We start from the raw sequence: 60,948 nt of genomic DNA, 5'->3' as shown, positions 1-60,948 counted from the left end.
TGGTCAAAGTTTCTCCGACTGAATGTAACCTCCCGGCTGAATTGTTTAAGTGCGCCACTACATAGTTTTGGTAGGCACGTAATGCACTCAATGCACAATGGCAATGAGATTTTGGTTGTTTTCAAAGGTGAGCTTAGCCGAGGTTGACATGTGTCGTTTGGAATATTTTACATTTCATGGAATATTCACCACATGCGTATGTAAATGAAAGATGAAGTATTGTACGGATGTGTAAACCTTGACTATACTTCGCACAGTTTCTCATAGTACTGATTGTGCAATAAGTCAAAATTACTGCTTGACTAGTACTAGCTGTGGACGGACAAGCAACCACAGAACCCGAAGGTTACCTACATTGTTTACTTCGATGGGAAAAGGTGCCACCGTTGTATGGGGGAACTGTAAGTATTATTGTAAAACAGGTTTTCTCTGATGTTTCATGCTGTATGATCTCATTAACTGTAGAAGGACGCATTTGGTTTGGTTGGATCATAGGCATGCAGTAGCTTCACGGGTTCCATCCACGCGCTTGTTACTGTACAACTAATGTTACTGTTAGGCCTTCTTAAAACTTGAGGTTAACTGGCGATCAAAATCTCAATGAATCGGTAGGAAATTGTACGTTCGTATCACAATCTGTATGGTTAATACACATTTGTTGGTAGTATGCAAATTAATCTCCTGTTCTCTCAGGTGTTCCACAAGGCACCTGTATTGGCCCAGTTCTGTTCTTATGCTATATAAACGACATTACTTATCACATTAAATCGCAGCTTCGTTTATTTGCGGATGATGCTTTGCTGTATAGGCCTATTCACTCATTTGACGACCATCTCATCCTCCAGAAAGATCTGAAGGCTCTTGAATCCTAAGCTTTGGGACATGAAATTCAATCCCTCTAAATGCTTCATGATGTCTATAAAGCGTAGCAGGGCAAAATCTGTGTTATTTTACTCTATACTGTATACAATCAAATATTGGAGTGCGTCACTTCGCAACCTTATCTTGGTATCCTGTTTAGTGACAATTTATCTTTCTCTACACATATTGATAGGATTTGCTCTAGGACCAGCAGAACCCTTGGCTTCCTTAATAGGAATTGGCGCTCTTGCCCACCAGAATTATGTCAATTGGCTTATATGTCTATGTGTCGTTCTACTCTTGAATATGCAGCTCAGATTTGTGACCCTTATAAGGTCTCAGCCCAAGATAAAGTAGAAAAAAATTCAAAGGAAGGCAGCACGTTTTGTAACTCGTGATTTCAGTAGGCAATCCAGCATCACTGAGATCCTGAAGACTTTGAAATGGGAACCCCTCATAGAAAGAAGGAAAAGGGCCAGACTTATGCTCTTTTACCAAATTATTAATGGCCTAGTTGCAGTCCCAAACGAGACTAATCCCTTCTTGAAACCAGGGAGGCCTGACTGCTATACACAAATTCCACATAATCATGCTTTTCAGTATAGTTTCTATCCTAGGACTATAAAAGACTGGAATACACAATCCTTGGCGGTTAAGGTGTTTAAGACAAGATTGCCCACGCATTGTTATTAGCACTGCTGCGCTGCGCACCAACATCCTCGTTGTGATACCCCAGAGGGGTTTTTAACGAGTACCTAGCAGAAACAGAAACCTGCAATATTGTATCTCCCATTTAACTTGTTCGGTCAGCTGCATGGTGCCACACACAATATTGTGAGTGGATTTGCAATTGCCAATTAGTTCCTGTGATAGAATAGACAAAATAAAATGATTTACCTTCACCACGTATCAATTAATAGTTGTAGCATTACACTAGTATTTAATATGAAAGGCTAAAGTAAATTTGGAATGGTTAGTCCTACAGTAAATAGAGTGTTTGAAGGTGCTCGAGCTCAATGAACCAAACCTCTCTTTAATCCAAATTGGACAAATTTGTGAATTGTAGGAGTACTAGGCCAAGTGTTACTGTACCCTCTCAACCTGGTGATGACCCAGACCTCTATGAGGGACCTACTGTACCTAAGGGTATTGTAATGACCATGTTACAACAGCTAGGAGACCAGTACAGAGAGTATATTTCTTGGATTTCTACATTTTTACCATACATGTACAGTTCACTACTTCAAAAACCATATACATAAGAGTCATCTGTACTCTGCTTTGTTTGCACAAGACAACCAATTTTCACTACTTAAGCAGACGCTTCTGTCATTGCTACTGTATCGCTGTATACATACATGTGGTACTGTATGTCAATAACATACATGTCGTGAAACAATGATGGTGCACAGAACATGTACAGTAAAATCATTTTATACATTGCTTGCACATGTTATTTGTTTATGTAAAGTGGCTATCTTATAATGCATGATTCAATTTAAATATAGATGTCCTGGAGTAACTACACCACAAATGCACAATCATTTACCTATAGAATAACGATTCTATCTACTTTGAAATATAGCATGCTCTGTGCAGCTACTGTACAGTAAGTTGCAAATTAAAACATTGACATTTGAAATGATTGGCTGATTTTAATCAGAAAATTCAGTGGTAAATAATTTGTTCCTGCTGTAAGCCTTGCATGGAAATAATTGTAAATGATAGTTTTATGAGTGAAACTCTTTGTGGGTACAGTACTGGACCCACAGCTCCCTTATCTCCCTTCAAATCATCACACCCTGGTTGACCTGGGGTGCCAGGCTCTCCCTGTTCTTCTGGAATACCTGGATCTCTCAGGTCACTGTATCTCCCAATAAATGTAGAATACAGAGAACTTTGTCCAAAATTGCATTTTAAATCTTGATAGTAAGTTATTTCTGCATAATTCATATTAATCGGTCTTTGTATTTTTCGTTCTGCATTTATTTAGTTTTTCAGGAAAACTAGTTCTTCACTCTACTCCACTCGAGCTAACTCCTCGTTGGATAGTAAAGGTTTACAGCGAGTCACGAACAACATGGACCATTTGAATAAGACAACCACTGTGAAGTTGCGCAAGAAACTAATCGGGTAAGTACTGTACTGTAGCAGGCCATCATCAGGTCTAATATTAATCCTGTACAGCAGACCTACAATTTAAATCATCTGCAATCAAAATATCTTTCAAAATCCTATTCAGGGATTCTGTTTGAAATAACTGTGCTATTAAAGCCGAATTTGTGTACCACGTACCGTACGACACCTGAAAATTGCCACTTTACTGATCATTAAGATGGCCACTAGGTAACATGTACATTACTGTACGACACTTGAAAATTGCCACTTTACTTCTCATGAAGATGGCTACTAGGTAACATAGGGTCTACTGTAAGAGACCTGAAAATTGCCACTTTACTGATCATTAAGATGGCTACGTAGGTAACATGTACTGTACGACACCTGAAAATTGCCACTTTACTGATCATTATGATGGCTACTACTGTAGGTAACACAGGGTCTACTGTAAGACACCTGAAAATTGCCATTATACTGATCATTAAGATGGCTAAGTAGGTAACAGCTAGTGCACGACACCTGAAAATTGCCACGTTACTGATCATTAAGATGGCCACTAGGTAACACCTACAGTACTGTACTGTAAGAAACCGGAAAACTTGCCATTTTACTGATCTTTAAGATGGCTACTAGGGATACCTTTGGTTTCAGTTCAGGATGAGGTCCTCTAAGCTTTGGCTCAGCAATTTGCAGACCAGTTTTGTTTCAAGATGAGGTCCTCTAAGCTTTGGCTCAGCAATTTGCAGACCAGTTGTGTTTTCAGGATGAGGTCATCTAAGCTTTGGCTTTAATAGCTATATGCAGACCAGTTGTGTTTTCAGGATGAGGTCCTCTAAGCTTTTGCTCAGCTATTTGCAGACCAGTTTTGTTTCAGGATGAGTTCCTCTGAATTTGGCTCAGTTAAATAAATATGCAGACCAGTTGTGTTTTCAGGATAAGGTGCCCTAAGCTTTGGCGCAGCTATATGCAGACCCATTGTGTTTTCAGGATGAGGTCCCCTAATCTTTGGCTCTGCTTTATGCAGACCAGTTGTGTTCTCAGGATCAGGTCCCCTAAGCTTTGGCTCAGCTATATGCAGACCAGTTGTTTTTCAGGATGAGGTCCTCTACTGTAGCTTTGGCTCAGCTATATGCAGACCAGTTGTGTTTTCAGGATGAGGTCCCCTAATCTTTGGCTCTGCTTTATGCAGACCAGTTGTGTTTTCAGGATGAGGTCCTCTGAACTTTGGCTCAGCTATATGCAGACCAGTTGTGTTTTCAGGATGAGGTCCTCTAAGCTTTGGCTCAGCTTGTTGCAGACCGGTTGGTTTCAGGATGAGGTCCTCTGAGCTTTAGCTCAGCTATATATGCAGACCAGTTGTGTCTTTAGGATGAGGTCCTCTGAACTTTGACTCAGTTATTTGCAGACTGGTTGTGTTTTCAGGATGAGGTCCCCTAAGCTTTGACTCAGCTATATGCAGACCAGTTTTTTTCTCAGGATGAGTTCCTCTGAATTTGGCTCAGTTAAATACATATGCAGACCGGTTGTTTTCAGGATGAGGTCCCCTAAGCTTTGGCTCAGTTATTATATGCAGACCAGTTGTGTTTTCCGGATGAGGTCCTCTAAGCTTTGGCTCAGCTATATGCAGACCAGTTGTGTTTTCAGGATGAGTTACACTGAACATTGACTCAGTTATTTGCAGACTGGTTGTGTTTTCAGGATGAGGTCCCCTAAGCTTTGACTCAGCTATATGCAGACCAGTTTTTTTCTCAGGATGAGTTCCTCTGAATTTGGCTCAGTTAAATACATATGCAGACCGGTTGTTTTCAGGATGAGGTCCCCTAAGCTTTGGCTCAGTTATTATATGCAGACCAGTTGTGTTTTCCGGATGAGGTCCTCTAAGATTTGGCTCAGCTATATGCAGACCAGTTGTGTTTTCAGGATGAGTTACACTGAACATTGACTCAGTTATTTGCAGACTGGTTGTGTTTTCAGGATGAGGTCCTCTGAGTTTGGCTCAACTATATGCAGACCAGTTGTGTTTCAGGGTAATTTCTCACTTGAGCAAACATATATTTTACTTCATGTTAAATAAAGTCACATCAGATTTGAATAAAAATGTTTCCTTTCAATACTAACATCAATTTAGCCTAGATGTGCAGCCTACTGTACTTTCATAAATGATGTTCCTAGCCTTTGTATATATAGGAATGAAGCTGTAGCATGGAATAAGTGAACCAGTATCAAGACAAATGCTATGCAAGTGCAAAGATATACAGTACTTATGTTTTGTACATAGAAATCATAATCCTTTGAAAGAGAAAAAATTATGAGCCTTCAATTCTGCTACAGAAAATGTGAACACTACATTATTCCCTAGTACTGGTGTAGTGGTTATCCACTAATTACCTCTTGTCTACAGTATAAACTACTGGTTGTGATGTTTAAAGTTTTGTGTAGAACATTGCTGTTGAAACTTATTTGATTGAATATTGTGAGATGTGTTCATAATAGTTTGGTAAAGTTACTGGTACTTAGGTTTATTGCTGGCAAACAGATGCACACAATGGATGTTAATAGATGATCCATGTGTCTGGCAGTCACATGTATATAAGCACCTGTATACATGTATAGTTTATATCATGCATGTCGAATGCATTGATCATGCAGGTTGATGCTGTAGCTAGCCATGTATGTAGTGTGCTGTAAATTATGTCTTATCAATATTGATCACTCTTGTGTGGGTCTAATAGGGTTTAAATGCTTGAATCCCTGTTATAATCTAAATTAGCCTGCTTTACATCATTAGACAAGAAAAAAGAACTGAGCTGATGTAATAAAAGGTGGTTTGTAGTTAAAACCCTCTTTAAGTCATAAAGTCTTCCTCTTAATTATAAAGACCTATATTGCTGGGTGAAAAAGTGTTTCGTCATCCATCCCCCCTCCCCCCTCCCAATGTACAAAAATGTACCATATATTTTTCAATCACTTTAATTCACATGCTGTAACGGTAAACATTACGATTCAATCAATGTTCATGTTATCTGAACATTAAGATTCACTCTACAATACACAAAATAAAATAAAAAAGGCACCATTGAGCTTGATTCTCCTGAACAAGGGTCTTAATATCTGGATTTACAGTAGCTTGGTTAATTTGAGACGTAAATCTCTGCAATGTATTACAGTACCTCCAGGCTACCATGTTTCTTGCTTAGAATATCAGTTACAGCGTTGATTGTGCACTCAACTAGATAGGAAGAAAGCCACTTCCCCCAATTTCCCCTTCCTCTCAATTCACCCCAAGACTTTTCTTTACCCCCTGGGGGGAAGGGGTGGGGTTCACATGGACCTAGGTTGAGAAGCATTGGCTTAATATGTTCTTCTATCATTAATTATTCAAAATAAATTTTCCTCTGGACTAGCATTTTAATTTGAAACAAACTTATAAATGATAGCTTTTCACTTCGAAGCCTTTCTTTCTTACAGTTCATGTAGAGATTTAATTAAGAGAAATTGTTTACACATGAAGCACTTTAAAGGGGAATTACAAGTTGCTTGATCCTTGCAGCATTGGATTTGATGTATATGCCTACAGTAATGAAACTAAATGTGTATACATGTGAAATCTCTGGGGGGAAAATTTTTGATTTTAATAATTTTCTTCCCCTTGCTATCCATATTTTCTTCTAGGTCACCATGCCCAGTGTGGTTTCGGGAAAATCCTCTCAAAATCGTGAGAGCTGAAGGCCAGTATATGTACGATGAAGAAAACAACAAGTACCTGGATTGTATTAATAATGTGTGCCATGGTAAGGGAATATATATCATTTTGCTATTTTTAGTATTGTTCAGTTTGGTCGACAGTAAATTTACACATGTGCACAGTAACTTGATACAGTATGCACTCTTAGTAATCGGCTCATGCAATGGTTTTCTCTGGTTATTTATTTCAGAGCAAATCAATTATAGCTGAAGTTTGTTTGTTAGGGTATTAAATTCCTGTGAGCTAGCATGCAGGCCTAGAATTATATAATGTTAGCTCCTTACTATTAAGAAATGCAAGTGCTTGACAAATCTACTGGCTAAAATCAAGTTCTCACCGGTGCATTTTCATGGATATCAACAGAAATCGGAAACTATAAACTATAAACAACAGAAACTTGTTGTTGATCTGTTTTGCATATCTCCGGGTGAAAGCACAAGTTATTTTAACAATTTCAGGTTTATTGGTGAGGATAACATTTTTCCTCACACTAATTGAATGATGTCATTACAAGTACCCTTCATGGGTTTCTCCTTCTATTAAAAAGTGCTCTAACACTAGATCTGGATCTGATCTCTTGCTCAGAATCAGATCATGTGCTCAAGATCAGGGTTTTAGTGTACTGTAAATGCATATCAGATCCGGATCTGATCCTCCGATCTTGATCTCGGCAAGGGGGGAGGACCAGACTCTGAGCAAGTGATCAAGCTTTTAGTGTATATGCCCTAGTATCAATGGTGACCCAAGATGTTGATGTTAGAGTCGAGATGTAGAATGCTAAGGGCAAGGCCTAGCTTTCTATCTGCATTTAAGTACAGTGCATGTTACATTGCATGCTGATTCGAGTGTGTAAAATACAACACAGCAGTCTATATTATGATAACACAACCTACTGTACATGTGTGTTTGGGTTTATGATTGTTCAGCACCAGAAAAGTTTTATACATTAGTGCGCATTCTCTCATGAGCTGCTCTTTTGCAATACGTCTCGATTCATCTTCCGCTTAAAGGGTGTGAAGACTCGCCCTAAACCGTGTGCCGCCATCTGAAAATGTTAACTTTCTGTTGCTTGCAAGGGACGTTTTGTTTGTGTCGCTACAAAATGCAGACAGTAATGAAACGTGATACCTTGTTATCTTTAGCTGGACCTGAGATGTCCATCGCTGTATCGTTATACACTGTGCTGTGGGTATTGAACACAGCTGTATACATGTACTGACTGTACACTAGTATCTAATTACCGACGGTAGCAAGCTGTGTGTGTATTTTCTGGGATCGATGGTGGTGTCTAACACTTCTGTTACACCTCATTCGAAACTAGGTCAGATTACCGGCATTAGACGTTTCTTTTTGCGAGAGTCTTCACACCCTTTAAGCACTCGCCTTGCACAGAGAAGATCAGAGTATGAAATAAGTGTATTAAAGTGCGCCCGGATCAAAGCATGTTTATAGTTCACTGGTAATGTGATTTCGTGATTAGATCAGGAGATCAAATCCAGGTCTAATTTAAAAGAACCCTTGCCTTGTATTCTTGGGACTCGGTCAACTGTGTGTTCAAACTGCTAACAATTGATGGCATATAATACACTACTGTAGCTATGACCTTTCAGTAAAAACCCTCCACAAAAGGTTAAAATGTCAGGGAAGTTCACTTGTATTGTTTGGCGTGTAAACAGTTTTGTGTGGTTCTTATCTGTTGCTACTTTCAGTTTAGTAATCACAGTGTAAAGTAGGTATCAGGGTCACTTTGATAATAGCTATTGAAGACAATACAATCCATATTTCAAAGAATATAGCCTTAAGTACTCTGCCCACTAGCATACAGTAGTACTTTAGCATGAAACAATCATGATCACTTAAATACTGGATACCCTACCAAATGGTTATTACATTTGAAGAATTTCAGATTATTTGCAACCTTAATTACTTGTAGATATTAAGTACTGTTCTTGTACAGTACTTGTCTAGTTGCAGTTCATTTCAAGTAGGTCACTACTGCCCAGTGACAGATAAGGAGTTAAAACAATTTGCATATACAGTACATCCAGTACAGAGAGGTGGTAAACTCCAATCACACAGGTACATTGGGCTGACAAACCATATCCAACAAAACTGTAATTTAGTCCTTTTTTAATCATGTGCTGCTCAAACATTGCCTGTATAGTACTACAGTGTGGCCTAGCTGTTTCAATCATTACCTACAGTACTATAAATAGGTTAAAATGTTAATGGTGAGATCCATGAAGCAGTTTGTTATTTGATACATATCACCCCACCCAATTGTAATCCATGTTTACTAGATAAGTTTGTTAAAGCTGAACATAAATTTTCCAGCAGAGTGTCATTGTGACCAACATACAGAAGTACTAACTGTATGTACAGTCTAGTGTACTGGATGCACACTGGGAACATGAGTACAGATTGAAATATTTGTCATGATGGTAATTACAGAATCCTTACACTTTTTGTTTGTAACTGAAATTTAAACAAGTCAGATAGGATCTAGAACAGCTGTTGGTTAGGCTAAAGTTTGCATCCATTCCACTGCTGTAAACAATAATGAGCAACAGGTACAGATGTCTAGTTTCTCAAGGGTGAGCGGCCATGCATGTAAATAATACTACCAGTAACCAGGGCTACTGCTAACTGCTGCCTGTGAAGAATTAACAGGTTGAATCCCAAACTAAGTAAAACTGAACCACGTGCAGGTAAATTGCTTGTTGCAGTGAACAGTCTATTATTAAGCTGAGATGTAGAACAGTAAAATGTTACCAAAACTGTCTTATGGAAATTCACATTTATCTGTATTTGGGGTGAAAGGAATATCATAAATCATATTTGATGTCCCAGTAAGTTATCCTGTGGATCATTGTTCAATTGTTCCTGTGTGACAGTACAGTAGTATCTTTATAAAGTACTGCAATAATGGGGAGGGAAATATGTTTGAGCACAACACACACAGCACTTTTGACACCGCACACCAACCCTTTTTCGAAAATTGCTGTATGCATGTACGATATAACCTACACTGTAGTTTGCTCCAATTGGAACATGCCACAAGTTTGGACTCCTTGATCATGGATGGTATGGCCCATATATATGTGCAATATTAATACAAAGTTGTGTTCAGTGTAAAACGTTAGCCAAGAATGAGGCCTTATACCGCAAATTTGTACTCAATGTTATTTGTTAGCCAGATAATTGAAACTAACTATACTCATAATAACACACACAATAAAGAGACTGAGGAGTTGAAGTAGCTTATATATGTGAACACCCCTTTACAAGTACATATTTTATCAGATATTAAGTATGATTATCGCATGTCAACACTTTCAGTATTAAAGTCTCCATAGATATAAATGGCACGTTAACTGTTAATACAGTTTGCAAAAGGGTAGAGAGGGTTATTTTCAGCAAGATAATTTGTAGTATCAGGTTTAATGTCAATTTGGTTTTGGCATTTTGTTTATTTATGATGGAAGCAAACATAGTTCAATTATTTTCAATTTATGTGTACGGTATCTACAATTTGACACTTACAGTAAGGGTTCCAGTATGTATTGTAACCTTATTGTGAAGTCACATGTATTATTTCTACAGTAATTACAAACAAGATTTATAGGAGAGCATTTGTGTGTAATAAAACATAATTTTTGAAGAGCATTTACCATTATGACACACAGAACAATTTACTGTGCTATACGTAAGTACTGTGATATGCTGGCTGGAAGAATCAATGGTCAAACTAGTTTTACATTTAAAACAACAGTATTATAAGTTAGAAACAGATATTGGCAAGGGGGTTTTCACCTACAGGACAGTTACCGCTTGGAATACTGTACTTTTCCCATTTAATATAATTGTTACATAATCTGCCAGTAATATCCTGTAATGCTCCATGTAAATATAAATTGTGCGACAAGTTTATGTTACTGTACTTGTCAACCAGATTGACTTAAAAAATTTACGGCCACTATTTCTTCCTCTTTTGTCATCAAAACAGTCGGCCATTCTCACCCAGATGTAACCAAAGCTGTTTCCAGTCAACTTGGACTTCTGAACACCAACACTAGGTTCCTTCATGACGGCATGTTACACATGGCAAAAAGACTGACGGATTCGTTGCCAGGGAAACTGTCTGTCTGTTTCTTCTGTAACTCTGGGTAAGGATTGGCCACAGATAACAGAAAACGATCGTCTTTATTTGTGATACATTGTTACTACATAACATTGCCAACAATTGTGCCTCCCCCCCAAGAATAAAGAAGGAAAATTGTATCCCTGACTACAGGCATGCTAAGTAGAAAAAGTATGACTACAAGCTCGTCCAATAGAGATAATTAAATTTGGGAAAAGCACAGAGCATTTTGTCAAACTTGTCCAGCAAAGGCTTGCACAAAGAATGTGGAAGTTGAAACTGCTGGGTTGTGGACAATAGTTAAATTGCCACCAAACACTGATACTGTAGTATCCAAGTTATCAACAAAATATTTTAAAAATCAGATTTTCCCTCGTCACAGCAAGATTTTTGTAACAGGATGGTAGCAAATGACTTTCTTGTGCACTCTATTTAGTATTATGAGACAAGAAGACTCAACCTGTCCACTGTGAATAACCAAATTATTACTGTCTCTGATGAAGCTATTGTGCAGAATCCTGTCTAGCATGGTTCATTCCCTTGCATGTTTAAGCAACAACCCTCATTTGTTTGAAAGTTCTCAAAGAGGCAGAAAAGAAAAATCTAACTTCCTTTCGTGTCAGTCAGGAGAGATGACTTTGTGAATTTCTGAATAAGTGGTTCTCCCACATATAAGAACTTCAGATACCCAAACTTTAATTGTACGGTAATAAGCAAGTGCAGTTTGCATTTGTGAAATTCCCGCCTGAAGTGCAGTATCGTTATGTAGTAACCATTGAGACAGAACACAAACAGTTTATCAGATCACAAGAGCCTTCAACTGCATCTGTTTACTCATCATCTGATTACCTGCTCATTTTCTGATCCTATGACGACTTGTGGGCACACTAGCTGTAGTCCTTTCACTACTGTACTTTGTTGTTCATGATAAACAATCCTGGTAACCTGTTCAAGGCTTGCTTTAATAATTTGTTCTTTCATTACAAGTCGATCCACCATCCGTTCTCAAACGTGGAAGCCACTGAGGTCAGCTTTATTGCAATATAATGATCCTGACCTGCCTAGCATTCTCAAAACATGAGCAAGGCATATAAGGCCATCATATGGAGTCAGCATACTGTATGTACAGTCAAATGTTGGTTAAGGTCATAAGGAAAGACCAGATACCGTTACCCTTTATGTTCATCTGTATATTTCCTGCCCTGTCATTATGATGATAGTACATACATTATAGCTGTAGAGTTCAACAGCTCCTACAGCTGATGACAGTCAAAGGTCATCCCTGGGAGAGAATATACCTATTATCATGTAAACTTCATTCTTTCAGCTCAGAAGCAAATGACCTTGCACTGCGTTTGGCGAGGAAGTACACAGGAAACAAGGATGTTCTAATATTGGATGAGTAAGTGACAAAATGCTGAGTTGCAATTATAAAGAACAGTGTTCAGTTATAATAGATGGATTATGCATTGAACCATGTCTCCAACCAACACAATCATTTTTGTGACTTTTAATGTTATAGGTAATGTTTTGTTTATTCTTGGGATACTTTTAATATGCTGTACCAATTTCAAATGATAATATCATTAAATATGTTCTTAATACAGGACTCAAGTGGAATCATTGTAAGAAATTTTAAATTGTGTGTGCAAAACAAAATTAACATACAGTAGCTTGATTGAGTTAGCGGAACAGAAATAAACATCGCCCAACGATTGACACTGCTCGATGCTAATCAGAATTATTCCTAAGTTGAGTTGGAAGTTTACGATATATCGTTTTATCTCAAAGTTTTCATCTTGCAGCTAGTAAGAGAATGACATTCAACTTTTTTGATCAATCTTCCTAGCTACTCTAGTCCTTTTCCTATTACTGTAAACTTATATCATTTGTTTCATCAATCTTTCATCTGTCTCTTAATCAATGATTGATTGGTCTCCTCATTGGTTTCTAATCATGTGCTATTTGCATATACAGTAGCATCGTAATTCAATATTTCATCAAATTGCAATCTATTGAATAAAATATATTTACATTTAAAAGAAATTCAGTTCTTTTTAGCTCAGTGGCCATGAAGATGCATAACCAAAGGCTGTTGCCCATGGATTCGGAAAGTCTCCCGAAACATTGAAAGTTCTTATCTTTTGCCTGCTCAGTTCAATTTTATTTCTGCTTGTGTAAGTAACAAGGATGGAACAAATATCAATACTAAACAAAAAGTCCCCCCACCCCTCAATTACAGAATTGAAAAGATAGATTTGTGATTAAATATTCCATTTGACGGTGCTTAAATCGATAATGGAACGTTTTTTCCAATCACCTTTCAGTATGCCACAGGAATATCCCTTTGACATTGATATTTATACAATGTCATTCTTCCTAGAGGTGGGATTTTATAATAATAATGATTTTAATGTTTTCTTTGGTTAAAACTGGAGCACAGGTTGGTACAAAGCATTCATTGTCTTGTTATTTCTTGTTTCCATTGCAGTGCTTACCACGGTCACACAGACCTACTCATTGATATTAGTCCACACAAATATAAGAAACCCTGTATGGAGGGAAAGAAAGACTGGGTTCATGTGGTAAGTGACCAGACTGAGCTAAATTATTAGTCTTGTGTATGTATGTATGTTTGTACGTATGTATGTATTTTAGATCCTCCTGCAAGCAGGAACTCGCGAAGAAGCCTCATTGGCTTATCAAAGCCGCAAGCTGACCAAAGTCAGTCTCTTAGATTCATATTTAACGTCCATGATTATGAATTGTCAATTGTCAACAACTCTGTAACTGGACGACATACATTAATCTTGGAGTGACTCAAACCAGGGGCCTTATGATTGAAATGCACCGGCTTTAACCACTGAGCTAACACTCCAAGTTGGAACCTTACCTGAGCCATTCAGTGTTGCTTTTTATTTCCTTAAAAGCTTTTAAACATATAAGTTGCAACTTCAGTTGTTTGCAGTTTATAAGAGAAATATATTAAAGGAAGATGTTACTTCAGTAAAATATATTTAAAGTTGCATTCTAAACTAGAAGGAAAGTTGCTTATGGAATCTCTTTTTTGTGTGATATTGTTACCATATTGTTGGCATTTTCCCAAAATGCTGGGAAAATGCCCAAAACATCAACTTCAGGAATGACAAATACACTCTAGGCCTCATTGTTCTGTTGCTTTTTACTGCCAGAAACTTTTGAATAGTTATTCTGAGATAATTTTCTCCATCCTACTGTACCATTGACTTGAAAATGCATTCTGCACTGGAAATTCTCCATCAGGTCGTACCATTATTACATTTCACTTCTGTGGGAGAGCTTTTATTTTTACCATTAAGAGAGGGTTTATGTAGACCCTGCAAGGTTTTTCATGCAGATTTTTCGTAATTTTTTTGGTGATTTGAAACCATTAGAAAGTACAAAAATTGCATTCAAAAGTCTCTTTCTCTGAATTATACATTCTGGTGGGGTTAATTTCTTCCCTAAATTTTTTTTTCACAGCTGTTGTTTTATTTTCATCTTATACATCCCATAAAGTATGATGACATTTTTGTTATATTTATTCTGTAAAACAACAACAAACTTTTATCTTGTATATCATAATTTGGTCAAAGTCCAGCTATTGAACACAGAGCTTGTTATTGCTTTGTATCGTAAATGCTTCTTGAATCATAGGTGGCCCTGGATCAATTGTGAACTTTCATGATATAAATCAGTTATCACATAATACTATTGTTAAGTGATTCTCTTGTTTAGGGTCAGATAATGGATCCTAACATAATAAGACAACTTTTTGAAATTCCTGAAGAATGTTATCTATGTAAAGTGTTTGTTGATTCAATACATCTGTTCAACATTTCCCTATAACCAATAGAAATTCTTCCTTTTTCTTATGTTATGAAAATGTTCAACGGGCCAATTCATGACCAATATTTAGGGATGCTGTGTACCTGTTATCTTTGTTAAACAAAAACAAGCCCCTTAATAGACCTTTGTACAAAGATTATGTCAATATTTTTGCTACAAAGGTCGCTCAGCCAATTATTCTTTTGATTTTATTATCTCATTGTTGCTATTATTGTCTTTGATAACAGACAGATACCCCTGATATCTACAGAGGGGAATATGCTGGTGACCAGAACGCTGGAGAGAAATATGCTCTGATGTTAAAGAATACGATTGACAAAGCAACACAAGATGGCCGCAAGGTAAGGTACCAAGCATTCTGTATGTGACATGCTCTGTAATGCCCAAAGGTAAACACAGAAAATAAGGATAAATTTAAGAAGTAATTTGAAATGGTTTGAACGTCTTCACAAGTACCTCAAGTCCTGATGGAGGGTGGGGGAGGAGGTGGGATGAGATGAAGGTGGGGGTGGGGGTGGGGGTTAGGAGTAGAGAAAACATTTTCCATTAGCCATAAAACTTTTGTGTAGTTTCCTAACCATCATGTTATTGCATGGCCAAGCATGTAATGTGTGTACTCTGGGTATTTTGTATAGAGGGCCTTCTTGTGATAGGATGTTATAGCATTGCCAAGCATGAAATGTGTATACTTTGGATATTCTTGTGATACAGTAGGATGTTATAGCATGGCTAAGCATGAAATGTGTATACTTTGGATATTCTTGTGATAGGATGTTATAGCATGGCCAAGTATGAAATGTGTATACTTTGGATATTCTTGTGATAGGATGTTATAGCATGGCTAAGCATGAAATGTGTATACTTTGGATATTCTTGTGATAGGATGTTACAGCATTGCCAAGCATGAAATGTGTATACTTTGGATATTCTTGTGATAGGATGTTATAGCATGGCCAAGTATGAAATGTGTATACTTTGGATATTCTTGTGATAGGATGTTAAAGCATGGCCAAGCATGTAATGTGTATACTTTGGATATTCTTGTGATAGGATGTTATAGCATGGCTAAGCATGAAATGTGTATACTTTGGATATTCTTGTGATAGGATGTTATAGCATTGCCAAGCATGAAATGTGTATACTTTGGATATTCTTGTGATAGGATGTTATAGCATTGCCAAGCATGAAATGTGTATACTTTGGATATTCTTGTGATAGGATGTTATAGCATGGCCAAGCATGTAATGTGTATACTTTGGATATTCTTGTGATAGGATGTTATAGCATGGCCAAGCATGTAATGTGTATACTTTGGATATTCTTGTGATAGGATGTTATAGTATGGCCAAGCATGTAATGTGTTTACTTTGGATATTCTTGTGATAGGATGTTATAGCATGGCCAAGCATGTAATGTGTATACTTTGGATATTCTTGTGATAGGATGTTATAGCATGGCCAAGTATGAAATGTGTATACTTTGGATATTCTTGTGATAGGATGTTATAGCATGGCCAAGTATGAAATGTGTATACTTTGGATATTCTTGTGATAGGATGTTATAGCATGGCCAAGCATGTAATGTGTATACTTTGGATATTCTTGTGATAGGATGTTATAGCATGGCCAAGCATGTAATGTGTATACTTTGGATATTCTTGTGATAGGATGTTATAGCATGGCCAAGCATGTAATGTGTATACTTTGGATATTCTTGTGATAGGATGTTATAGCATGACCAAGCATGAAATGTGTATACTTTGGATATTCTTGTGATAGGACATTTAAACATATTAGATGGACAATGCACAAAAGTTTTCTGATTTGTCATATAAAATAATACAGTACTGTAGGTATATCCTTAAGTATAGAGGGAAATGGATCAGGGACAAAACCAGGATTATAAATAGGAGAGGTGTGGCCCTGAGGTTCTTGAAGCTGACTCTCATGTCGGTAATGACATGTTAGAAATCAAATGGTGCATACTGAGGCTTAATGAGGTCTACACGCAAGGTTGTGCTTATAATTACATTTCGTGTTTTGTGTGAAGGTGGTGAGGGGGGGAAGGAGATATTTACACATCCCCTGGGAGGGGAACCTGTATGTGTCAGGTTTCACTGTGTCCTGATAGATTAATTATATAAGGAATACAAGTGTGTCAGGTCTAAATGTTTTTGTCTAAAATGAAAAATAGGTTTCATGTATTTCCTTTACAGATAAGTGCATTTATACTAGAAGCCATGCAGAGTTGTGGAGGTCAGCAGATATATCCAGCAGGTTATATGAAGCATTGTTTTAAGTAAGTTTACATTATGCAGATCATACTGCCTTGCTGGGCTTGATATCAAATAATGATGATACAACTTACGTGGATCAGATCAATGATTTTGTGAATAATTGTGGGCGTAACTTTTTCGAACTTAATGTTAATAAGACAAAAGAAATGGTGATTGATATTTGGAAGAATTTGAAATGAAATTATTATAAGGGGAAGTATCTTTGAAAGGGTGGATAATGTAAGTATATCAGGGTGGTGATATATTAACAGCTTCCCTGGCATGAGCACTTTGTTGTAATAATGAAGAAACTAAACTCTAGGATGAGTTGTCTGCATATGATGAACACATTTTTGTAATTTTTTATTTGTATACTGATTACTGTGTTATGTGAGCAATCAGTTACCCTTTTATGGGGTTTAATCAAGTTGATCATAACTTATATTATGTTATCTTATCAAGTTGACCATTGAATGCCTACCTATGCATAGTTGCATTAGCTTCAGTTGAGAAAACTGAACATGTAGCACTTTCCCGAATAGCAGTCGACAGTGTGTGGTGGATCAGAACTAAAACTGCACAGTTTTTTCAAGAATGTAACAAATCATGGGGTAAAAAGTTTGCATGTGACCTAAACATAGTCTGGTCGTTTACAACAAACAGTCGGTCGATGTGCACCTGATCAGTCGGTCAGTGTGCGGGGGAGGGGGGGGGTCAGTTGTAAGTCAATGGGTCTCCATGATGATCAATAGTGAACAGTCAGGTAGTGTGAGGGCAGTGTGCATAGATCCTCAAATGTACCGTAAGTTTGGGGGGGGGGAGGGGGGTCAGTTGTAAGTCAAAGGGTCTCCATGACGATCAATTATGATCAGTCAGGTAGTGTGGGGGCAGTGTGCATTGATCCTCAGATGTACCATAAGTTTGTCTTTCATAACTAATGTGCATTCTGCAATATTTCCGCAGGTACGTCAGAGATGCAGGGGCCTTATGTATTGTGGATGAAGTCCAAACAGGCTTTGGACGTGTGGGATCAAAGATGTGGGCATTCCAGTTACAAGGCGATGGTAAGCTTTGGGGACTAGTCTTTATTTTATTCAGGTTACCATTTGCATATGAAGATATCCAAGGGGATTTGTGACAGAGCAAATTATTATATATGAGATGAAATGGACCAAGAAATACTGTGAATTATTTGTAATTATGAAATTTCAGTTTGAAATTTATGTGTTTTGCAGCTGTACATGTCCATTACTTTATCTGGATGAATGTATTGCACAATTTTTAATCTGTGCTGTTGTGCATGGACTACACCAATAAAAGAAAGTGTTAGTTGACTTTCCTCTAAACTAGAAGTAATTGCTACATGTAAGATTTGAAAAGAATTCAACAGTGTGATGCAATGTTATCTTTAATTTTGAAAATGATCGATGGTCTAACCGAGTGACTTCATCAAAGTTTAAACAGTGATTCTAATATTAGAGCTGTCCTTGTCTCATCAGTGAAAAAACAACGGCAACAATTTGTGCATGTGATACATCACAAATTATTCTGCAATGAACTTATCGAAACAATGATTGAATCGATGTATTAACATCTGAATCTGAGCAACAGAACAAGCTATGAAGATGAAAGTTGGATCGATGTGTTTCTTTTTCTTGCTCCTGTATTATGTATTCCTCCTCCTTTAATCTTAGACTTTGCTATCTCTTTAAAGAATGACCTTAGACAGAATTTTAGTCATAATGAATTTTATAGTCCAAAGAAATAAAACATTGCGTGCTAGTGATGTTCCTATAGCTATTCCAATTTTTCAAAATATTTGCCTTTAAAGTATGTTAAGTCTCTGGAATGCTCCTTTAAGGGTAAATTGATGATGTCATCTCCTCAGTGCAGGTCTTATTGTTAATGTTTTCATTGTTTCATGAATTATAATGTCAACTCAACCAGACCTTGTTCCTTATATAGTCATATAAACAATAGAGCACCTGTGGATGACACTACAAATCTTTGATGCATTGTTAACATGTCATTTGAGTCAATAAAAGTCTTATGTTTTCCGAATGAGTTTTGTGCTGCCTCTGAGGAACTGACCTAATGGTCTGTTTATTAGACTATATTGTCCAGTCACTTTAATTGAGGAGCCTTGGCTGTTTAAAGTGTTATTCCTCAAAAACTAAAAGGGTTATAAAAATAGGACCTGGATAGACTGCAGTATATTTTTATACAACATTTCATTATTAACTTTGTGCCTAAAAGTCATCTTTAAAATCTCTGGTCAATTTTTAGAAAGTTGAATTTGGAATTTTCTTGCAGATATTGAACCAGATATCATATCATTTGGTAAACCAATGGGTAACGGATTCCCAGTTGCCGCAGTGGTCACAACTCCTGAAATAGCAACTAAATTTGGTGAAGGTGGTCACGAGTATTTCAACACAGTAAGTTTTTTAATTTATGCTTTTCTCTTTTCTTGAATTTGTTTTTATACTAGTTCAGTATGTGTGACACACTGGCTCATATCACATGATACAAAAGCATTGTTAATATGTAACATAAATAAAATGCATGTATCAAAGGCAGGTTGATTTTTGCTCCGGCTAGAATTTCTGTTTTTGAAATTAATAAACCACTTTGCATTGGAATTTCAACATTAGCATTGTATTAGTCTTTTACTTTGGGATGCCAGATATTTCATGTATCCAAAGATATTGGTTTCGTGTTATATTTATGTTTTATACTTGCATCATGGCTAAATTAAGTGTCATATAAATGTGGGTTGTTGATTGAAAGATGAAAGTTATTTGCAGAGAGATATAATAGACCTAATGTAAACACATAATGATAGTCTATAGATCAAATTAATTCTCCTGACTCGCCCTCCACTCAAAGGGTATGTACAATGAAGCTAAGTTTGATGGAAATTTTAGTGATGTACCAGCACTTCTATTAATTGAAAGGACTCTTCAATGACTGCCGCTGTTGTAGCACTGAAATCAGTATATGGAGCAAACGTATTGACTAACTAGGTCTGTAATGCCGTTCCAAGGTTCTGCTTTTCCAATTAAACACGGGTCAGACCAGACATATTGGCCTACCTCAGCTAGTTTGATCCCAACTCCAAACAACATGATTACAATTGAGAGAACATGTGTGTCTCTGTAGACTAGACATATTAGCCTACCTCAGCTAGTTTGATCCCAACTCTGAACAACAGGATTAGCATTGAGAGAACATGTGTGTATCTGTAGACAAGATATATTTTTTAGTGTGGTCAGATCCACCCTAATGCGGGTGCTTTACACTGCTTAAAATAACTCAAATGTGTGATAGAGCTCATTAGCAGCTGAACACACCGGATGTTCTAGCATCCAGGTGCACTGTGTGCTTGCATAGCTAAAGGTTCCACGTTTGCTGTTTTACTGAACAAGAAAAGTCATTTAGAAACACAAGTTGAGGTGCTTATTAAACAATTCGCTAGACTTGAAACTTCTCATCTTCAGTAATTACGAACAAAATTGTTTATGCTAGAAGTGATCAACTCATTGAACCGTTATGATCTTCTGTTGTCATTGAATTATAATGGTCCAATATGACAGGGCACTCTGTTGATTTTGGGCGTGTTTGGAGAGCCCCATTGGTCCAGCTGAAAGATGCCCTCAGAGTTTTCCTTCTTAGGTAAAGTTTAATGAGCAAGTTATCAAAGATTCCTTCAGGTTTTAACAGTCATCATCCAGGATCTGTTTCAATTGAATCACATTTAAAAATCAAAATAGCGAATATCTTCTAACAATTTTTTGGAGCAAAACTCGACTGGTTGAGTATAGTGAACTGCCAGTTCATTGTTATGAGTGTCAAAATGCATTGCAAAAAGTGATGAAAATTAACTCAAGAAGCTATGTCAACAGTGCTGTGATATTGTGTCATATTTTTATTGAAGAATGAATATCGCTAATTTTTATTCTACATTTTCATATCATATCTGTAGTACGGAGGTAACCCAGTGGCTGCTGCTGCCGCCCTCGCTGTCTGGGACATTTTGGAGAAAGAGAACCTCAGGGAACACGCTACAGTCGTTGGGGAATATCTCTTGAACGAGATGAAAAAACTACAGTCAAAACACGAAATACTGGGCCACGTCAGGTAAATTCATAATTGTATGATTAAATATATATATATTATTAAAGAGAGCGTCCTGCTCCCTTCCCTGAAATACTGAAACCTAGTCTAAAGAAGTCCTAACAACATTCAATAGTTAGGGAATTTCTCTTGAACGAGATGACAAAACTACAGTCAAAACACGAAATACTGGGCCATTTCAGGTGAATTCATAATTATATAATTAAATATACGGTATATATACAGTAATTAAAGAGAGCCTTCTTCTCCCTTCCCTGAAATACTCAAACCTAGTCTAAAGAAGTCCTAACAACGTTCAATGGTTCAAAATACATCCCTGTTGAAGTGATTGGTCCTTTCTCTGATAATTCTCTACCCTTCCCCCACCTCTGTTCGTTTTACCTCCTCACATTTTCAAGGTTTCACTGGGAGGTGCTCTCATAGATGCCTAAGGTATCGGATGTTCCCAGACAAGAATCTCAAATGTCATTCTCATGATCGCATTGTCACTGCTTTTCTACAAAATGAAAAAAATTAGTTAAACCAGTTTTTCTTTCTTGAGCTTCTTCGAATTTTTCTTTTGTGTGTTTAATCAGTCTGAATCAGTTTGGAAGGAACGATTAGGAAGGAAGGATGAGGTACAGATTAACATAATCTGTTCCTGTTGTCCACTAAACATAAGGTATAGAAATCGTATTATGCTAGTGTTGTCCACTTAGGTAAGTAACAATGGGAGTCCATGATGAATAGGCATAGACCTTTCAAAGGTTTGTAATGAAACAACTATGAAAGATTGCATTTAATGAGCAGGACTCACAACGTTCAAACAGTTACTGACTAGGCTGGATGCCCTAACAGTCTATAGCTGTTACAATGTTGACTGCATTCATTTACAGTATTTTTAAAGAAATGGTAGATATGAATGGAGGATTACCTCTAAATTTGAACAAAAAACTTATTTGAAGTACCTTTTTTTTTTAGATAAATTATTTATATCATGTCCTTTGGTTTGTAAACATGCAAATAGTTAGTAATATGCCTAATTTTTTGATAAACATGATATGATTTGCCCTTGATTCATGTCATTTGGGTACATAAAGATTCATTTATCTCAAGATAAAGCATATATATTGTAACATTACATCTTATACTCAAACAGTGTATATTAATGTCAAGTCTGCATTGTAACAAGATTATGTGGCAAATACATGATACTTCAGCATACTATGTATACACAGTTATGAGTATAAGATCTGGATTGTACCTTAAAGTACAGTAGCATATTACTGTAGCTAATCCAAAAATGAAGAGGAGGAAGGGGGGAGGGGGGGGGGAATGGTAGAGTCCAAGATCTCCACCAGAAGAATTTTCGTTTTGCCCAGGTGAGATATTGAAAATTTTGACTATGTTATGTTATGTTCAAAGTTTTACCTTTCATAAACTGTAAAAATTTCAAATGTTTCATTCAAATTTTGACAAACAGTCAAGCCTGGCAGAGAAGTATGAGATATAAGAAATAATACAAAATGGATCATTGCTAGCTTGGCTCTTGTTTCACTATTTACAATGGATCCAGCTGAATGATTTTAGCCATAGGCCAGCATCCCCCCTCCTCCATTCCTGCCCCTATGCAGTATGAACAATTTTCTTCTCTTTGTTACTCACACTAAACTTACCCTATAATCCATCCTTCTCTCTACCCTTTTATAGAGGTGTTGGACTTTTTCAGGGTTACGAGCTGGTGCGGGATCGTGAAACTAAGGAACCAGCAACCGAAGAAGCAACCGAGGCCATCACAAGGTACACTGGCAAACATTTCCAACTATATCAATAATTCCCCAATTTTGCTCTTCCATGCTCTCCATTACATTTTTCCATCAGTGTGAAAATTGCATTGATTACACTTTAAATACTTTGTTTGTTACAATCAGAGTTAGACAATTTGTTCTGCTGGTATGTCATAAAATAGTCATTCCCAACCAGACTGATGAATGAAAAGAATAGCCAATTTAATTGCCAAAATCACAAAAACTGAAACTAGTCACTGGGTCGTAACACTGTAGATTTGTATGGTTTTAATTGCTACGTGCAGACACACACGCTGATTGGTTATAGTGTAGCAGTCTGAATGAGGGAGTTTATGACTAATAAACAAAAATCAAGAAAAGTCTTGTAGTATATAATGGAGCTGTAAGTTGCACAGATGTTTATTTAATTACTGCTTGTTGTATCAGAGTACGGGTAGAACAGCATCAGTACAAGTACAAGTAGCATTCCCCCTTGGTATGAGTACTGGTATGACTACGAGGCTCTTAGCACATGTATGAGTACCAGATTTAGCATTAGTTCCTATACTATTATTGAAACTGAGTACAAGTACGAGTATAAAGCAACAAGTACAGTCAGGTAACTATGAGAGTAAACGAGTACCAGATTTAGCATTAAAAACCTATACTTCTATTGAAACTATTGAGTACAAGTAGGAGTACAAAGCCACAAGTACAGTCAGGTAACTATGAGAGGAAACGAGTACCAGATTTAGCATTAAAAACCTATACTTCTATTGAAACTATTGAGTACAAGTAGGAGTACAAAGCCACAAGTACAGTCAGGTAACTATGAGAGGAAACGAGTACCAGATTTAGCATTCGTTCCTATACTTTTGCTGTAAATGCTCAGTGTACTAAGTACAAATCCACAAGGCTGTGTATGAGTACAGTCAGGTGAATATGAGAGTAAATGAGTACCGTAAATGAGTACCAGTACGGGCTCACTTCAAGTCCGCTGGTTTGTATCATAGTAAAGAAATATTTCAGATATAATCTGATATCACGATCTGCATCCATTGTAAACTTATGTATTACCATAATGCTATGACTGAGCTTACTGGGAATATTATTCATCTTTAGAGTTGTAAATAAATGAAATCTGGGGGGATCTTTTCCATTTTATTCCTGGAATTTGTGAATTTGCATGTTTAGGTAGTAACAGTAGCTGAAAGTTAGCCATGATTGTTTACCACATTCCCCCTTTTTTCTTGGGGGGGGTTAGGTTAATTTAGTTTTTAAACTTGCTTAAAAAAAAATCTTTCTTTGAAAGTAATGTTTGTAACTAGAAAACATGCCATTTGATAGTTTGGGCATAAAGAACTTGTCCTCAAAGGGTCTAATTGAAGATGAGACAAGTGATATGTTGGCTGTCACTAAAATAACCATAGATGTTGTCAACCTGAGACATTCTGGCATTAAAGGCATTGAAGACTCGCCCCAAACCGTGTGTCGCCCTTTGAAAAAGTTAACTTTCCGTTGCTTGCAAGTTAAGTTTTCTTCTTGTCGCTACAAAATGCAGACAGTAATGAAACATTATACCTTGTTATCTTTATCTGGACCTGATATGTCCAGCGCTATGTACACTGTGCTGTGGGTATTGACAGTAGCTGCACGTATTGACGGTACACTAGTGTCTAATAACCGATGGTAGCAAGCTGTGTGTGTATTTTCTGGGATCAATGGTGGTGTCTAACACTTCTGTTACACCTCATTCGGAACTAGGTCAGATTACCGGCATCAGACGTTTCTTTGTGCGTGAGTCTTCACTCCCTTTAACAGGGATAACAACTACTGGTTTTCACAACTGTGCTAAGCAACTCCCAGTCAGTTGTATTGTCAATGCATTCACATTGTACTTGTTCAGACCTTCTTTTGACTTTATAAGCATTTCCTTCATGTTCTATCAATTTTTTCTCTGTCAGATGTCGTGAAAAGTTTAATATTCTACTCAGCACGGAGGGTCCGCATAATAACGTCCTCAAGTTCAAACCTCCGATGTGCTTCTCGAAGGACGATGCCAAATACCTTGTCAAGTGCCTGTCAGAAGTTTTGTCAGAAATTGAGAGAAACTCTAAGGAACAAAATGGGAAGTGATTCCAAAAAAGATCATATTAAGTCAGCTAGTAGAAGAGGCAAAAATATGATCATATTTTTGTCTTTGGTGAACAGGTTTAAACGATGCCATTATGTAAACACTTTGTGGTGTTATCAGGCTGGTACATTATCAGTTATCACATTGAAATTACCATGTTTCTTCGTCAGCAATAGTTTTAAGTTACAGTATTTATCACCAGACCAGATATTACGGTTGTCAAGTTTACCAAGTCAAAATTGTTATTCACATTACAAAAGTTATTTGTTTCTCTAAAGGGCAAAATATATCTGAAACATTACCGAGTTCCAACAGGAAGCATTACAACTGATTTGCTTGCACGGACCACCATAAATATGCATTAGTTCACACTTTAATAGCAAAGCCTTCTTATGATTTATCCGGCAGTAAAGCAAATGGGTAAGTGATCAGAAGATTATTTGCTTGTCGCTTTTTCGTGTAATATTTACGAAAATGATTACTTCAAATTGGTAATATTTCGATGCTTCTTAGCTATTATGGATTCCGAATTTCATATATGCCAAAGTTCTGTCTTCGATACTTTTATAGTACTGTTGATCTGTTGTATTTGCTATCTCTCACCAGAAAGGCTTCATACATATATATGCTCTCTGCGATTGTCTGTAGTAGAAACCACGGTAAATTGTCTGAGCAAGGCTTCTTCCTTGGTGGCTCCTTGTTAGTATTCTTTATTGTTGATCTATGCATTTCTGCTAAGATGTGTAACCATGGGTAGGGACTGGGAGAGGTCGATAGAGGTCGATCTTTTCCTCCTCAAAATTATGCTATGCTTCCGTACCTCCACCTGGTTTCAGCTATTATCTCTGGAAGTTTTAGACTTTTAATCGTGTATTTTTTATAAAATGAATGGATTTCTGGTAGTTTGTGGAGCCATGTCATCTTTCCTACTGGTAACACTCACTTCCACTGTTAGGCAGACGGATCTTCACATATGACTGGTATTCGGTCATTTTAACTTAATTAATTTAAATTACGGTTCTTCAATCGTTAATCTTTTACATGAATTGAGATTTACTTAGTATCTGATTGTATCATCTTAGAGCATCAGTTCACAAACTGTTGTTCGCAACCCAATGTTTGAGTCGCAAAGGACTTTCAGTGGATCAGTGGCCCTGTGTGCTAAATCTTAGGATTGCATTTTGGTCTCTTCCGAGCCCTTATCACTGAACTTTATCACAAGGAAGCAGAGCCAACCATCATAATAGCCACCATATTCTAGTGGCATTGTCAAGATAAATTGGAGGAGCGGGTGAGGGGAGTGTGGGGTGGAGGGAGGATCATTCTCCATGGGTCACGGTGAGTGGGTCATGGCCGACAGCTGGTCTAGAGTGAGCATGATGATTATGCTGGGTCTTCACAGTAGAATGGGGTTTGTTACGATGGATTTGTGGAAAATGAGACTTAATGTAAGATTTTCATTCGCAGAATGCAAAGTAAATATATTTCAGTTAACAATTTTATATTTAAATAAAGTAATTTCAGAATTTAGGAAGAAAGGTATTTTATTCATTAGGTTCAAGCATGTTTTATATGTCTTGCTCGACCATAGTTTGTAAATTCAGGAGAACAGATATGATATATGTGTGATGGTCAAGTCTGTAATTTAAGAGGAAACAGCTGTGGAAATTATTTTAGTCATATGGAATTATTATAATATCTTTTATTAAATTGATTGTGTTCCTTCCTCATGTCTTCAGCTTCTTTGAGATAACATTCAATTTTTAACTTTGTTTTAAAATAATGAGAAAAAAAGCAAAAAGGCAAAGCAGTACTTTGGCGGCAGAAAATATCAGAAATTTATAGTGAGGGAAAACATGTTTCACATTGGTAGCTAATAAGTACATTGCAATATCCTTTATTCGTACTGTCAGATATGGCTGCTTTCAATGAATTCACCGTTACTCTAGGAAATGGAAATCGGTGATCTGTGATGTCAGTATTGTAAGTAAACTCCAAAAGCTTACTTTTGGTGTAATTTGGAATTCTGCTATTAATTTCTCTCTGGAAATTTTAGCGAGTTTTATTATCAACAAGCTCTGAATTTTTACGGCTTAACTCTTTTTTAACATTGCAAAGCCGTATCTCCTTTTGAGAACTAGTCGCTTTTAGGTTTCTACTCTTGTTGCCATAACGATATTTGCTCACCTTGTTGTTGCTAGTTACATTCTCAAAATTTCCACAAACTTAAAATATCCGATTCTTAATGACGAAATATACCCTCACAATGCATGTTCTTTATGCCAAATAATGTTGGCAAACAACTCTCCAAGTTTGGGAATGAGTACTGACGCATTCCTTTAAGAGCTTGCCAATAAAATGCTGTCAATAAGTGTGTACTCAGCTTCAGTACAGATAAAAGGAAGGGTTGAAATAATTTTAAGAGAGCTTTTCTAGATGTAAAAGTAAAGGACCATTTTGTAGTGATAGTAAATGCATGTGTAAGTGAACATGAGTTCAAAGTTTGAGTAAGATGTTTTAGGTACCTTTAAAAGAAAACTTGTGGCTGAATATAAATCAAATGTAGCCAAAATGTATGATCTGTGTCTAAAAATAGGATTCCTGGATGTTTTCATCAAATGCAGTTATTCTCCGTGAAAAACCCTCAAAAACACCATGTTCATTATCGTTGCTATCTAACAATTCTTAAAGAGCTGTCAAAATGATATTAAATAGATCGGAAAAGACAGAGGGCATTGACAACTTTTTCTTTGGTTTAAGATATTGTCAAGTACAAGATTATATGTTGTGCATGCAGGGGACATCTACAAGAGTATATTTTAAATTATTTGCAATCCAATTAGCCTCACACCATTTTGGACTTGAATGTCATCCCATGAGGTGAAAACATGGCTATCTGTATAGTCATAGAATATCATTAAAATGAAAAAATAATGAAAAACAAACTAAATTCTGAAGTTTAATTTTATCAATTGTAGATAATGATGGGCCAGTGATGAAATAATATTGAGTGCAAGGTGTTGATTAGTATATATTTTTTTTTTGATAGATTTGCAATAATTAAGTAAAGTAGGTCAGTTTCAGGTAGTGTGTTTAACTGACTCAACCTGAAACATTGCTGCTTGAGTCACTGTGCATATCTACAGGGCAACACAAAATGAATGGCTCGAGACATAACTTGTGACAACACATACCTGAAGGCGAGTGGAAGTGTTATGCATTATCTTAGAAACGCCCATGTAGTGAATAATGAATCAGTTTGGTTGATGTTTAATCCCCTGTTGGGGGGCATGTTACTTTTGGTATGAAATAATATCCATCATTGAAATATGATGTTGAGGGCCTCAAGCTTTACACATAATGAGTTGAACTTTTTAATGTCGAGTTCATTTGCTTACTAGATTCATATTGGATGTAGTTTTAAGGTTAATTTCTTTTAATGAAATTACCATTTTCCAATTTCATTCAGTTACGCAAATTTTAGTCTGTTCGTTTGTTTGCAACCAGCTATTTTATTTTTTAATTTTGCTGTTTTATTAAGTGCTTTCGGGTTGAGCAATTCTGCCAAAAATGTTGAAATAAGTCAATTTTTGACACCACCTAAATATATAAACGTAAGTAGTGACTTGTTTAAGATGCCTTACTTAAAATCACAACCTGCCGTTATCTATTCCAATTTGGGGTTTTCAGTTATATGCCACATGACTGTTTTATATTTTAATTGAGTGTAATATATCCATCAGGCATCATCAATATGATATTAAAGAAATTATTCTGAAATCATTCGATAATTATCTCATTTTAAGAGAATGATTTAACTTAAATTCTTGGAGTGTTTCAGTTGATGTTTGATTATGAAATAGAAGTCTAATTTTGAAACATGTTTCTGTTTTTGTTTGTGATTTTCTGTTGTAGTATCATCTTTACCTGCAAGTATGGTAGTTGTGAGTGCTTGTCAATCAAATACCATACTAATACAGTGGTCAATTAAAATGATGCATTGTGGGTAGTACAGAATTAGTCTACTAACTGGTTTACTTCTACACCCTGACAGGTTTTTGACAAGATTAAAGCTAATTGCAAAGGTGAATGTCATGTATCTTACAGGTTTAGAACTTACGTACAAGAATAATGGAAAAGTGACCGGGAAATCTCTGGTTACTAGGTATGCAAGGTACTGTCGCTTCTTACTGGCGCCCCCAGCAAAGAATAGCTACATAGGAATCACCACCAACTGAGGGCAGTATAGCAAAGTTAGTAGAGTGCTGGGCTGATAGTCCCGAGGTCACCGCTTCGGGTCCTATTCTTGCCTTCAAATTTCTTCGCTCATTTCCATGTGTATACTGTTTCATAGTTTACAATGCATCTCTGGGTCGTGCCCATCATTTTGGAAGCCTTCAAACTATGTATCTGAATGCCACAAGCATACAAATGTACACTATACTTATACTTAGTCCACTGCTTTTTAAAATAGAAATATTCATCTGTTTGTTAGTGAATTAACCTGTAGATTTTATCTGTATTGGCTTTAAACATTAACCACACAGTGCGTTCTTCACGTCCAGTTACGCAAACTGTGCAAGTTAAAGCTGTTGAATGGTGACTAGGTTTCCCTTAAACTGTCAGTAGAAAAAAGAACATGCTGTGAAAGCTGATCAATGGTTTATAATCAATTTACCAGCCTGCTACTATATTTAGGAATAGCCCCATTTTCTAATCTACGTATAGTTTGGTCTCTGTTGTGATGCATACTCCCAGACAAACACTGCTAAAAGTCAAAACATGTTACAAAAAACAAACATAAATAAAGCACAGTTATCTGTGGTGGCATAGCTAGGGTTTTAAGGGCCCAAGTTCAAGGGTGAGAGCAGCATGGGCCATTCACTCTTACTTAAAAAATAAACACACAAACAAATAAATAGAGCACAGTTATCTGTGGTGGCATAGCTAGGGTTTTAAGGGCCCAAGTTCAAGGGTGAAGGCATGGGCCATTCACTCTTACTACAAAAATAAACACAAACAAATAAATAAAGCACAGTTATCTGTGGTGGCATAGCTAGGGTTTTAAGGGCCCAAGTTCAAGGGTGAAGGCATGGGCCATTCACTCTTACTACAAAAATAAACACAAACAAATAAATAAAGCACAGTTATCTGTGGTGGCATAGCTAGGGTTTTAAGGGCCCAAGTTCAAGGGTGAAGGCATGGGCCATTCACTCTTACTACAAAAATAAACACAAACAAATAAATAAAGCACAGTTATCTGTGGTGGCATAGCTAGGGTTTTCAGGGCCGTTCAAGGGTGAGAGCTGGGGCGATGCACTCTTACTTCAGAAATAAACGCACAAACAAATAGAGCACAGATATCTGTGGTGGCATAGCTAGGGTTTTAAGGGCCCAAGGGTGAGAGCTGGGGCATTCACACTTAATTCATCTTTCTGGCTCTCCAACTTGACTTGCAAATGTGAGTGTTGGGTCAGAACGAACCCTGAGGTGATCCCAGACACAGGAGCCCTGGTTCAGTGAACTGTCTGAACTGCTCTTTGCTACACATACCTTGGTGGATAAAGTGGCAGCTTACACTATGTTAGCTAATAGAATATTTTGATGGGAAACATAAGTAGCCAGAAGTACAAACTTACATGAGCTGATAAGCATGGCTACAGCTGAACCTGCAAATTACAATTGTAATCCAGAATAGAACTAGTTTCTGGTTACAACACCACATACATATTGTAAATTGCTGCCAACTCAAATACCATATAATAATAGGCAGCTAGTGTGGAACAAAGAAATTCATTTGCATAGATTCCAGTCAAATTCCAGAGATAGCAGTGAGGATTGTCAGGCACCTATAAGGAACTTATGCAGGACCTCCTTTCTCAAAGACAGAGCAATATTATACAGATAATTCTCTCCACAATTACTGCATGCTTAAGATGTGGAACATAACAGAACTAGTTACATTGTAAGCTTATACATCCTTTGGAGATGTTCAAAGACTCCTCCTTTTCATGACTGACAACTGAAGGGCAACTTCCTTAAGGTCACAGAACCTTTTTTTGGAAAAAATATGAGTTCTGGGTAATTACTCTTCATTTGCACTGTATCACTTTACTGTACCTAGGCATGTAATAAATAACTGCATTACTTATAGAGATCCCTGTGGTTACAACCATTGCATAAAATGTAAAGTCAATACAGAAAATAATGCATCCCACTTGTGTGATGTTAAATTTATATTTGTCATTGCCAAACCCTTTCAATTAAGTCCTTGCCAAGTCAATTCAAGTCAAGACAGCGAATTTGTTCCACAAGTGTAACAAAGTGGTTATATTGCCATTAGCAAACATTTGATGATTTGCCAGGCTAATTGGATTGCTGTTGGATTGTTATGTGGATAGAATAATCATTATGATGGAGTGGAAAATTGACGGAGCCTGTTACAACACAAACTGCTGCTTTAATGTATGATGTACGGTATTATGCAGGTGTCACCTTTCCATGATGTAGGTATTATGCAGGTGTCACCTTTCCATGATGTAGGTATTATGCAGGTGTCACCTTTCCATGATGTAGGTATTATGCAGGTGTCACCTTTCCATGATGTAGGTATTATGCAGGTGTCAAACTTTCCATACAATAACAGCTGCAAAACAGGAAGTTGGTGCAACACATCTGAACTTCAAACACTGTAAGTATATCATCAGTTTAGGATTTGGAAAACCTTAAAGGCATTGAAGACTCGCCCCAAACCGCGTGCCGCACTCTGAAAAAGTTAACTTTCTGTTGCTTGCAAATGATGTTTTCTTCTTGTCGCTACAAAATGCAGAAAGTAATGAAACTTGATACCTTGTTATCTTTTATCTAGACCTGAGATGTCCATAGCTGCTATGTACACTGTGTTGTACGTGTGTATTGACCGTAGCTGTATGTATTGACTGTACACTAGTGTCTAATTATTGACGGTAGCAAGCTGTGTGTGTATTTTCTGGGATCGATGGTGGTGTCTATTACTTCTGTTACACCTCATTCGAAACTAGGTCAGATTACTGGCATGAGACATTTCTTTGTGCGCGAGTCTTCACACCCTTTAAAAGTGAAAAAGAGGCATACAATACTAACATATAGTTTCCATTGAGTTTATTCTTCTTTGAAGTCATCACAGGAAGTATCTGTTATAGACCTGCATTTATAATGGGTGGTGCTTAAATCTTATTAAAGTATCAAAATATATCATATGAAATACATAACATTCATATATATTTTTTGTGTCATGAAATTAAATTGTATAGTATTAACATACCGTATAAATTCTTGTAAAATAAATAGCCTGCATATTATTTTATAGTACTTTGTAATACTGAAATCTTAAGCCTCAATCCCCCTCCCCTACCCCCACCAAGCATATAAAACAGAAGAAAAGTCACCATTAGTTTTCATGTATATTAAATTAGTCCTCAATATTCCGAGATATCAATTTATGGAATTACTAATGGATTGCAGTCTTTTCTCTCTTTTTTTTCGTCTGTATTTTTGCAGCTTGAAGTGTGTTTTTCATTAGCATTGCAACTGTCATGGGACCAACACCTCCAGGAACAGGTGTGATGAAGCTGGCTTTCTTGGAAACACCTGAAAAATGCAAAGAATTATTTTTTTGTAAACAGAAAATGGAGGGTAAGCGAATTAACTGTCGTTACGAAAATATCACAATTTTTAAAATAAAAAAGTTAATATAAAAACACTGACCGGATGTGAATGAGGTAAAAAAAAAGATGTTCATGTGAACAGCACAAACTAACTCTGACAGTGTTCAGTTTTTGCTTTATAGGATCTAAACATTCATTGTACTAGCTTAAAATCCTTGTTTCCCCCACTAGTTGCTGGGAAAACACGAGAACATGATTAATTTGCCTAAGTAACAACATAATCTCCACCTTACATGTAGCTCTTGCCCAATAAAGCGGTGAATTCTCTCTATGTCATCTAATCATTTAAGCATCATTAGTAGAGCAGAATTTCAAACTTATTATCTAATTAATGAAACTGTAATATTGATGTGAAATCACAGCTGGTGCGGCATGTTAATGCATCCTGCTATTTTGATTTCATTTACTGCTGTGCGGTTCTTCCATCGTCCTTGAATGTCACCAGAATGTAGCTTAGGTTCTAAAAGTAACAGCACGGTGAGGTCACCATGGTAATTGCCACATGGATTATATCTGACACCAGTAACATGTAGTGTAAAAAGTGATTTATTAAAGGTAACTTGAGTTTTTCATTCTCCAAGTTCTCCAAGAATAATTATTTTGGAGTGTCGTACAATACACATTATAAATACTATTTTCAATTTGTAGAAATAACCAATTCAGTAATGAAAGGAAGCAATCTGAAAGATGTTTGAGCTATTGATAAAGATTTGAAATTATATCCTTAAAATTATTGAAATTAAAATAACTGAAACAAATAACTCACCTCAGTCTACTACAAATATAGTTAGTCCAATTAACCTACAAATTAAACTAATGATGAAAACTTCCTGCAAAGCCTGATTTACAAACCTTCAAAATCAACATCCCCAACTAGTCTGTAACGTTCTTGCTTCGCATCCCAGATTCTGTTTATACCAACATCTATGACTGTGGCGCCCTCTTTCACCATATCAGCTGTGATCAGATTGGGTGAACCCACTGCGACTATGATGATGTCGGCATTCTTTGTAAACTCTGGTAAGTTCTTGGCTGGTGTGTATCGGTGGCATGTTGTTACTGTAGCATCCATGCCCATCTTAAAACCTGCAGTATTATAATTTAAAACAAGAGGGCATATATCAATGGAGTTGCAGATCTCACCTCCTTCATGACTTGACTCTTGGCATCCTTATTTTGGTAAAATGTATGCCATTTGTTCACACAATTAGTTTGAACTTATGGTGTAGCAGAATTTTGCAAACACACTTTTCACACAATTTAGGCAAAATTGACCTTGACCTCAGTTGGCCTTTGCCCTTGACTCTTCACAAACATATAAGTACTACTATAAAATTGTCCCATCATTCTCTACATAACTTGTGATTTAATGACTTTTTCTCACATGCTGACAAGCAGAAAGATATAAACCAAGTTTTGTTTATTGAACTCTGACCTTAGACCTATGACATCATCAATCATGTAGGCACACGTTTACATGGTCAGGCAGCTACCCACCAAGTTTGAACTTGATCGGACACACGGTCTAGGAGGAGTTCGCTACACACTTTTTTGCCCACCCACACACGCCCACACTAACTCACCCTAACACTTCTTCACATTTCTGATGTGGGGTAAAGTACAATAGCTCATCTTCCTATGATGATATATAGGAGATAGCAATTGTCTTAAAAGCAAATTTCAGCTCAGTGTGGACAATTTTAACTGTACTTGTCTGGTTTGTAAAGAATTGTTCAAATTGCACAGTGCATTTGGGGACACCTTTAATTTGATTTTCTCATAATACCTTCTTTATTTGTTTCTTTATCAAATTCAGTTCATAGGCTGATGATTTGCTCTAAGCTGTAAAGCAAGATGTTTATAAAGTAGACAAAAACACAAACATCATTATTGATGGTCTATGTGATAGCTAGAGAAATAACTGTCATGAAACAACAGCCACAAACAAAATAAGGAAAATCACTTTCCATTTAGTAGGAGATATCAGAGAGTAAATGTTACTTCATACACTAGGCTGTAGACTTGATCAAGTCTAAATATGACATCATCAAACCACATGTGATTATTTTCTTTTATGGTTTCATTGGTTTATTTACAAATGCATATTTTAAGGTAATAGAGAAGGGTATTACAAATGTTGAACCACTTCACATGCCTTGACTTAATGATAGCATTGGTATCACTGTCAACACTGAACATGCATTAGTACCTTGACAATAAGGAAAATAGAAAAACACAGCCGGCGAGATAGTGAAAGGTTTCAGATCCTCGTGGTACTCTGACAGTATGACATCTCAGATTTACAGAATGTCAGCTCCCAGATATTATTTTCAAGTAGGAGCAAGATTTTTTCTTAGCTGTTTGGGGGAGTTGCGTAGATCATTGTCATATGAAACGTATTTGTATATATGATGGATGGATGGGTACGTGTCCCCTCATAATAATAACAAAACACCTACCATTGTCTCCATCTGAGTGAAGCAGGGCTGCAACAGGCATGCCTATGTTCTTTGATCTGCCACATACTACAGCATTTTTTCCAAATGTGTCGATTCCTGTTAATAAAGGAAAATTAATATCAAAACCACATATATACTCTGTAATGTTTGCACAGCCGCCCAAACAATATTTTCTGCCAGTGTAGGGCAAATGTGTCTATTCCTGTTTATAAAGGAAAATTAAAATCAAAGCACATATTCTGTAATGTTTGCACAGCTGCCCAAAAAAAATATTTTCTGCCTTGTAGAGTTTCAAGTTTGTTTTATGTATGTGACAAAAATAAGTTACTTGCAAATCAATTTTAATCAGGGTATATAATATATGGCACAGTAGGAGTGTTAGAATCATGCCAAATTTCCATGGCGATTGAGTTAACCAGTAAAGTTTATACTATACCTGTGTAGGTTATGTATATACATGCTGTGCACAATTTGTTTTGTACATGTAGTGTGTAGGCAGTGTAGGGCTTTGTGTAGTAGGGCTATACTGTACTTTATATATTTAATACAGTACACCATTCATAGGTTACATGGCATCATGTACACCTGGTAAACATACTGGCTAGCCTATATGTAAAGTGACACGTCTATATATACCCGGTAGGAGAAACTGAGTAGTAATTACCACAAAGGGTAAACGAAAAAATGAACAAACTTATATGAAACATTCTTCTATCACTACATCTTCCATTTCACAAAGAACAGTACTGCTGAGGCCAGTGTCCTACCATGAAGCCAGGTGTGTGAACAAAGTATAAACATGTTTATTGCAATGCATTGCAATGCTCTGTTCAAAAGTATCACCATTGTATATGCAGGTAGGCTATAAAGCAGTCAAGGAAACTGCCACACATCCGTTAAGACATATTGGAAGTCAAACCCAACAGTATATTTGGCTTCAAACTGCAGCTGACTGCATTAACTCACAACTGGTGTAACCTGGGAGTTGTTAGTGGAACTTTCTTTATATGCCCAATAGGTATACTTGATCACAAAATGTAATTTTAACTTGATTGTGACATGTCACAACATCGATTTAAAATCTCTAGTAGGCTTATTACTTTTCAAAACAAACATCAACTGTATATGTCTAGACATCCATGTACTAAACTACTCATCACAGATATATCACTAGGTCACTTTACATAAGTAAGAGGTCACTCATATCAACCTCTATCTTGTAACAGATATACCCACAGTAGGTCACTTTACCTAAGGAAAGAGGTCACTCACACCTGCCTCTATTCATAACAGATGTACCTAGGTTTAATAAACATACAAAGAGGTTCGTCAGACCTGCCTGTAATGAAATGGTGATGCTAATTAGCATAAATTTTGTCTTTTTGGAGCAAGGACCAGACCCTTTATATTCACCATAAGTCTTGAACTTTGCATTAGTGAATTTTGGAAAGTGGAATATTATTTAACTGTACTAGGTACATTATTAAAGTGTGTGCATTATTAAAGTTATCGCACCATCTCCTTCTGACAATGCTTTAAGCAGACATGTTTTACAATGTATGTAAACTTCCATAGAGATACTCTGTACTAGTGTACTTTTAGCCAAAGTTTACAATGACTCTTCCTGAACCAGCTCCAATGGCAACACATCGTTTGCAACGTTTTAAAAAGATCTCATGGGATCAAGTTTCTGTACAAATTGCTTCAGAATCTAGTCAAAGGGCCTTCAGTAAGGCTCAAGGCATAAAACCAGAAGTCTGTTTGAGTGTTAGATTGTCTTTAAGTGACAGTAATGAGACATTAAAGCTAACCTGGGGGCCAACCGCTCTTAGACAAGACACTTAATCTATTCATTTTGCCTTTATAGAGTACTTTAAATGTAATACTCCATTCCTGCAGTCTACGTACCTCCTTCTCTAAATGTACTCGTTCCCCTGTTACCTTTATCGTCTTGTTTATGTAGCTGCAAATTTGGTTTTAAATGCCTCCTTTTGAGATGTTCTCCTACTGACCAAACCTTCATCACAAAAAAAAATATTGACAGGCTCACAATGTATCCGTTGAACAAGCTAAAAGGCACGTATTTGCAGATTTGTGGTCAAATAGCCAAAGGTCATGGGAGAGTGATGTTTATAAATACTCCAGCCAACAGGGTTTTGCACCAAGAATAAACACAAACTTGTAGATAAAGTCTCTTCTGTAATAATAAATGGTCAAATAAGTGGTCAAATTAATCAATTGCAAAATTCAGTTGTTAAAAGCTTTGGATCGTAATTACTGGCTTTAATGCATCTACTTTGAATGGGTGGTTTAGTTTTTCCTATCTTATTTTCTTTGACATTGCGTCTGTGTGATACCACAACTGACATGTTACAAGAGCACATGTGAATAGAACTCTTTCAAGGATGTTGGATGGATACCCTAGAAGTATTATTAACAGGCAGGGAGGATAATTATCACTTTTTGTTTTAAGACACACTCTCAGTATTCACAAACTGTTACAGTAAGTGTGCAGTACAGTTGAGTTGCAAACATATTGTGGAACCACAGACCTTTTAACAGCACAATGTCTGGAATCCACCAATTTAAGTAAACACTGTTGGTGTGACCCTCCACAATTGATTAGGTCAATGTTTACAGACATTGAAGACTCGCCCCAAACCGCATGCTGCCATCTAAAAAAGTTATATCTGTTGCTTGCAAGTGACGTTTTGTTTGCGTCGCTACAAAATGCAGACAGTAATGAAACGTGATACCTTGTTATCTTTAGCTGGACCTGAGATGTCTATCGCTGTATCGTTTGTATACTGTGCTGTGGGTATTGACCGCAGCTGTATGTACTGACTGTACACTAGTGTCTAATTACCGACGGTAGCAAGCTGTGTGTGTATTTTCTGGGATCGATGGTGGTGTCTAACACTTCTGTTACACCCTCATTGGAAACTAGGTCAAATTACCGGCATTTAGACATTTCTTTTCTCGCGAGTCTTCACACCCTTTTAGGGAAAGGCACTATAGCAACCAGCATTACATATGGGGTTTGTTGGTGTATACAGTTATTTAAGTAAACTGTCAAATCAAATCTTTTCCTCTAACCTTGCTAGTAAAACTCATATTCGTTTCCCCTCCAGCATCCCCATAAAGTACAGCATATCAGAAACTGACAATGATTTTACTCGGTTGCAAGTATCTCATGACTTGTCCATGAATTTGTTTCTCAGATGATCATGAAGCCGATTAAATCTCACGAGGCAATATGGGACCCTCAGTCCTTGAAACCTATTATCTTACTGATATTTTTTAGATAAAAACTCGAGACTATTACCTTTAGCTACTTCATACTGAATTAATCGTGAAAACCGAGAAGGAAACACGCCAGAGTTTGATGTTGATAAATATATGTCTGAGTTTCTCAGTTCACATTTTTCCCAACTTTCTGAAGGGGAAAAGAACTGCCTCATTGATAGCTTATGTCTGGGTTCATAAAATGGTTTGTACCGACAACGGAATATTGAATGTAAGAAGAGAAAATGAGAGGAGGAAAAACGATAACCATATCTGATGTGCAGCAGAGGGACAGCCATGAAATGATTAAAAATTGTCTAAGATATGGCTGAATTCTACAGGAAAAAAAATAATATGATACCCATTAACCTACTTCCATAAAAGCAATAACATATTTGCCACATTTTCACAGATACCAAGGCTACACAAAATTTCCGTATCTCATGTTGTGCTGTGTAACAAGGTTGATATATTCATTGGAATTGTTAACTACAAGGAAGTAAAACTGAGTCATGGTTATAGAACCAAGCTGTTCCTTGCAACCTTCCCACAGATTGCAACAAGGATTTGGGGTAAATTGCTATTAACCATGGAGATGAAGACAGCAACAAAGCATGCAAGCACTGTGGTAACTTGATGTTGGTACAGACAGTGGCACGGAGAGCCAGGCCACTCTTTCCCAGTGGACAATGAAACCAAGGCCCTTTTGAGGTCTTCATTTCATTTAAGTAATATATTATGACAATGGGAATACTTTATCTTTGATACCATAGTACCCTGCAGCACATCATTGACATCAGGCCCAATTGTTTTAGTCCCCAACGATCACCACCCCAAACCCACCACACTCTTTAGGCCTGTTTGTAGATGGACTTTTACTGCTTCGAAATGAAACAACATGGAATCTCTATGATATTCATATACAAATCATATTCCAAATTCAAGTAACTTATCGTAAGTTTATTTCTTTACCATTAACAAAATTTGAAAAACCAACAAACCTGATCTCTTTAAAAGTTCCCACACTGCAAAGGCAGTCGCTGGAATGAGATTGGGAACATCTAAACAAAGCTTGCCAATGTTACTCATGTGAAACCCATCCACATCTTTATCCGGATGAACTGCATCGCAAACCGTTCTCTCATTCATGTGCTTAGGGAGTGGAAGCTGCACCAGTACTGCATTAATGGACGGTTCTGCATTTAACATGGCGACCACATCCAGGAGTTCTGCCTGAGATGTTTGGTGTGGTTTTTCTATCACTGCAGATGTAATACCTGGAACAGCACAGGGAATCATTTATCTAGTATCGTGTCGCAAATTGTTAAATATACAAAATGGTCAAGTTGTTACATGAGTGTCAAGATGTATAGCAGTTTTCTTCACAGGAAATATAGTATTTCAATGAGAGAATAAATATCAGAGCCTTCCGAACTGCTACACAAATTTTGAACACTTAATTATTCCTTGTTTCAGCAAAGGAAGAGTTGACAAAGTTTGAAAAGATGATATCCTAAGGAAAGATTAGGCGCAAACAGTTTGTAAATATTTTTTATTAATTTATTTTAAATTAAGGAATTCCATTTGGATGCAACGATCAGAATCATGAATTTCAGTGAAGTGTTTTAGACCTACACTTTTATCTTGCTCTTAAAATTTGTCAGAATATTATAACAGAAGGTGAAATTAATATTCATCTACATTGGATGAACACACAAATGAACAAATTACAAGTTAATATTCATATTAAAGCTGGGAAATCAGTTTAGTGTGTCATTTTTCTTCAAAGGTTGGAAATGTTTCCATATATGTCAATTCTCTTTGATGTAGTAAAGTTTTGTGGCAACTTGGCTGTGGACAAAAAACAAATCTTCCTACTAGGCCTAAGTATCAAAAGATATTAACTAGAAAAGGTTATTTTACAAGAATGTTAATTACAAGAAGGTAACAATTTAAGACATTATTTTTTTAGTTTTGGGGAAATTAGAATACAATAAGCAAAAAGTAATGTGATATAATTGCCAGAGTTATTATTTCACAATAGGCTTCATTATATATACTATTCTGACAAAATAATTAAACTGTTGCACAGAATTCTGCTCTATGGGGATTATTGATGGTGTGTTATAAAGACAACCAACTAACCCCAAGCATATCATACCTACACTTTTAGCAGCTTTCATCTTATTTTTGACATAAAGTTTACTTCCTGGATCATTGCCAACAAGGACTGCAGTCAGATGAGGTACTATGTTGCCTTCTTCTTTCCATTGGTCGATTTCTGCTTTCAGTTCAACTTGTACCTCTTTGGCAATTTGCTTTCCATTGATGACATATGCTGCTGCTCTGTTGCCATGGGGATAAAAAGTACTGAAATGTCAAAGAAAACTGGAAGGAGACCTAAGTAGCTAATAGTAGGTAAACTTGATTCTGTTATAACACTCATGTCATGCTCACTTTCTCAAGTAATCCACTTGACAGATTACTTTTTAGTTAGGAAGAAAGTCATAAGTTTTCTGGGGAAACCGAGAATTATCCTGGAATACACTCCTACCAAATTAGTATTGCACTCATACTGATGATAAATCAGTTAACAATTGAGTTCATTAGCAATTTAATGTTTCCGAAACAAAGAGTAGTAGGCCTACTTATAACTCATCTGTGGTCATACATGTGAATTTCATGTGATCTGATTCATCACTCTTTTTAAGTAGACTTGCTGTGCCATCATAAGTATTAAGCTGTTATTTGTGAAGATACTAATATTAAAATAGTAGGTGGTGACTAGCATCACTGTGAGGTAATTTTACGTGTTCCCTAAATTAGCTTTCTGTTTAACAAGAACGTAGCTGCACTGACAGACACTGTATAGCTGCCATGTTGAAATGGCTGATTGCAACTTCTTTTTGTAGTTCAAATTTTAATCCATAGGCTACTGCCTTTACCTAAACACCAAAAATGTATTACGTCAAAGAAGGAAACATCACGTTTGTATTTGAAGCACTTTGATTTGGTAGGTTCTAGTTCCGACTTAGTGCTAATTGGCTTAGGCCTATACTCCGGTACGTTTAGCTAAAAAGTTAGGTAAAGCTAAGATAGTAAGAAGGCTAAAGAGAGTAGGCCTACGCTAGGTTAGGCTTATGCCTATTTAATTCCTATCTCTAGGGGCCTATTTTGACTTGCAATGGTAAATTAATGTCCTATATACGTTACTCACAACGAACATTGCTTGCTGAATCTGCGATTGTGACTACTGTGAGACAACGTATTGAATATTTTTAAGTGTAGTCGACTATAGTTCATTGCACAACTGCTTGCGAGCTTACATCGGTTAGTAACAGTATCATGTGCTTTGCGCACTTTATCATGAACAACTGTATGTCGTGTGCAGACTAATTTCTATATAGGCCCCTATGCCTTTTTTGTGCGTATGTCAACTGTGTGTCAATTATGGAACGGATGCACAACACAAGATGCGCAGGCTTGTTTACATTGTGGAACAGAGATTATGTCAAGAAACTTTTGTAGTCTGTGGGTAACAGCCGTTTCAGAGAAAAGTTAACTATTCAAAGGATGTATGAAAGTTTGACCGATTGTATAAAAAATCTGTCATAAACTAGAGCTCAGTGTAAAGGACCATGAAAGCATGTCAGCCCATCCGCTATGTATATGAAATAAATTAATAATAATGAAGTTTACTTTGTTTAAAAATTATTATATTTTTATGCTTTTTTCCGAGAACGCGTAGCTTAGCATTTCTCTTAAATGAACCAAATAAATTGATCACGTGATCCGACTGGCGATTACTGTACAGCATAGTCTTTCGCAAAAGTAACCAAAACTAGTGTTGAAAGTGTTGCATTGAATGGAAAGAAAATGTACCCCATTCATGGGTGTCTCATCAAAAAATGGTTAACAGCAAGCAATTGAGTATAAACAGCTAGCAGGCTTGAAATAGTTGAATGGCTTAAATCACATATGATATTATTATAACATCCAATATACTGCATGCAATGTTACTGTGCTGTAGTGGTACAATAAGTTTTGAATATTGTTTCTCTAATGGAGTGTACCAAGTAACACGAAAATGGCTAACGGGTACCAAAGCAAAACGATAAGCTCAGAAACTTGGCAACAGAAATGACCTCGTTTCCGAGAGAAAAGTGACAATCCTGTTAGCATGATGCATATTTTCTGAACAACGAATTTATTCATTATTTTCAAGTGTTTACATAAAAGTTGGCACAGTTCACTGGATACTTATATGTTGAAAGAATATATGTGTATATAGTACTAATCTTATTTGTCACTCATGTGACCGGTTTTTTGGGCAGATCTCATCAAAATTGACTTTAATGGAGCAAGCCTGGATAATAATTGAGTTTGATGGTCGGATAGATGTTTACTTTAGATCATAAGGAGATCGCAGATGACATATTGATTGAAACAAAATGACGCAACTCTATATGTGCCAGTACGTTATATGTAACAGTATAAGAGCTGCATATACATCGTCAGAATATCCAATGAATCTTTTTATACGATTATGTGTCGAAAACGGTATCAATTTAAGTTCTAACGAAAGAATGTCATATATTTCCTATCTTTTATATGGTTTTTTCGGATTTCGCATTGAAAATTATAATACACAAGTAACAAATATCAATTTCCAATAATGCAGAAAAATTTGGCCAATTTTGAAAGATTTAGAATTTTTCTCTCCGCCCGTGCTTTATACTGAATATGAAGAAAGAGTGTCTGCATAGATCACGAAATTCATCAAATAGATTCACTAGGATATATTGGCATGTAACGGCAGACAGATATATATTACAACAACAAAATCTTAGTGTACAGTACATTAATATACAATATGTATGTGCAGTACAATCTAAACAGTTTAAAGGTCTTCACAGTTGTTTAAAAACTTGCCGATAGCACCACTTTGCATTTATGAGCATCCTCAACTTTAGCAAAATTTCTCACAGGGGAGGGAGTACCCCTTTGACCTCTCCCCTGGACGTCATTACATCTTATCCCCCAGCATAAAAGTGTTCGTTCCGCCACTGTATTGTGCATTATTGTGCAATATTTGATAGCAACGTTTTTCGTACATTTCAGACAGATCGGTGATGGAAAACAAAAAGCATCACACTTGCCCATTGCGGACAATTAAATTTGCATCAACATGATATGTCATTGCAATTGGAAATTAAAATGTGCATCCCGGTTAATCCGTTTTGAGACCTGTCGATGGTTGCCATGACAGAACTGACCATACAGCCAAGTTCAAACGTTAGCTTCGCCTACAAGCAGATGTAATAGCTGAAGTAATACTCATTTAATGAATTTATGTAAAAGCTGGAACTATTGTTGTCCACATCGGCTTACCATAAACATAGCTTGACTTATAGGATTGAGTGAAACGGATACCTCATGAATAACTTTAGCAGGCAATGAAGGTGTCTTTAGTTTACTTGCCTTATAAACATCATAATACTGTTTCGCGAATAGTAACACTACTCTGCATCAACAGGTAAGCCCCTCGATTGCTTTCTTCTCCTTTTTTTTACTGTGGGAGGAGCGGGGAGCGGGTTAGAATGGGAGCGGAGGGTATGGCCGAAGGGAAGAAGTGCGCCTATAGACTCGGGGCCCGAGGGTCAATTACGGGGCCCTGGCAACTATGGGATAAAGAATGATGCATTCTGACGATATATACGCCTATGGATGCACCATGAACTTTGGAGACTTCAACAAAACGGTGGGGGGGGGGGGTGCGATCTGGTTCTCGAAGCCCCCGGATGAAGGGAGTGGGAGCGAAGCAAATGCGCTTTGTTTAACGCCGTGGGTGACAAAAGATTCTCAGATGAACAGAAAAAAACCTCTGCACATCTGGGAATGTATAATCCAATTATCAAAAGAGGACTCGGCACCTTATATACGCTGTAGTGTCATGCATGGAATCTATAAATTAACATACCTCTAACACTGTGAAAGATATGTAGATGCCCCCCACCCCCCTCCATATTTTTTTTTTATAAATCTGCCATCCAGCAGGCTACTAAAAAGACGGTTATATAGATCAAATTATCCTATGTACTGTTTGAAGGCCCTTCGGAATGATTGAATGGGTCTTTCAGTTAGAAGTCGAGCCCTGCATTAAAGAATGACTGATTGATTGACGATTGGTTGATAGTAAATATTTACAGGAATGCTATCATGTGCTACTCAAACTGGTTAGTATATGTGGAGTTCCTTACATATAAATAAAATTTGACAATGTTGTCTTGAATAATTAACTTACCATTTTTTGTCACTTATTTGCTGTAGGCCTATGATTTCACAGGATCTCTGTCATTCTAAGAACATGTTTAAGTTCAGATGCAGCAGTTAAGGAGAGGATGTTTACGGTAAAACTGAAAGTCTCCATAGTTTTATTAAAATGGACACGGTTTACTCATTTCCTTAGGCTTTATCTTAAATACTGTTCAGTTCAGTCCAGTTCTTAAAGTTCTCTACTGATATACCGACCAAAACGGGCATGAAAACAAAATACTTTATTAAACATGGAAAACCCGAAAATGCCAAACATATGTATCTGAGTGTTTGTGTGCGAAATATAAAGCAAATGCTCACCCAATCCCAAACCCTGGTTGGGAGTGAATATGGACCCTCCTTTGGGATTCCCAGTTTCATTGCTGCACCGAACCATGTTACCTCTTGCTACGCCGCTGCTAACGAAACTAAAACTTGAGTCCGAATTTACTAACTAATGGCGATCAAGGCGTTTAAGATTTCACGACTTTAAACGACCACGGCTTTGAAAAGAAATTTTCATAATCGTGAAAATATGGAAGCTTACGCGTTTGGTTTGACATTTCTTATACAGGTGAAATGACGTCATTTGCGTCTTAAAATTTTAGATTACCTTGAATGAAGCCAAAAGATGGCACTTCAAAACTAATTAACACGGAATGAAAGTGTTCACGTTGTTAAAAAATTATATAAGCTTACTAAAAGGGACGTATATATACTCGCCAAAGTAAAGCTATGAGCAGGGTTGATTAATGAAAGAATCGCAAAGAGGCACCGTGCTTAATGAACAACAAAAGCATGCAATTAACTTAAAAAGGATTGCCTAGAAAATGAACTACTAACCTGAATGGCTTATTGTTCTATATGCTTGCTGCACTAGCTGAAACCTTTTCACAAGATCGAATATCCTTTCATATACAAAACAGCGAAGTAATTGTAAAGGTTACAAGTTGATTCAAAGAGCAGATGCCGTGGCAGTTTTAGCAATGTACTAAATACATTGAAAGGATAGTGTAAAACGACGGTCCGCAAAACCAATTGCGCGCGCCCCAAAATGTGGTCGCCTAAAATTTTCGGTGGTTCACGTAATTTCCGAAATGCCGTGGAAAGTTTAATCGACAGTTTTCGGAGCTTGCCGACGTCCATGCATCGTCCAAGCTAGCTTTCATCATTCTTCGGGATAGGGAGCCGGGGAGGTCCTGGCTAAGGACCTCTTGGAAGTATAGTTGGGTCGTGGGACTAAACGTTTGCTGGTGGAAGATGACTTCTTTGTCATCATGGAAGTCTTTAAAATAAACTCTCCTAAATTCGGCATTCTTTTGTGTCTTAATGACGAAAAGACAGTTTTATAAGTCCTTGTCGTACTTTAGGCAATATTAAGTTAAGCAGCCGTGAGTGATCACGTGGGTTTATATGTTGATTTGCAGGTCATGTGTGTAGCCTATGTAATCTTCATCCTACGGATTAAATGATTAAACGGTTTAACGTGGGACGATTTCAAACTTTAATTAGATGTCAAAAGGTCATACAAGATCAAAACTTTAAAACCCGGTAGACATGCAATTATATGGCAACATGTAAAAAAAAGAAGGACGGCATGGAGACATTTTAGACGCGATATCCATGGGTATATCTGCGGTGTATCTGCAGTTAAGTTTTTGATATACAAGTAAAAATTTATTTGGATGTTTAGGATCCGCTATATATAGAGACAAATTTGAAACGCCAGATTATCGTAAAGTTAACGGTATACCACTTTGAGCAAATTTGAATTAAAAGCGGAAGTTTATACATAAATATACAAGATTCAGTAAAAAAAACAGGTCAGAGATTGTCGTTAACATATAAAACAAAATGGGAGTCTATCCGTCGTGAGTAGTTCCTAAACATTTAGAGGAGGTGCATTCGCTTTGCATGTGCTGTACGCAATATCCCCAAAGTAAGTTGAGCTATAGTGTGTAGTGAGTTATAGTATTATGCTGGTTAATCCCATCAAGAGAACTACAGTCCTCTATTTTTACCGTTCTGGCTATCTTTTTTGGTTTTGAACGGTCTGTACCATGATTGAAGCTTACGAAAAAGTATGATAATGTGGTATATTGCAAGTGACATTATAGCTGCAATGGTACATTATCTTGTGCAGAATATTTTCCAGGGATTAAGAAGGGCACAGTGATGATTACTAGCTGGTTTTCACAGCCATAGTTCTGCAACGGATATGGATATATGAAATGCATTAAATTTTAATATCTGTAAATATCTCCGGCCCACCGATGCATTCTTGCAATCAGTATTAATCACACGAGATAAACCATAAATTGAACAAGTTTAATTTATTTTTTTTAAATTTCGACTCTATCTTCGATATATGAAGAAAACTGTCTTTTAAAATTGCGAGTTTACAATGAAATATAATATCCGAAGGTGTACCAAAATCAACAGTAGAAAAATCAAACATGATTCTTTCTCTTCCCGCTTCAGTTTTTTGTTTGTTTTTGAGATAATTGTACTAAATTATATTCAGGCATGCAAAAGAACAAACTACCAACTATACATTAGGAATCGGAATGCTGCCTTTTGCAGGAAATTTCATCTTCTAACTTGACGATTGGAATTATTTCCAAATAAACTGAGGATTAAGCGATGAATGCCTATACCCTCATTATTGTGATTTTATAGGAAGACAGTAAGAAGGATTCACCTAGGGAATACGAGCATATGTAGTTGCTGTCGTTTCTCTCACTTTGACCAAGTGTATATCGCTATCGAACTTTAGATTATCTCCCAGAAGATATTACACCCACGCAAAATCTGCCCATGCGCACTACAACACTCACCTTGCTACAATGCCTTCTCCGGTCCTCGTGTATGAGTTACTGTAGGTTACAAAAACAAAGATATATTCCTCTCCGTTATTTATCAATCTAAACTATGAATAAAAGAACCATATGGCACTTTTGTATCATTTACATTTATCACCTCCATTTGGAGAAATACCATATTTCGAATGGTTTCCGGCATAAAATGATGCAATGTAATAGGACAAAAAAATATACTTAGTATATAGAGACGTTCCTATATATGACGTAATGACTGATAATAAATGTGTTTGGAAAGTGTTGTTATTTACACGCGACCTGACGCAAAATCTGACCATGCGCACTACAACACTCACCTTGCGACAATGCCTTCTGCGGTCCTCGTGTATATGAGTTACTTTAGGTTACAAAAACAATATTCCACTCCGTTATTTATCAATCTAAACTATGAATAAAAGAACCCAATGGCACTTTTGTATCATTTAAATTAATCACCTCCATTTGGAGAAATACCATATTTCGAATGGTTTCCGGCATAAAATGATGCAATGTAATAGGACAAAAAATATACTTCGTATATAGAGACGTATCTATATATGACGTAATATGAATGATAATAAATGTGTTTGGAAAGTGTTGTTATTTACACACGACCTGATGCGAATCGTGGAGAGCCGAGAAGGCAAAATCGTTATTTAACATTAAAGAGAGTGTGTAGCCTTTGGGGGGAAATTTTGACAGGAAAGGGACAAAGGCTGTGTGTTTACTATACAGAGTTTAACACACACAAAAAACAGCAGGCTAGAAGGATAGTCCACCGGAAAACTTATCTTGGCTGATGAAAGAAGAGCATATTGTAAGCATCTGCATTCAATCCCCATGTATCGTTTTCGAGAAAACAACTTGTAAAGTGGACATGTTTTGTACCAAAATCGAACCTGACGTTTACAAGTGGGATGTCATAAATGCACACTGACAAATTTGCGTGTGTTTTTTAGTGTACATCCAATTTTGTCGTCAAACTTGGGTGAATATATATATATATGAATTTATTTCTTTTAACTGCACATGCCCAATAAGAAAGTTTGAACCCTATGCAATCCAAGTTCAAACAGCAGAATTAAAAATACAGCAAAATATTGTATCTGAACTTGCATACTACATTAACTTTTGAAAGCTATTCGTTACACTGTAAAAAATTTAAGCTTGTACGGGCTCTTAATGTTGCGGTTCTTTGATGGGAAAGCCCCGTTAAGGTTGTTGACAATGACGTAAGCAATCGCGCACCTGGCCTTTTGTTCGAGGAACTGAGCTTCCGGCCGGGGTGTCCGGAAGAGTGGTGACAGCAACTCAGGGCGGTGTTATTTGAAGCAGTAACTCATGTGCGTAAACTTACGCCAATTTTCAGGCTAGTATAAAAGGAGCTGATGGTTATAATCAGTGTGACACTCTTTGACAAAATCACAAGACAGACTCTATGTACGGTACGTTATCTTATGATTTTTATCAATTAAGTTGGTATGTTTATAATACCACGACACCACGTCTAACCACTCTGCCACTTGCATTTGAATTCTTTTTCATTGCCATATTTTTGTCGCGATTCTCTTTCCCAACCCCAGCTTTAATTAAAGATTGACCCACCAGACATATGTAATGTGGGAATTTTACTTATTTTCATCACAATTCTCAGAAGACCTGTATATTCTTCTTTCATTGGTGAAAGTATGTTAAGCTCCTGAAATACTATTAGCAATGTAAATAATCACGTACATTATGGACTGGATGTTTTCGGCAAGATATACCCAAATCATCAACGTTCACGGTCATGACCCGTATAATGTGACGTGTCAATATATATTGATATCACACAAACGGTGTGGCGCAGTGGCGGCGGAACCGGGGGGGGGGGGCTTGGAGGGGCTCATCCCCCTCAATGAAAAAGTTGAGGGGGCAAATGCATGATAAGCCCCCCCAATATTTACCAAGGCTCCGAAACGTGCATCTGCCCATTTTTCAATGCATACTTGTCGATCTGTCCGATGCACACGTATACTATATAGGTGTAATAATTTTAGTAAATGCTGGGGGGCCTCTCGGCCCGTCCCCTGGCTATAGACCATATTGTCACCCCAACCGCGTCTTCACGCCCCGTGAAAAGTGGAAGCAGTGAGTGTGAGTACCGGTTAGCGCAACACAACTTCGTCTTAGGCCAATGACTTGCCTCATTTCAGCCAGTTCTCCAACATCCCCTGAAGGATATATCCTTCTAATGGTAGCACATTTCCCATGGATATATCTTTCAGGGACATTTCCTTCTAATTTGAGATGTATCTTTCGTAGGTTATATCCTTCTAAAGTGCCTTAAGTGTGATAACAAAAACACAATATTAGCATTTCACCTGTACTGTTTAGGGTACATGCATTCGTGACAGTGCTTGGTTCATAGAAATTTGTTGGCAACTGCACATGGTTTTGGAATTACCCATTTGTTGACATTAAGAAATGCTTTCAGTTTTTTCTTATGACATTTATTTAATTATTGCATTTAACTGCAAGTAGTAATTTACTACACTCAAAAACGCCTTACGAGTACACTATGAGTACTCTCTTAAAACACCATCGAATATACAAATTACAATGTTTTAACAGATTTTTACGTGCAATCTGAGAAATTGCAGGCTTGAGACCCATATTGTAGGGTTAGGTATTCGCAGCATAACACACTCGGGAAGTGCCGTTTCCGGCCATCTGGGGGTTTGAAAAACCCAAAATTTTCTTGTACGTTCCGCGCCAACTGATGGTGGCGCTCCGCTTAGATAGTCTCCACACATTAGCCCCCCCCCCCAATAATTTTCCCGTTCCGCCGCGCCTGGTGTGGCGTGTAGGGGCTAACACCTCCCCTATATATCCCCCTTTCCCCGCACAAAAAAGTAGCGTAGCTATTACCACAATCTTCCCAGTAGACATAATAAGTACTTAACAGTTTTTATGGAAATTTATATATATATAGTTACGATGGAGACTAGGTTTATAGGAACATGATATAATTGACATAAGCAGTTGGTTAGGCCTCATCTGGAGTATGCTGTGCAGGCTTGGAATCCATATTTGGCTAAGGATAAGGAAGTACTTGAAAGGTCCAGAGGAGGGCTACTAGGATGATTAGTTCCTTAAAGAGTGTTCCTTATTATAGGCGGTTACAACTGTTGAATCTCACTACACTGGAGCTTAGGAGGTTACGTGGGGACTTGATCCAGGTTTTCAAGATTGTGTATGGTTTCGACAATTTATCCTTTACCGACTTTTTCATGTTTGCTAACAGTAGTTGTACCAAAGGTCATTGTCTTAAACTCCAAAAGTCACATAGTAGGATTAATATTCGGCATAACTTTTTTTCTAATAGGGTTGTGAATGAGTGGAATGGTTTGCCTGAGAAAATTGTACTTGCAAGTAGTGTCAATGGGTTTAAGAATGCTTTGGACACGCACTTTAAGCATTGTTATCGGGTCTGAGTGTTTGTGTCTTCAGGTTTTTTCCCTCTCTCTATAGGGTCCTTGTTGGGGACTTAAGTGTCCCTCCTGATCCTTTTTTTCTACTAAACTAAACTAGCACAGGTCTAAGCGATAGGTTAGGCCTAGCCTAGGCCCGCAGTTAGGCTAGTCCTAACCTAGCCTATAGAAGCACTAAAAGGCAACTATGCCCCAACTCATATGCCTGTGCTATAGTTAGGTGGAACGTGGGGGGGGGGGGGGCGTAATCTATTCGAGTATTCCGGCCGTACGTACTATCTAAGCGGAGCGCCACCATCAGTTGGCGCGCAGCGTACCAAGAAAATTTCAGATTTCAATACCTGCTAGATCGCTGGAGGTGGCACTTGCCAGGCTGGATAGCATCCATCTAGTTGCGTGATTTCGGGAGAAAATTACAAATTCGTCACTCAGGAAATCTGCAATAAAGTTCATGCGGCCTTAATTTTTTGTGGATTATTTCTTTTATTAGTGATTCCAATTGACATGAACATTAGAACCCAGTGCAAGTTGACAAATGATGCTGCGAACTGGAAACCCCAGCCCCATTTTGCCTTATGTTTCAGGATAGAATACAATCTGTGAATAAATTTACTTCGTAATGGGCACATTTTATTGCACCAAGTCGGTCAAGGAATGACCCCAGGGCCTCAGATATAGGCCTATAGGAACGATGTCCCAAAATGTCCCCGGACATATATAGGCGAAGGAAGCTATCCGCCGCGACTGTTTGTGAGTTTCTCGCCTTGCCGTCATAACACAAAATGGTGCATTTCCTCGTACGCCATTATTAATAGTTTAAATAACTAACTAATTAGGCACAGTCCAGATTTGAGTTAGTTTAGTGAGCTTAGCGCAAATTTGGCCAAAAGTCGTCATACGCCAGCATGTTAAACCACCAATGACTTGTAATGCCACCTGTGACAAACTTCCAATGGGAATGTGTCAGTTTAAATGTTTTGGTAGGTCTACGAGAATACATTTCTATGAAATTTGAAACAAGGATGGCCAGACAAACCACTTTAATTATATTTTCAGGACCTCATACATGCGCATAAATTTCATAAACTTCCAATCTTAGATGATATGAATTCTGAGATATGTGTAAGCCCTAACCAAATAGAGCCACGACACTACTCTTTTTCCAAATGTGTGGGAGGGGACATTTGATAGTGTGTCCCCGTCCCATCGAAATTGGGGGGGGGGAAGTGTCCCCCCAGGATTGACGCCCATGGGTGGTTTTGAATGTGGAGACATATATTTATGAATATTTTCAAAGTTAAGCAGGGAGTGCTCTGCTCGTTAAGCCATGAAGGTTTTTCAGAACACAACCTTTCCCAACTCATTGTATTTGTTTTAATTATTATTATCACCTGAATGTTGTGATAAAACAAATAAATACATGAATTGTGATCTGTCATAGTACTCTCATGTAATATATATATAAGGCTGCAGATTTAGTGGAATGTTAGTGATTAATTATGTTTTGCGTATTCGTCCTTTTGATCCATCTTTAACTTTATGGTAAATATATAAATATTTACCCTGAGGGTTACCTGGGAAACTATTGTGTTTGTATTCATTTTGGTATACTTGTACTTATATCCTCGCAAAGGTTGTCGACTCATTGCATAAGTTGAACCCCTCTTCCCTTGATCAACTGTATGTTGTGGTTACATTCCAAGCACATGCCGGTTCTTAAAGTATGTGATGTGAAATAATGTTAAATAATAATACATAGTTTCTCTAAATTTCCCAATATTTATCATATTGACTGAGGTGATTTTGAATAAAGGCAAATAAACACAGCTTTTTGTGAGATGAAACTCGGTTAAATGTTAATGGTAATCATGGTTTTGGAATTCAAAAACAGTACTTTCACACAGAAATTGTAAAAGTTAGTTTACAGCTTGCTGTGAATTTCCTGAGCAATCTGAACGGCCATTGTTGTAGTTGATATCGTTCGTGTATAGTGTAATTTGTGCAGACTTAGCAGGTTTAAAATTGGCGCCAATTCGATCATATGACTAGAAATACACTAAGATCAGTCCCTAAGTCTCATCAATACGGGACGTAGACTAAGTCCCGTTAAGCTACTTATTGAAAGAGTGGACTAAGTCTTGTACGCGACTTAGTGATGGTGAAACCGGCACTATAAGTCCTATTCACTAATACGCGTCTTAAGACCACTAAGACGCGACTAATTAGTGCTTTGTGAAACAGGCCCCTGGTCTTTTGTTCGAGGAGCTGAGCTTCCGGCCTGGGTGTCCGGAAGAGTGGTGACAGCAACTCAGGGGCGGTGTTATTTGAAGCAGTAACTCATGTGCGTAAACTTACGCCAATTTTCAGGCTAGTATAAAAGGAGCTGATGGTTATAATCAGTGTGACACTCTTTGACAAAATCACAAGACAGACTCTATGTACGGTACGTTATCTTATGATTTTTATCAATTAAGTTGGTATGTTTATAATACCACGACACCACGTCTAACCACTCTGCCACTTGCATTTGAATTCTTTTTCATTGCCATATTTTTGTCGCGATTCTCTTTCCCAACCCCAGCTTTAATTAAAGATTGACTCACCAGACATATGTAATGTGGGAATTTTACTTATTTTCATCACAATTCTCAGTTGACCTGTATGTTCTTCTTTCATTGGTGAAACAAAGTACGTTTAGCTCCTGAAATACTATTAGCAATGTAACTTATCACGTACATTATGGACTGGATGTTTTCGGCAAGGTGCCCAAATCATCAACGTTCACGGTCATGACTCGTATAATGTGGCGTTTCTTTCAAGTGTCAATATTGATATCACACAAACGGTGTGGGGCGTACACCACCCATAACCCCTTCAACCCCCACAAAAAAGAAGCGTAGCTATTACCACAACCTTCCCAGTAGACATAATCAGTATTTCACAGTATTTATGGAAAATATTTATTGATATTTTTATTTTTAGTTACGATTAGACTAGGTGATAGGAACATGATATACTTGACCAGTATGCTGCATACAGCATATCCTCGAGGAAAATGGCAAACAAGATGGTAAATCCACGGAGTTGCAGTTAGACTAGGTCTAACCTAGCCTATAATTAGCACTAAAAGGCAACTGTGCCCCATGCCAGAGTAAGACTGAATTTTTCGGGCACCTACTGAAAGAATAATAATTTGCATTTTGTTTTCAATGGTTAAACTTATATTATTATTATCTTTATTATTGTAACGACTTCCCCAAAAATGAAATCCAATATGGAAGGGCAATAACACGGAAAATTGTATGTTATTGGCATTTGATGAAATAACCGATGGATGCCTATATGATATGCATATTAACATGTTGAAAGCGCGAAAAATTTTGGTTATATTTTTCGAGCAAGTAGTTACCGCCCTCCAAGTCAAAGTAGGCTCCTACCTCTATGTACATAACCACCGTTCTACTGATAATCTCTGATTATCTAAAGGTTGTAGTGCACCTATGCCTAATTATGCTAATCCTTACTTTGAAATCTGAAGTCAAATGCAGTATTTTAGGGTACACGATAGCCAACTTAGTTCAAGATGCTAGCTAAGCAAACCTAAGATTAACTTAGGCCTAGGCCATAACTAAGTTTGAATGGTTTAGTTATGCTTAATGTAAATCCCCTATCTTGGGCTGGGATGAGAGGTAGAAGACTTCTGTAAGTATAACTAGCCTAGGCTAGCAGTAGTTTTACACATGCTTGCTGATTATAGCATAAGGTGGATCTAGCCTAGGCTGCTATACATAGGCCTTTATAGGATATACCTCAGTTACGTATGTCAAGTTACAATCGTACTATAAGTTTGATCAAATTATACAACTAATGACACATTTAAGATTTGGGACTGAGGGTACGTAGGGGTGTGGATATGTTAAGTCTAAGTTTTGAGTAAACAAAATTTGACTAATGCTGGAAGAGAGTGCTTGTTAAGTGAACAGACCCACACTCTTCCAAAGGTAAATATTACAATTTAACAGCCCCCTCAGCCCCCAATGAAAAAGTTGATGGGGCAAATGCATGATAAACCCCCCCAATATTTACCAAGGCTCCGAAACGTGCATCTGCCCATTTTTCAATGCATACTTGTCGATCTGTCCGATGCACACGTATACTATATAGGTGTAATAATTTTAGTAATTGCTGGGGGACTCTGGTCCCTCGGCCCGTCCCCTGGCTATAGACCACATTGTCACCCCAACCGCGTCTTCATGCCCCGTGAAAAGTGGAAGCAGTGAGTGTGAGTACCGGTAAGCGTAACACAACTTCGTCTTAGGCCAATGACTTGCCTCATTTCAGCCAGTTCTCCAACATCCCCTTACTTAGTGGCGGAGCGTCCATATATACAGTCAGGGGGCGGATCCCCCCCCCCCCTCCTGACGGACTCAAATGGACTGCTGGCGCCCTTTTCAGCTTTTCACTACTTTTAACTTATTCGCGATTATTGACTATTTTATTGCGCTCTCATATACCTATTGACATTTGTCATATTCTGTTGGTGTAATTTTCCTACAAAATGGCGACGACAACTATTTATTCTCCGTTTATCTGCAAATTAGCAAGGCCCGGAAAGGGTCATTTCCTGCAATCTAGGGAGTAACTTTACTCAAAAATTTTCTGTACGCTCCGCGCCAACCTGTGGTGGCGCTCCGCTTAGATAGTGTCGAAAGCGCCCCTACAGACCATTCTTGCTCCCCCCCTGACCAATACCCCTAGTTCCGCCACTACACTCAAAAACGTCTTTGCGAGTACACTACGAGTAATAGCTACTCTCTTATAACACCATCGAATATACAAATTACAATGTTTTTACAGACTTTTACGTGCAATCTGAGAAATTGCAGGCTTGAAACCCATATTTTAGGGCTAGGTATTCGCAGCATAAAACACTCGGGAAGTGCCGTTTCCGGCCATCTGGGGGTTTGAAAAAAACCCAAAAGTTTCTTGTACGCTCCGCGCCAACCGATGGTGGCGCTCCGCTTAGATAGTCTCCACACATTAGCCCCCCCCCCCCAATAATTTTTCCGTTCCGCCGCGCCTGAATTAAGTATGTTATCGTGCGCGCGCCTCAATGACAAGAAAGTAACCCACTTATTTCTGTACCTATAAGGACCAATTTCTCATATTTTAAAACTTCCTTCTCACATCAAAATACTGTACATGAACATGCAAATGTACATGCAGATCTGGTATACTACAAACTACAAGTCCACAACCATGCTAATTCAAGTGTGACGTCATGTTTGCAGGAACCAATCTGATTCAGTACTGGAATGCTTTTTGATAAATTAAGAATTGAAAAATGAGCCAATTAGCAAACCATCCATCTCCTTAAAAAAGAGGAAGTACTTTTTGGGTTAACTTGGCCCTAAGATATCTTAGGATATGCAAGTCACCTATGTCACCTCATAGCTAAGATTTGATATCACCAACTCAGTAAGTATAGGACTAGCCTAGGGCAATGAACCTACATTGAACCTACAGTCCACATGAAACATTTAGACAAGTGTCAAGTTCAACGGCATGCGTTCTACCGTACGTTGTTCCAATTTGACTTTATTACATTTCTGTAATGTTGGAACATTTAAGCCTTCTGCAACGAGACAGGTCTTATTAAGTAAGGCAGCATCGGCAGCACTGTAGCCTAACGATGCATGCACAGTGTAGGCCTATGTAGGCTAGGCTATCTGACTTGTCATCTCGAAGTCAAGAATGTTTCCTTGCACTTAATCATCAATCCAATAGTTGTAAGAAAAATGTCATAAGGTGGTTTCCAAAGCAACCATGAGGTATTTGTGAGATAATTATGTTCGCTTGAATACTTGACATGTGACTTGGCTCGTTAATCCATGCCCTTAGACTAAGTTTTCGTATACCTCATCGGATTTTTCCCAGACTTCACTTCTATGACCTCACTTTCAATCTTACCTATATAGTTACCTGCTCATTGCAATGTTAATCAAAAGGCCATGAAATCGATATAATATGATTAAAAATGTTGTCAACTCAAGAATCTTGAGAGGTTTGTTTTTATGTAGATGTAAGGAACTACAAGAACTTAAATAAGAACATTTTACGGTTTAGAGCTCACGAATGCAGATGACTGTGTACACAACATTATGTCATATTCCGGCGTCTGCTTGTGAGCAACGATTGTTTTTCACTTGCAAGCCTCCCCCAACAACTGGTGACGACGTCAGTCCTATTAGGTTCATACTCTACATTGGCGTCGCCAAACATTTCGAATTGGGGCACGGGGAAGGGGGTGGCATTAAAATCAGAGCGATATTGTGAGGCACATTGCCGGGAATGCAAGCGAGCTATATAGGTTCGGGGCGTGGGGTCAAGGACTACATATGACCTCCGGTGGGTCAAGAGGGCGGAGTCCCCTGAAGCTTGCGGTTTCCATCGTTTCTGTAACTTATATCAGCTTCATACAGCATAAGTTTGGAGGTATTAGGACGTAAGTAAATTATAATCAGAAGTCAAACAGTAGCACATATTTCTGCCTGGTTTCTTTAGACATGGCAAATTTGATTGGTGAAGGGGGGGGGGGGGGGTCTGGAGGCGAGTCGGGCCCGAAGATGTTTTCATGAGGAAGAATATCCCAATCTCCCTCGTATACGCCACTGGTTCTCTAAGAGTCTACTAACGTTGTGCCAGATTCCACAGTTTTACGCAGTTGTTTTATTTAAGTTCGTCCACAAACTTAAATCACTATGACTGTACGTAGTATATACACATGCAGGAAATATTTCATACACCTAACCAGGGAGTTGTTATGGAAACTCCCTAATCTGACTGCATTTGCAAGAGTATGATCAAAAACAACTTCCTGACCTTCGAAACTTGAGCCTTTAGCGCGACACCTTGCGAAACTTTTCACAAGTTGCCAAAATGTCTTTTGCTTTAGGTTAGATGCATGGCTTTGTCAAGTCTTCTCATCCCGAACCATTGCTCTCTTTATCATTATGAGCGCCACTATTCTGACACAACTATACATCACTAAATTACTTCGCTCTGTTTTCTTTTGCCTAGCGCGATTGAGACTTTTCTGTGGCATTATTTTTTACCAATAATTAATAGAATTACATTAGCAGTGTTTTCCTTAATGCAGTGCCCACTGCTTTGAGCATATCTTGCCTTCTCGCAAATTCGATCCCCATGGAGCCCGCAGCGTTTGACTCTGGGGAGTGTTGATTATAAATGTAAAAAAAAAGGAGCAAAAGGTTAAAACTCTTCGAATTTAAAATTCGCTGTGTAACAGGTCAACTATAGAAAATAACTAAGAGATTACACGGTTGTTTTGAGCACCGGTTGTAACGCGTTATAAATCGTTATTACATTGACAGACTTGTACAGGTAGATAATTCAAATGTATACCGTGACATGTTCGGGATAATGTATATCAAATTAAGTTAACATCAAGTAAAGGATTGGAAGCCAAACTCCGCAGTTTTTGCAGCTGTTCAGCTTATGTAACGTATTCCTGGTTATCATTGAAGGAACAACAACATTAATTGAAGTCTTCGCTCATGCGGAAGACTTCAGAATTCTCTTCATTTCTTACAATGAAACGAAAGTAGTCGAATTGTGAAATGTGTTGAATGAATGTGATAAAAGAGAAAGAATTTTACTGGTTTTGAAATTGTCGTAGCGTATACAGTACAACATTGTTGGAAGCGGTGCAAGGCATTTGTTTAACCTTTGTATATGTTTTCACCCGTAGGCTAAAGTGAAAGATATTTGACTGTTTCAACGAGTCTTAATTTATTGGAGCATAATAACATAAAATCAATTATTTTGACTGGATTGGTTACTATGGCATGGATGCTTTACATATGACGGAAAGGGAAAGCATAGCATTTACATGCTAATGCGTGTGAGTCTACAAAGTGATCAAACCTATATATACCATCACGTGGAACTGTGTCACTTAGGTTATGATATTATAGTTTACCTTCATTAATGGTATACATATAGGTCGACGGAATCAGGATATCGTCAACCTTCAGTCCTTAACTCGTTTTTTTCAATCGAAGGCAAAAACTCATCTTAATATTATTAACCTCCATCAGTGTCAATTATATATTGTGTAAAATATCACTTTGTGTAACGTAGTTTTACTTGTACGCTTATTTTCCCCTCATATAAGCGAAACATTATAAATTTGATTGTGCATAATGTGGGCGTTCGAATAATATCTTAAAGCAACAACGAGTAGAACTAAGGTCGTAATAACTTTTGGCGAAATCTTCATTTAATTTACCTAGGATATCAGTTGGTCGCGTTTAACCAGTTCAAACACACGACACTTTATTATGCTGGCGTTTCCATCGGGCTGTTCAGAAATTACTGCCATCTGAACCCTATGAATCGCTGAATTCTATACTTGCAACCACGATAAATGCAGTGTCATATACCGAGAATTGATTTTCTAAAGGAAAACTATACAGTGTTGAAGAAAAGAAAATCTAATCATATCAAGGATTGTCTGAAAAACTGATGAGTCTACTTTGTTTTCTTTGATATTCTTAATATCTTGGAGACGGAATATCGTCATACCCATCCTTCAAGTATGGATCACGGTAAGTCCTTCATATAGATTTTCTTTCCATCGTAATCTTTATATAGGCAAGATTTAACTCACTGTCTGTAATTGAAGAGAAGAGTCTTCGAAGGCGGATCGGGCAAATAAAATTAGACAAAATGTGCATATCATATGACCAGGTGCAAGCGCAGAGAAGTAAACCCCCAAAATAGCCTTTCTCACTTCGGTTTAAAGGAACAGGTTTTGTTAAGTCTTTTTTCTTCTTCATATCTTTAAAGATGCATATATTACTAAATTTGTGATGAGTTTTTCCTTATCTTCTGGATTAAATTTAATACTGCAGTTATTATTTCAAGGTGCGCAACTGTTCCCGTGCATGTGCCCTACAAGGCTTGCTGAAAGATACTGTCTGCAAATCCTTTTTCTTTGCTTTCTTTTTCTTTGCATTATTTTGATGCAAAATGTTAATCCTTACATTTAAGTGCCCTCTAATCAGACGGAACAAATTTGTCACTTGACAAAACAATCTCAAGGGTAAGATTACACGATCTAACAGACATGATGAAGAGCGCGTAGGAGTATAAGGAACACTTCATATTTATCGTCTATAGTAGTCTCTACACCTTCTATTGAATTTTTAATTCCTTCAAGCATACACTGAATGAGCCTACATACTTTTAATAATAATAAGATAGACGGAAGAGATAAATATGGTTTCAAGTATATATTACGTGTTTTATCAATACATGGATCACCTCGGCTATTTCATACAAATATATGCATGCATGTTGTGTCGATAAGCGATTGGGATATGGCCGCAATGCCGCTCTTATTGTACTGAAATTCTGATTTTCATTCTGTGTTTCAAATGGAGAAAAATTATGAACATTTAATGTGATTTTAACTAACTTTATCTTCCGTCATATTATTTAACCTCTATAGCTTCAAATCACTTTGCAAACCGAGTGAGTGCGCGTGAACCAGTATAACTTATTTCATGTGACAAGTATTAACATATTGCGCACAGCTCATCTGCCCATCATGATCGAAATTATGTATAGTTTTTCGAGGGAGCTTAATAAACATCAGGACAAAAATAGCTCTGAATACCGCACTAATGGTGCTTAAGGTATACAGCAGTCCGATTCCTTATGTTTCATAAGGACCGTTTCTCATCTTTTCATTCTTTTAATATGCTTTTAGTGTCAATTATAA

The 60,948-nt window shown here is 37.4% G+C and overlaps 3 protein-coding genes across 5 annotated transcripts in view; 2 read left to right on the top strand and 1 right to left on the bottom strand.

Moving 5' to 3' along the window:
• Nucleotides 1–244: 244 nt before the first annotated feature.
• Nucleotides 245–28,923, top strand: LOC139969046 (ethanolamine-phosphate phospho-lyase-like). 2 transcript variants are annotated; one of them, XM_071973778.1, is made up of 13 exons: nucleotides 245–401; nucleotides 2,855–2,994; nucleotides 6,652–6,770; nucleotides 10,731–10,890; nucleotides 12,193–12,267; nucleotides 13,357–13,450; nucleotides 14,960–15,073; nucleotides 16,948–17,030; nucleotides 17,971–18,071; nucleotides 19,321–19,445; nucleotides 20,993–21,147; nucleotides 22,834–22,923; nucleotides 24,875–28,923. In XM_071973778.1, exons 2-13 carry the CDS (start codon nucleotides 2,942–2,944, stop codon nucleotides 25,044–25,046), a joined length of 1,341 nt encoding a protein of 446 aa, XP_071829879.1. In that variant the 5' UTR covers nucleotides 245–401; nucleotides 2,855–2,941; the 3' UTR covers nucleotides 25,047–28,923. The 2 variants fall into 2 exon arrangements, with proteins under 2 accessions (XP_071829879.1, XP_071829881.1); XM_071973780.1 differs by lacking the exon at nucleotides 245–401 and adding an exon at nucleotides 455–608.
• A 3,244-nt stretch (nucleotides 28,924–32,167) lies between these two features.
• Nucleotides 32,168–41,907, bottom strand: LOC139969045 (bifunctional methylenetetrahydrofolate dehydrogenase/cyclohydrolase 2, mitochondrial-like). The gene is made up of 6 exons (XM_071973777.1): nucleotides 41,712–41,907; nucleotides 40,656–40,840; nucleotides 39,496–39,771; nucleotides 35,210–35,305; nucleotides 33,603–33,836; nucleotides 32,168–32,673 (listed from the first exon to the last, which is right to left on the bottom strand). Exons 1-6 carry the CDS (start codon nucleotides 41,795–41,797, stop codon nucleotides 32,534–32,536), a joined length of 1,017 nt encoding a protein of 338 aa, XP_071829878.1. The 5' UTR covers nucleotides 41,798–41,907; the 3' UTR covers nucleotides 32,168–32,533.
• An 11,537-nt stretch (nucleotides 41,908–53,444) lies between these two features.
• LOC139969044 (synaptotagmin-15-like) overlaps nucleotides 53,445–60,948 on the top strand; it is a 150,542-nt gene continuing 143,038 nt past the window's right edge. Inside the window, exon 1 of one of the 2 annotated variants that reach the window (XM_071973771.1) lies at nucleotides 53,445–53,583. In XM_071973771.1, coding sequence (XP_071829872.1) covers nucleotides 53,527–53,583 — 57 coding nt within the window. In that variant the 5' untranslated portion in view covers nucleotides 53,445–53,526. Of the gene's footprint in view, nucleotides 53,584–58,198; nucleotides 59,771–60,948 lie in introns of those variants that run through there. The other variant, XM_071973772.1, reaches the window with a different exon arrangement.

This window comes from Apostichopus japonicus, chromosome 6 (assembly GCF_037975245.1).
Source record: "Apostichopus japonicus isolate 1M-3 chromosome 6, ASM3797524v1, whole genome shotgun sequence".
NCBI classification, from domain to species: domain Eukaryota; kingdom Metazoa; phylum Echinodermata; class Holothuroidea; order Aspidochirotida; family Stichopodidae; genus Apostichopus; species Apostichopus japonicus.
The sequence above is the reverse complement of the archived record's forward strand: the minus strand, read 5'-3'. Positions and strand labels throughout refer to the sequence as shown.

Excerpts from the sequence above, each read along its gene's own strand:
- LOC139969046 (XM_071973778.1), top strand. The coding sequence starts at position 2,942 with ATGGACCATTTGAATAAGACAACCACTGTGAAGTTGCGCAAGAAACTA. Across the intron at positions 13,451-14,959 it reads AGAAAGACTGGGTTCATGTG|ACAGATACCCCTGATATCTA; the intron begins GTAAGTGACCAG and ends CTTTGATAACAG. Across the intron at positions 15,074-16,947 it reads CAACACAAGATGGCCGCAAG|ATAAGTGCATTTATACTAGA; the intron begins GTAAGGTACCAA and ends TTTCCTTTACAG.
- LOC139969045 (XM_071973777.1), bottom strand. The coding sequence starts at position 41,797 with ATGAACTATAGTCGACTACACTTAAAAATATTCAATACGTTGTCTCAC. Across the intron at positions 40,841-41,711 it reads TTCAGCAAGCAATGTTCGTT|AGCAGCAGCATATGTCATCA; the intron begins GTGAGTAACGTA and ends CCATGGCAACAG. Across the intron at positions 32,674-33,602 it reads TGGGGATGTTGATTTTGAAG|GTGTTTCCAAGAAAGCCAGC; the intron begins GTTTGTAAATCA and ends TGCATTTTTCAG.